The 62,537-nt window shown below is 36.6% G+C and overlaps 1 protein-coding gene and 2 pseudogenes across 2 annotated transcripts; 1 reads left to right on the forward strand and 2 right to left on the reverse strand.

Moving 5' to 3' along the window:
* Positions 1 to 10,200: 10,200 nt before the first annotated feature.
* On the reverse strand, positions 10,201 to 13,239 carry LOC143560455 (uncharacterized). Its single transcript, XM_077048758.1, has 2 exons — positions 13,111 to 13,239; positions 10,201 to 10,485 (listed from the first exon to the last, which is right to left on the reverse strand). The coding sequence occupies exons 1-2, from the start codon at positions 13,219 to 13,221 to the stop codon at positions 10,258 to 10,260; spliced, it is 339 nt and encodes a 112-aa protein (XP_076904873.1). The 5' UTR covers positions 13,222 to 13,239; the 3' UTR covers positions 10,201 to 10,257.
* A 5,403-nt stretch (positions 13,240 to 18,642) lies between these two features.
* LOC143561093 (protein PEROXIN-4-like) lies at positions 18,643 to 28,234 on the reverse strand (annotated as a pseudogene). The gene is made up of 6 exons (XR_013140236.1): positions 27,951 to 28,234; positions 21,292 to 21,329; positions 20,990 to 21,195; positions 20,799 to 20,927; positions 19,504 to 19,633; positions 18,643 to 18,906 (listed from the first exon to the last, which is right to left on the reverse strand). The product of XR_013140236.1 is annotated as a protein PEROXIN-4-like (transcript).
* Positions 28,235 to 39,639: 11,405 nt separating this feature from the next.
* Positions 39,640 to 41,652, forward strand: LOC143561102 (cystathionine gamma-synthase 1, chloroplastic-like; annotated as a pseudogene).
* The last annotated feature ends 20,885 nt before the right edge of the window (positions 41,653 to 62,537 follow it).

Here is a 62,537-nt window from a genome sequence, read left to right on the forward strand (position 1 = left end):
TATTGTACTTACTTTTGTATATATTGTATTTTATTTATAAATATTGTAATAAACGATGACCCGAAGATAAAGACTAAGGAAACCAAACAAGAATCACGAAGTCAGTGGGGGTTACTCGAGATGACGATTGGATGCGCTCAAGTCTATCCTTGTGGTTGTTCAAGTGTTGTGACCCCGTAACCCGTTTGGTCTTGCTAATAGGCTCTAGCAAGATCGATCAAATTTTGGCCATATAGATTTGCATATTTTTATTGCTTTTGTGGTTGCTTATATTTTATAAATGTTACGTTATAACCGACCTCACATCAATATATATATTTTAAAAGAAGTTTTAAAATATTAAAACAGGTTCTAAAAGGGTTTCACAACTTGTCAAATTTTGTCATTAAACAAAGTTTGATTTAAAACAAATTATAACCAATCAAGTTATTGCAAAATTAAACTAAAATTGATTTTCCAAAAACTAATAACTTAATGATTTAACTATTAACTAAAAATTGGTTATTTATATTGCGACAAACTTAGTTTTAATAGGTTGTCAAAAACTAAGTGTCCTAAGAGATGAAAGGGTACATCAAGTGTCCCGATTAATACAGTAAAACTGAATTTTTACTCTATTCGGTAATTTTTTTTCCCAATTTAAAATCAATAGTGTATGTCATCCTACTATAAGCCACACTTGAGACATACTGCGAAACTTTAAGTGTTTGGAGCTACAGCACCACACTTGATTTCTAGCCTATCCTTCAAGGTGACAGGGTTTCGTTGACACATCCGGCCCTTTCACAAGTGGCTGTACTAGGGTGACTATTACTTTACTCCCTATTACCTGCTACAGCTATCTGGAGAGTAAGGTGGGGCATAGATGAGGCTAAACTTATCTACTTAGGCAAGTGTTGTCTCAATAGGCCTCATAACCGAGAGTTGTGCTTTATTCACAATTGGCAATCATTGTCAGTCTACTTAACCACTTATTAATGTTGTGTGCTACAGCTGCCATTAATAACTGGAAGCCAGATTCTTAAGTTCCTATTTTATTAATGTTATTGGATCATTAATAAAAGAATTTATAACATCAAAAATACTCAATAAAATTACATTTTCTTATTTAACAGATGTCAACTGAAAATAACTCCTCATTCACCCTCAAGAATATTCTTGAGAAAGAAAAACTGAATGGCACCAACTTTCTGGAATGGCACCGCAATTTGAGACTTGTTCTCAAAATGGCAAAGAAGCTCTATGTTATCGATGGATCAGTTCCATTAGAGCCTGAAAAAAATATAGATGCTGCCAGAAAGGTTCTTGATAAACATAATGATGACTCCGCTGAAGTCGCCTGCATTTTGCTGGCCACCATGTCTTACAAGCTTGCTAAAGGCTTGGAAGATTTTGGTGCCTATGAGATGTTTGGGCAACCCAAAGGCATGTTCAAGAAACAAGCCCGTCAAGAACGCTATGAACCAAGAAGTAGCTTATCAGCTACAATATGGAACATGGATCTTCTGTTAGTGCACATGTCGTCAAAATGAAAGGGTCAGCTACAATATGGAACATGGATCTTCTGTTAGTGTGCATGTCGTCAAAATGAAAGGGTACATCGACCAGTTGAAGAAACTTAATTATCCCCTGTCGGATGAAATGGCAGCGGATTTCATCTTAAACTCTCTTCCCGGCTCTTACGACCAGTTCGTAATGAATTTCAATATGAATGGCTGGGTGAAGACAGTGCCAGAGCTTCATGGTATGCTCAAAATGGCTGAGATGAATATTCTAACTAAAACTAATCAAGTTCGTATGGTCAAATCTATTGGTTTCAGGAAGCCCAAACCCAAGAACCGGGGTAATAATGGTAAAGGCAAGAAAAAGGTTACCGTTGCTGCCTAGTCTGCCACTAACACTAACAAGGGTGTTGAAAAGGTACCACCACCGCCTCCTGTGGAGCGCCAGTGCTACAAGTGCAACAAAATGGAACACTGGAAACGTAACTATCCTGACTATATTACTGAGCTGAAGAAACATAGGGACAATGGTGAAAGCTCCTCTAAAGGTATTTCCATTTACGTTATTGAACTTTTCACTGTTTCTAGAGACATGTGGGTATTTTATACCAGATGTGGTTACCACATCATTAATGTCTTACAAGAGCCTAATTACTGGAAGAAGCTGAAACAAGGCAGCATGGAACTCATCGTTGGTGATGGGAAGAGAGTCCTAGTTCTTGCAACTAGTACGTATCTTTTTGCTTGTCCATATAGCCTTGTAGTTACTTTGAATAACTGTTTGTTTGCACCTGGTTTGACTAGAAACATTATTTCAGTTTCTTTACTTTTTGTACAAGGATTTAAGTACGCTGTAAATGGTATTGCTATTTCTGCTTACTTGAATGATGTCTTTTATTTTGAAGCTAAACCGCAAAACGGCATATATGTTCAAAAAAAATATTAATGTAAATAATCTTTCTAAACGTACTAGATCTGGCATCAATGATATGTTTCTATGGCACTGCCGACTTGGTCACATAAGTAAGGCACGAGTTAAGAAACTCCAAACTGAAGGGATTCTTAAATCCACGGGACTGGACTCTTTTGACGACTGCAAGTCTTGCTTAGCTGGAAAACTCACCAAAGACTCCTTCACTCATAAAAGTGAACGAGCAAAGGATCTGCTAGGACTCATGCATACTAATGTCTACGGCACTTTCAAAACCATGTCAAGAAATCATGAAAGATACTGCATTTCTTTTATTGACGATTACAGTCGATATGCTTATGTGTATCTTATGAAACATAAGCATGAAATTTTTAATAGGTATAAAGAGTTTCAAAACTAAGTGGAAAACCAACTCGGAAAAACAATTAAAATGTTTCTTTTAGATCGAGGTGGAGAGTATCTCAGCTCAGAATTCATCAATCATTTAAAAGAGCGTGGAGTTGTTTCACAGCTCACTCCACCCGGCACACCCCAACATAATGGCGTGAGCGAGAGGAGAAATCGAACCTTTCTAAACATGGTCCGATCGATGATGTGTAGAACTAACTTGCCTCACTCCTTTTGGAGCTTTTCCCTTATCACCGATGCCCGCATTGTCAATCTGACTCCAACTAAAAAGGTAAACAAAACCCCATGTGAGATATGGCATGGACGTAAACCCAATTTGTCTTTCCTTAGAGTATGTGGATGCGATGTGTATGTCACCAGTGATTCTGATGACAAGCTCAATCCTCGCGGCGTAAAAGTTGTTTTCGTCGGATACTATAACCAAAGCGGATATTTTTCTACCATCCTGATATAAATATGATTTCTATCAAAAGGAAGGGTCATTTCCTCGAGAAGGAAATTCTCAATCGAGGAACTGGAAATAATATTGTCGATCTTGAAGAAATTTAAGAACCACAAACAACTGCTGAGGAAGTTGGAAAGTCTGATCAACAAGATATTGTTGCTGATGCATCAGACATAAACACTAGCGTTCGCAGAAGAAGTAGGACTCGAGTACTAAATTTTAAATAGCTATGGCATCTAGATGGTCCCGAAGTCCTATTAGTAGCCGAGTCAAATGACGAAACTACTAACTATAAATCTGCTATCATAGATCCGGAATCTGAGAAATGGCAAGAAGCCATGAATGCCGAGATGCAATATATGCATGACAATCAAGTCTGGAACTTGGTTGAGCTACCCCCGAAAGTCGGGCAGTAGGGATCAAGTGGATTTTCAAAATGAAAACTGACATGCATGGAAATGTACAGACTTATAAAGCACGGCTAGTCGCGAAAGGTTTTACGCAAACTCACGGTGTTAACTATGATGAAACCTTCTTGCTCGTTGCTATGACTAAGTCGACAAGGATATTACTTGTCGTATCGTGTATTATGACTACGAGATATGGAAAATGGATGTCAAAACTGCTTTTCTTAATGGCCACCTTTCTGAAGATGTCTATATAGTTCAACCTGAAGGTTTTGTCGATCCTAAATATCCTAACATGATGTTCAAACTGAATAAGTTCATTTATAGACTTAAACAGGCATCTCGCAGCTGGAATCTTCATTTTGATGAGAAAATCAAAGAGTTTGGTTTTATCAAAAATGAAGATGAGCCTTGTGTTTATAGAAAGGCTAGTGGGTGCACTATATCAGTCCTCCTCCTATGTGTGGATGATATACTGATAATTGGAAATAACATTCCTACGCTTATGGAAGTTAAGCACTGGTTGAGATCTTGTTTCGCAATGAAAGATCTTGGTGAAGCTGTTTATATTCTAGGAATCAAGATCTACCGAGATAGGTCTGCAGCTTCTAGGGCTAAGTCAAAGTAAATACATAGACAAGGTAATGGCACGCTTCTCAATGGATAACTCCAAAAAAGGAGCTTTTCCCATTTCTAAAGGAACCGTGTTTAACAAATCGCAATCTCCGGCAACGGACATTGAAACTAAGCACATGCAAGCAATTCCATATGCTTCAGCGATTGGTTCTATCATGTACTCTATGTTATGCACTAGACCTGACGTCTCGTATGCGTTAAGCATGACTAGTCATTTTCAACAAAATCCTAGCATTGCCCATTAGACTGCAGTAAAGAACATTTTAAGGTACCTAAATAGGACCAAGGATATGTTCTTAATGTTTGGAGGAGTGGAAGAAGATCTCACTGTAAGGTGTTACACTGATGCTAGCTTCCAGAATGACCAAGAAGTTTCTCTCTCACAATCTAGTTGGATAAAGAAATTCATAGCCCGCCTCGATCTGGTTCCAAGTTTTCAAAAACCAATCGACGTAATCTATGATAACACAGGAGCCATTGCTCAAGCCAAAGAGCTCATATCTAATCACAGGGCCAAGCACACTCTAAGTAATTTCCACTATATACGGGAAATATTGGAATGAGGAGACATCATAATAAGCAAAGTAGACACGGATCAAATCCTAGCAGACCCGTTCACTAAGCCGATGACTCAGGACAAGCATAACAAACGAAGGGATGCTATAGGTCTTAGATTAGCTAGTCATTTGTTTTGATTTAGTATTTAGATGTATGAACATTTAAACAGTTATACTTTTGAATTCACTTTTGATTTAATGGTTAAATGCTAACGTTGAATATTTTAACTGTGTTCAATTTTAATACATTTAATCCATGAATATTGTATTCTAAATTATCCATAGTTAGTCAGACTCCTGGGAATGATTCTGAACAAAGACTATTCTAACTTTGGACTTAAGGAGTTGACTTCCAAACTCACAGACCTCATTATGAATGACATTGGATGTAACTCGCATCAAATCATCTTCATGGATCTTAGTCATAAAATGTTTTGATATTGGTATACTCATTCAGTATCCTTATACCTGAGATACATATTAGAACTTTCGTTTACTGAAGGCTATTTTTTGATCAGTGTCAACCGCTGTCGCGTAACTGCCAGCTATAAAGGCATTGGTTGGGAACAATCTGAAGTTCGGTGGGAGTTGTGTGTTGTCAAGTTGGGATTCTGTACTCTTACATGATATGTAACAGTTAGACATCGTGGCGCCCTCGTTGATTCAAACTGGTGAAATGTGAGGCCTCACTCAAACTTACTATGTGTTTGATTGGACCATTTTGATTCTAGATCGAGAAAAATAATGATTGAACACCATATGAGATTGAATCTGATCCATGTCTCATTGTTCAATTGGTGTCTTATGCGAAAAGGATAAATGAAAACGATTGCCATAAGCTCATTACTTAGCGAATGAGCCCCATTCGTTAGACTAGCTACTCATTCGTTAAAGTAAGAGCTCATTCGCTATAGATTTAGAAAATGAAGGATCCTTCATTATTTAAGGATACCCATTTGCTATGGAATGTAGTGAGTGGGAGTAAATTCGTTAACGGTATCACTCGTTCGTTAGTGATGCTTAACGAATGAGCCTAGGCCTATAAATAGGCAGATCCTGTTCATTTTGCATAGAGATATTTGCTTATTTATTCCTAATGTAACGTTACCACGCCGGATTCTCCCTAGACTTAACTTATCCATCCTTAACATGTCAATAAAGTATCGTTCTACATTATTCATCATCTCGTATACGATTGATGTATCCAATTGCGACTAGATCTGGGCTCGTTATAACGTTTTCTCAACTGGTATCAGAGCAGACGGTTGCTCGTGATACATCAATTTTCTATGAAATTCTGATTCAAAACGTGTTCTTCGTGTTAAGTTAATGTTTGATCAGATTTGGAATGAATCCGTGGATGTTCATTGAAATTGAAGATTGAATCATGTTCCTAACGTAAATCCGATGCTTTTATGAATTTTGGTGGTTAATTATGGTGAATTGATGAATTTGCCATTGATGAAGCTTTGAATTTGCATATCAAAATTGACATGGATTAATTGTATTCTTGATTAAATTAATGATTGCATCAAGTTTTGTAATGTATCTTCGAAGCTTCTTTGAAGATCTGTGATGTTAGTTTGAAGATATATTGAAGATTCGAAGTTTCCAGGGAGATAAACATTTCCCGGCGACGTAACTGTAATTTCCAGTGATTCATGCTTTTTCGGCTACAGTAACCGCTCCTAACGGTTCGTTCTTTAAATTAATGTGCTCATTCGTTAACAAGTTTAACGACTGTGGAATTCTTAACGAATGAGACCTCATTCGTTCTTAGTTCTAACGAATAAGGGTGTTTAACGTATGTGGACATTCGTTAATGTGTACATTCGTTAATGGGTTTAACGAATGAGTGTCTGGTTAACGAATGTGACCAGTTTAACGTATGAGGATAAAAAAAAGAGTATTTTCCGGAAAATTTTCTTAATCAAAATTTTTCTGGGATATTCCCAATATTCTGGACCTTTTTCTTGAAATTATTGGCAACATATTTTCCGGCCGACATTTCACGTGTATCTACTGGCCGAGGAGGAGAACCTGATTAATTTAAAGAGAATTTTATTGGAGATTTGAAGTTTTGTTCAAGACCTTGCCGAATTGGTCAAGAAAAGGGGGATATAAAAATTTCAAGGTGTTTATTTTGATTGGTATCTTCCTATATTTGCAAGGGTTTCTTGAAAAATTACTGCAATTCGGGTGGTAATACATGATTGCAAAGCTACGTTGACTGAGTTCAAAACTGCAATTGTTCTTCGATTGTTGATTGATTTGTTCGAGATTGAAACCTGATTATGTGGGATACGAGTGTCTGTTCGTTTACTTCTTTCTGAAGGTCTTTGATCCTGACAATGTTGGCTATGAGTATTCGGCGGATTACTTCTGTTGAAGGGGACAATTCTTGAATGGGTTGATCCTGTGGAGGAATATACGAGTCTTATCATTGAATTGAAGAATCTGATTGTTCAGGATTGATTAATGGAGGTTGGAACTCTGTATCATATGCCCAAAATAGTAGTGCATCCAAGCGAATGGGATGTAGAAGAGCTTCAAAGAGTGATAATTTGGGGAAATACGTTATCGAGAGAGTGAAAACCGAAGTCAAAAGATTTCGAATGATTGGATTATTCATGAAGATGTGTGACAAGGTCAGACGTAAAGATTTTTTGTTTTACCAGTGCTGATGGATAGCTGATGACTTATGGTTGATTGTTGAAAGATTGATCCATATCATTTGCCAGTTGAATGATCAGGATGATCACCTAGAGTTACTTATTTGAGGGGGAGATCTAATATGAGAAGCTTCAAATTATTAGTTCGCGTACAAGACTAAAGACTTGTCCATCTGCACAAGCCCGAGAATCATCAGTCAAGGGGGAGTCAATTAAAGTATAACGACTGATGACTTGCAGTTAACGTATTCATTGTTAATTTATTCGTCGTTAACGTATTCGACGTTAAAGTATTTGAAGTTAACGCATTCGAAGTTAACGTATTGGAAGTTAAAGTATTCGACAGCTACAGAAAAGGGGGAGTCTGTTAGTGCATGATTTGTTGTTCACGACTGATCGAATAGGCTAGGGGTAGTTTAGTCTTTATCTTTAATGTAAAATGGCTCATTCGCTAAGCATGTTTAGCGAATGAGGTCCATTCGTTAGACTAGCTACTCATTCGTTAAAGTAAGAGCTCATTCGCTATGGATTTAGCGAATGAAGGCTCATTCGTTATTTAAGGATGCCCATTCGCTATGGAATGTAGCGAATGGGAGCTCATTCGTTAACGGGATCACTCATTCGTTAGACGAATGAGCATAGGCCTATAAATAGGCAGATCCTGTTCGTTTAGCATAGAGTTCAGTGCCATATTTATCCCCTAATGTAACGTTACCATACCGGATTCTCTCTAGGCTTAATCTATGTGTATAATGTATCAATAAAGTATCCGTCAACCTTTATGTGATGTATCCAGAATAATGTATCAATTAAGTATCGATCAACCTTTAATGTATATCATCTCGTATACAAATTGATGTATCCAATTGCGACTAGATCTCGGGCTAGCTATAGCGTCATATAGTAACATATTTTCATCTTGCAATAGTGTATTCCAAGATGTTTGGTTAATGACTTTAAAATGTCATAACTTGTTGGGGGGGGGGGGGCAGCCATGTGTAACTAGAGCGTCACTGGCTGTCAGCGTTGAGGAACTTAACCAGAAACCGTCCAAGTTGGAGACTGTTGAATTTATGGACCAGTTCGGTTAAGTCAACGCGGCTGACCGAGTTATGACCCATGAGAGTTACACCTTGGATAACGAGCATAAAACCTGCTTAAGTTAGTTCACCGAGTTTGACATATATTAACGAGATATTTATGGACTGGGCTTTGGAAATTAGAGATGGGCTTGGTGGCCCGGTTTGGCTTAACTAGTTAATTATAACTAGTTAACAACACTTAAAACCCTAGCCACCAAAGTTCTTTCTCAATTCACCCATCCCACCATCACCGCTGGCCAGCCACTCCACCGGAGAGTCGTTGCCGCTGCTGCTGCTGCTGCTACAGTCCACCGCTGCCGATACTGCTGCAATAACCGGCACCACCGCCGCTGCCCATGTGCACCGCCACCGTCAGGTCTCGTTTGGTCACCTAGCGAAGTTCGTTATCCCTCGGTGTCTCAACCGGTTCGTTATCACTTTATCACATTGGTAGTAGTATAATAAATAGTTTTATTACCGTGCTCGTATGGTTTTGTAATCAGATCCTGTCGGGTTCGTTAAAATGTTGATTACTCGATTTTATTCCTTTGCGTACATATTAATTAATTGGTTTAATTAATTATTTGACATACTATTAAACCGGATTTAATAATAAATTTTTTGACTGATCATCACTGGAACCCAACAGTTGTGTTATTCAATAATGACTCAGTGTGTTTCAAGAGATTGACTAATAAGGAGAATGAGGCCCAAGGGGGCAAAATAGAAGTGGTTTGGTGTGGTGAAACCAGGTCGTATGTGTAAGAATAAACACATGTAACATGTTTATAATAGAAGTCGTGCATGCTATATAGCTTTGTTGTGCCACTGGACTGGACTGGACTGGATAATTGGCCTAGATTCATAACAGATGAGTGGTTCATGTCGAAGATCCTTTCGTGTTAGGAGTGGGATAGATATAGAGTTCAACCAATTACCAAAGCTACACAAGAATATTTGGTTGGATTTCAATTCATGACATGTTAAACAAGTCAGTGCAGTTTAGGATCATGTCCACTAGTAAGCCTAGTGGCTATGAAATAGGACATATTTTTATTTTCATTGTTTTTATTTTCAAGGGATGTTTTTGAGAATTTGGTGGAAGTAATCATTTCGATTTTTCTAACTCTTTAAAGCCAAATAACTTTAAATTAAAATATTTGTTGCTTGAGATCAATCAAAGTTCGAATGGGTCAACTTTTAACTATGTGTTCCAAGATTTTAGTTGACTAAACAGAGTATTGATAACACCATATTAATTTGAAAAATTCAATAAGTAAACACTATAACCTTCAATAAGCAAACACTATTACCTTATCTTTGTGTTTTTTGTAATTGAAACTTTGGTAACATTTCATTTTCAATACATATACTCAAGCCACCAAAATAAAATCATCATCTTTACGCCCCTAAAACTATTAGATTTTACACTAATATTATAAAAAGGACAGTTAAGTAGAAGTTATTAAAGAGAAGTTACATTTAATAAAAATTGTATGTTATAACACTGGTAGAAAAAGTTTCTATAAAACGGTTTAAAATAACTAAAGCGGTTATACATAAAACCGCTACAAAAACCTAAAAAACCGCTCTATGATTGCATCAACCCATAAAAAGCTAGAGTTTGGCATATTTAGTGGCCATGGTTGTATCAAACACCTTCACAAAGAATCGTGTTCTTGGGATTGATAATTTTTCTAGTAAAATAGTGCCTAGTTGAAATATCAGTTTCTTTTTCACTACAGAATTAATGCCTCCCATAGATATTATTTCAGCAAATGCAGCTGGTTCTTTGTTCCTCTCAAATGATATATCCGTGGATCCTTTTAATATCACCATCACAAACTGCAATAACAGAATTAGTGTTCGTATATGCATCATTACGAGGGAAAAAATTACGATGAATGTGCCATATAGAAGAGAGAGATATAACACAAAAAAAAAATAGTGATGATAAAGGGGTAGATTGTTGATAATATCAATTTCATACTTGATTATAAAATATTGGTCTCATACCCAACTAAAGGGAAAATTCTATAGGGTGGCAGTTAGACCTGCAATGTTATATGGAACAGATTGTTGGGCCATCAAGAAGGCACAAGTGCGGAAGATGGAGGTAGCAGAAATGAGAATGCTACGTTGGATGTGTGGGCACACAAGGCTAGACCGAATAAGAAACGTGGTGTTTCGCGAGAGATTAGGGGTGGCGAACATAGCAGACAAGATAAGAGAGTGGAGATTGAGATGGTTTGGACATGTAAAGAGAAGACAGACGACGAATCCTGTTAGATCCGTAGAAAACATTACTATAGAGGGGAGGAGGGGTAGAGGACGACCGAAATTGACTTGGGATGAGAGGATTAGGCATGATTTAATAGACCTAAACCTCTCCGAGGACATGGTTGAGGATAGGAATTCGTGGAGAAGTAGAATTAAAGTTAAGGATTTTTAGAGAGAATTCAATACCTTAGGGCTTAGACTTAACTTATTTAGGTCACATACCATAATGGTATTCCCCTTACATATATTATTATTATTATTATTATTATTATTATTATTATTATAATTATTATAAGCTTTTATATAGCTGTTAAACTGTGATCTTATTATTAATATTATTATAATTAGTAGTAGTTTTTATATAACTGTTAAACTTTGATTTCCTTTATTTTGCTTCATATACATGTACTTAGAGCCGAGGGTCTCTCTGGAAGCCACCTCTTTATTCCTTTGGATAGAGGTACGGTGTGCCTACATCCCACCCTCCCCAGACCCTACTTATAGCTTTGCTGTCGGTGGGATTTTACTGGGCATGATTGATTGATTGATTGATACCCAACACAATATCTATTGGGTGTTAGTGTACTCGTTAGTTTGTTAAAAAAATGTCTGTTGAGATTTTCAGTTACATTTTTTTTTCTTGCCATTATAGTTTTATATATATATATATATATATATATATATATATATATATATAATTTTATGTTTTTAACAACTACAACAATCTAAAATTTACTAAATTACATAATATCATTATCGGTATAAATTTGAAATATTTAAATTATGTTAACTTCGTGATGACATAAATCTCAAAAAAATAATTTAATATTTCATACATATAAATAATATCATTTACACGTCACAAAATAAAAGTTTATTTTCTGAAACTACTATGAAGCATTACTACACAATGGTTTAAAAAAAATAAATAAATTTTTAATATATGTGGTAAACATGCATCTCATACATGATTTTGAATAATTGAACTGAGTATCATCTAATACCATAAATGTATTCAAAATTATGAAAATCTTTTGTAAGTCTCATACCCAAATAATCATCAATGGTGCAAAAATAACTTGAATGCAAAATATTGGTGTATTTGTCATACCAGGGCTGGGTAATAATAAAGACGCTTGTCTTTTGGAAGAAGGTCAGGATTCAAATTCTGACACGAAGTAAATTATTTCTTTTATGTAGTTTAAAAGTATAACGCAGATAGAGTCGTCAGGAAAAAATGTGGTATATTTAGTTAGTTCACCTTAGAAAACTAGCCTTCAATTAATATTATGATTATTAAAGGGTTGATCGTTGTCTCGTTTCATAAGGTGCGTTGGCATAGTTTCGGCGTAACTTGTTCCAATCAGTTTGGTCAGATTATGTAAACATACTTGATTACTTGATAATAATAAAAATGTTGAAAGGTTTTGGAAGGTTGTGACTTTAATCACATACTATAAATTTAATGGTTATGCAAATATTATATTGACTGAAATTCAATAATTGAAAAATATAATATAATATAATATAATATAATATAATTTGTAATTATTCAACGCATGTATATGAATTTAACACTAAACATATTTAATCCTCCCTGTTACGTGTGGAGAGTTATGGTGATCATATAAAAATGCTTTTACTTATTGCTTTAGATATGAGACAGAAGAGGAGTTTTAAATCGTCTTTTTGCTTTAATAAATATATGTCTGTGTGTGTTCGTTTACAAATGGAAGGTAATATGAGATTTTAGGTATTAAAATTTAAAAAGAAGAAAAGAAAAAGAAAACCTTATATTAACTGATTTAACTCCACTATGAACTACGAACTATGAATTAGTCATTAGTTTCCACTTCGAATCAACAATCATGTTTTACCATTTTTGTGAGACCAATCATTACATCTGGGTAAAATGTTATTTGTATTTACAGAATTAAAGAAAAATCTATCCTATTACATAATATATAAATTTTAAAAAAAGAACATACAGAATTTTTTTATTTTTTTTGGAAAACTTTTATATAAAACCGCTATGGTTAGAAATTCCTAATAAGTGACAAAATAAAATTACATACTAGGTAACGGTTTTTTATTCAGTTCAATTATTTATAAACGAATTATAAAACCGATTGTTATTAAAAAGAGAAAAAACCTATGTATGTAAATTTGAAAGGGAGGGAAAGAATTTACCTTTTCAGGCCGACCGATGATTTGGGCAACGGCTCTTGTGGCCTCGGAGAAGATTGCATTGGTGTCAATACCATCGAGGCAAACATTGGTGGAGATTTGGACACAAGGCATCTTAGCTTAAAGTGTGTTGGTTTCAAGCATGAAATCGAGGAGGTTTTAAAAGCTATTTATAGACTTATCATGAAATGGAAAAGCACCCAAAAACTTTCGCACACGATTTCCAGTTATTAAATTGAATCCGAGTGGACTCTATTATCATATAGCTTACTTTACAGAGTCATGAAGACTTAAAAGGGTCACACTTATCACAAGTTGTTTGATATGATAAAATTTTTAATTAAACAAATATGTAATAAAATAAAGTTGAAGAAATTGAAACACTTATCAAGACTCAAGAGTACGCGTCAACTTTGTAGTTTGTAGCAAACAAAAAAATTTGTTTTTCAGCTTCTTAATTTCCCTTCTTTTGTTTCCAAATAAATGATAAATATATTTATATTTTTTTCAATAAATAACAAAAGAATATTTTGTTGATTAAATCTTACTAGAAAAACATTCTGATTTAAGTATTTAGAGATTTATAAACAATGAACATCAATTTTCACTTTTTATAATAAATGCTTTATTAATTAATTAATAATATTAATCAACACAATTTCATTAATACTAGTTTTAGTGTATTTATATGTAAGTTCAATCATATTTAAACTCAAAATACTGTTTTACAACTTTTAAATCCACACTACTAAGCAGCATCGTTCCCAAAATTTCGAGAGTCCAAGCCTCCAAGGTGGTACTAAGAATGATCTTTATAACTTAAAAAAAAAGGTCCAAATAGATCCATAATAATTGAATACTTCATTACTAGACTCAGAGCTTATTAGATTATATAATTTCAATAGATCTGTTCAAATTCTTTTGTCCTTATTAGGTTCTATTCAACCGAATTCACCAATTAAGTTTAACAAAAATATGTATACAACTTTTTCAAAAATTCTGGTCAGTGTCCTAGACATCGGCCGAGTCCTGTCTGGAGCCTTAGACAGCAGCTCTATCATGAAGTATATGACATTATACTATTCAACTCGTGTAATGCATGGTTTCAAAGTTAGTTCAAATCTATATTAAGAGAGTTTAAATATTAATCCCAAAACTTGTATATGTCTGTCTATATAAATGCATACCAAATAATTTTATGTGTGTCACTTTAGGGTTGCTTCCCACCCCCTTTCAAGCCACTAGATTACTTGATTTGTTATTTGAGACTTCTTATGTGTTTGACCCGAATTCGCGGGTATGAGTTTCACCAAACCCTAATAATCCTTAAATGGGTTATAAATCTTATTATTTGTTAAGCACTTTCATAATCAAACAATAATTTTCACGGGTCTTGAGTCTCATCAAACCTGGATAGCCTTAAAACGGATTATAACATCTAATATATTTGTGAAACCCTTTTATAATCAAACCCTAATTTAATTTCTCTCGTCTACATATTTTCCATCATCGGTCTATCATCTCTATCACCGGTTAACTTTTGATTACACCCACCATCATCAACCTCCACTATCGTGCGTCAACCACCATCATCGCTTACATCAACTGTCCCTTTTTTATAAGACAAATATTTGTGTTCATGTTTGTTCGTTTAAGAAGCCAACATGTTAGAGTTCCTTTATGTTCGTTCGTTAATAATCTAGAAAACCTACATATCAATTGAAAGAGCCCAAAAGTTTAAAAATACAATGAAAGTAAGAAACTAATATATACGTATTAAATCAAAACAAAACTACGTTAAAAAATAAAATCATTACAAAATATAAACTAATAAAAATAGAAACCTAAATAAAACCCCGTAGCACGAAGGATTCAAACTAGTAGAAGATAACTTCGGGAGTTAATATATAATGAAACTAAAACCCTTTATTCTACCTATTTTGTGGCAGCTAGCGAAATCAAAACTTTTTAAGTTATTTTTTCTACAAGTATGGGTTGAGGTAAGTGAGAAACCATCTCATAATAAACATCTTTATGCATTTTACGTATTCAAGTGACATTGTTATTGATAGTCGGTGGAGTTTAGTTTCTGTTTTTGTTTTAGGAATAATTAATGACGAAGACGTCTTTGTTAGTTTTTAAATATGGCGTTTAGGCAATGCAGCTTATCAACTTAAATAATCAATCTTTTCTTTTAATCGACTTTCACGTTTTGGCCTAGTCATCCTTACCAAAAGTGGCCATATTCTTTACAGGCATCTTTATTTGTTACTACTGTTTTTTTTTCATATAACTTTTTTCAATTGTTTTCTACTATTTATTAAACTTACTTGTTTTCAATTAATGTTTCGAAATCCAAGATTTAGTATAGATTAGATAGCATAAGGATTTTAGTATTGGTGAAAAGGGAGCTGATGATACACCTCCTCAGAAGTGTATATACATGGTGAAAACGGGGCATAAGTCCCATATGGTTGTCACTTGTTACGTTAGTCGATTTTTGGTCACTTAAAACTAGCATATATACAAGTCATATGACTTGGCTCAAATATTAGCGAATGAACTTTTCCGCACAATCATACGCCCCGCATGACCATCAAAACAGCCCGTTTGACCACAACGCAACGCAACCCATATGATCATGGTCCATCTACGATCCATGTGACCATCAAAGCTCATATGTTTTCAGTATTAGTTTTATTTTTTTCTTAAACAAGTTGCTTTAAGATGTAAACAAACCGAGCTCAAAGCTTGGCTCGATAGAGAGATTGAAGCCTACCAACCCGTATAATTTTGAGCTCAAGCCAAGTTGAGTCCAAGATAGCTCAAACTTGGCTCGTGAACAACCCCAACTATGGATGAAATGGATACTTGCCTCTCAAAAATGCACCAAAAGTGGAACTATTTTGGAGATTAGAAACGGTCGTGGTGTAATTTAACAATTGTGATCAACTATGATATATAGTTAAAAAAAATAAATAAATTGAAATGATCAATGAATAAAGCCTGGATATTCTAAGTAACCTAATGACAAAAGACGACCTCATAAGCTCACAATCGTAGACATCGTAGGGTAGCCATGTCCAACAACTCCTATTCCAAGAAAAACCACGGCTCGAAGGCCCATTGCAATAAAACCCATCGGGATCATATTCAACTTGAGATCTTGTAAACTTCAACCCAGATCTTCACTTCTTCTCCATTGCCGGTTGAGCTAAGCTCATTGACATATACAGTTTTAAGGTAGTGACTTTTTAGGACGCGTTTGTTTCACAGGCTTTTTTTTTAAAGGATTTAGAAATGGAATTTGAATGGAATGTTTGAGAATCCCTATCATGTGTTTGGTTGGTTAATATGTATTGGAATTGGAATCTTCTTCATTCTCGGGGTTGTGTGTGTGTGTGTTTTTTTTTTTTTTTGAAGAACGAGGGCAAAGGCGGAAACGTTTTAGTTTTTTACATTTTTCGTTTTTTATTTATATTTTGAGTTATGATTTATTTATTTATTTTTGTGAATTTTTTTGAGGGGTTATTATTGTTTAATAAAACCCATTCAAAAAAAATTCAAAAAAATAAATAAATAAATCATAACTCAAAATATAAATCAAAAATGAAAAATGTAAAAAGACTAAAATGTTTCCGCCTTTGCCCTCGTTCTTCAAAAAAAAAAAAAACCCGACCCGAAACCCCTTTTGACCCGTTCCGACCTTGACCCATTCCGACCCGGACCCGTTCTGACCCGAACCTTTTGACCCTAAACTGTTCCGACCGAACCAAAACAACCCTTTTTTTAGTTGACTCATTCCGACCCTAAACCGTTTCGACCCAACCCAACCCATTTGCCACCCCTAGTGATCAGGGTTAATAAAACAATCATTTATTTTTCATAACAATCCTTATAAAGTAGGTGGGATTTTAAAATCCCATAAAATGTGATATTTGATGGGATTTAGTTTCCATTTCCATTCTTTCATTTAATGAAACGAGCATATCAATTCATAGAATTTAAAATCTTATTTTTTAAAATTTCTTCCAAATCCTAAAAACGAACAGGACCTTAATGATAAACTATAGGCAAACGAGTAATTATAGTCCTAATATGGCAAAAAGAAATTTATGATTATGATGCCCCATACTCCCATAGTGGAATCTTCACCAAATGAGACTATTGAGTGTGAAAGAAAAATAAGATTAGATCGCACCTGACTGCTCGTGTCTTAAAATAATTTTATAGGAGTAATCATTATCTTTATAAATTTTAAAACTAACGCAAGTACACATCAAAAGTTTTCTACACCGACCAACAAAATCATCATCAGTTCCTAATATGTAAAATAAGAAAAACAATCACAACATTAAAAAAATGTCACCTTTATTATTAGGTCCCTCAAAGAGTGTGGCGTTTGCTGGCATATGGTCATATTATGAAAATTGAGCATTTTAAAATGCTTAAACGCAAAGATAACAGTTAATGGTGCAAATGAGCCGAGCTACTCGCGATCTACTCGAGATCGGCTCGTTAAAAAGCTCGATCGAGCCGAGCTTAACCGAGCCCGAGCTCGAGCCTAAAAATAAGCTCGTTTAATAAACGAACCCGAGCTTCCCTTATCGAGCTCGAGCCAGCTCGCGAGCCTAAACGAGCCTGTCATTTTTATAATTTTTTAAAATATATATTTAATAATTATTAATTAATATATATAATGTTATGAAAAAATAAATAGAAATAACTAAATAATATATATTATTTTATACATAAAGTTATAATAGAAAAAAATAATATAAAAATAATTATAATTATATAAAAAATAGTTGATATAGTAAACGTGCCGAGCCTCGAGCCGAGCTCGAGCCTGAAAATCTACTCACGAGCCGAGATCGAGCTTTGAAAATAAAGCTCGAATCGAGCCGAGCTCTGTGTAAGCTAAACGACCCGAGCTCGAGCCTAGTCGAGCTCAGGCTCGGCTCGTCTCGTTTGCACCCCTAATAACAGTATGTGAGTGACTTGAAACTAACTCAGTACAGTTTTTAACTAGTAACTTAAGCCTGTTGATTAGCTCTCAAGTAAAATATGAGTTAAACTACACCCGTGTTTGGCTAACACGGTGATTGGTCCCTCAGGACAAAAAGCAGACAACTACAACAAAGTTCTAAACAAGTTAAGTTCAATCTTTAGTTTCAGCTCAGTGGTGAGATTCAAGCCAGTCGGCTCATATAGTTTTCAAATCAAATGGAAATATTTAGAGTCAGTAACGGTAATTTAACAACCGTGATTAACTATGGCAGACAGTTCAAATAATGACTCTTTTAGTGATATCCACTGGGAAATATGCAACTATAGTTTGAATATGGTTTTAGAACTGGGTTCAAGTGGTTTTAGAAACGGCAATATAGGACAGGACGTCCCATAATGGCATCTTCACCAAATGAGTTTGAATATGTTTTAGAACTGGGTTCAAGTGGTTTATAGTAGAGTTCGACTCGGTTTATCAGGACACTTCATATTTTATCTAAGTTGACAGAGATTCGTGCAATGCTATAGTTGCACTGTTGCAGTTGATCTTCATTTATATCAGTTTAATTCTTCATGTCACACGTTATTTCCCATAAAACAACACCGAATTTCCACAGCAAAACGTATCAAAAGCCGTAAACTAGCAGTAACACAAACATACAATGGTGGATATGGAACCAAACACAGATAATGAATTATTTTAACCTTTCTTGGGCATGGCTGCAAGCCTGGTGTACATCTTAGCCATCGACTGAAATCCTCTAACGTCACCAGATCGAAGAAGATTTCCTGCAACCAGAATAATATAAAATAACATGGCCCAAGAGAATATGCATAAGAAAACACAAAATTTGATAATATTATATACAAATATATAATAAAGAAACAAATTCATACATCCTCGTCCAAACTTCGTATAATTATCATATTTACACAGCAAAAATCATAGTATCGAATATACCCATTTTCAACATTAAGACATTTATACCCTTCCTTTAAAACGTGCATTAGAATAATGAGAGTTTGGAGTGTAAAGAGAAGTAGAGGGGTATAATGGTCATACTATAAATTGTATTAACTGTAATGCGTGAATATGAAATTTTGAGTATTTTAAATGGGTATACTTTAAATCAATATTTATGGTTGGGCAATATGATATTATTCCAAGTTTTTAGTGGTATATATCAGCACGTTCCTAAAATAAGCTCTTTTTTAAATTACTTTTCACATCTCTTTAACAAGTTAGAGACTGCATTTTTTGTACCAAGAGAAATGAATATATGGATAAGGAATTAAATTTTTGAAGAAATGAAAGCAGATGGCCAGATTGTGAATCAAAAATTCAAAATGGAAAAGGTTAATTCAAATCTACTTAAGAAAGTTCACCTGAATCACAATTCAACGGGCTATCGGGTTCTGGATGGGCCATTAAAGCAATTATAGCTCTACAAACAGACTGAAGTGTCCAAGCTGGACTCCAAGCATTCTTCAGGATATCTAGACATATTTCTCCTGTCTACACAACCACAGAAGATATATGAAGATAAAAGAAACTTTTAGAATAATGACACTCGTCGACACCACCACAAGCACTTTTTTCAAAAACAATGACGTTACACATACATGAAATTTATTTTGAAAAAAGAGACAGCGGAAACCGTGCTAATACTAATATCTAAACGTAAGTCAAAACTAATGATTCTTAATGTTGGGATAAGCATATACCTCTAAATTCTAATATCTAATTGTTTCATTTTAGATAATCAGTTTCATACCAGCTGCAACAATACTATGTATCAAAAGGTAAATAGATCACATATTTACCTCTTCTTTTAATATAACTCGAGGGACTTTTACTCCCATTCCACAAAGCCTCTTTCGTAATTTCAAATATAATGCATTTACTAATTAATTTTACCTAGTGATTTCTTATATATTTAAAAGTTTCCGAAAACCCAAACAGGCGATTAATGTCATATAAACTACATCCAAACCATTGTTGTCAATAGTGAAGATAGCGATAGCGCGCTTTGTTGTAATGCGGTTAAGCGCTGCTACACCCTGTTTAGGGGCTCAATAGTGTGAAAATAGCGATATTCAGTTTTTTTAGAATAAATAACATTTTTAGACTATCTTGGTGGTATTTGTTGATTATAATTGCTACTTTGGTGGGGTAAATGTTTATATATTGATTATAATTGCTACTTTGGTTGACTTACTAAATGTAAAATATTAAAAAAAAATTTCTACTTCATTGCTTGGCGCTATTTCATCGCTATCGCTACGCAGCATATAGATGGCTTGTCGCAATTGACAGCCATTCGCTATTTCCAACTATGATTCAAACACTCTCTCTATGACCTGTATGCTTAGAAGTGATTATTTAATATTACATAATCACTTGCTAAACACCAAACACCCCCCTAAGTAGGCATTACCCAGCACACACATAGTCAAGCTAATGATGTATCATGTATGTATATGTTTATCCACAAATTAATAGGTTAAGTTGCATTCCAATGAACAAGAAACGAGGAAAACAAAAGAGCAGGCTACGAAAGATCTACAAATCAGCAAATAAGAAAACCATTTTGTTTTCATTTCTCGGAGAACACTAAAGTCTTTTTAAAATGGGATTGATGAGACTGATTTTATAAAAGAAAGAAAGAAAAGATTGATACCTTGAAATGCACATTTGGATGGAATATTTTGGTTAAAAACCTCACTTGAGGCGGCTGCAAAGGGTATTGCTCCGGGACAGAAAAGGCAAGCTGAAAAACTCCACCTTCATAAGGCGTTTCTGATGGTCCCTGTATATGTATATGGAAATTCATCAACCAAAACACATAGATATGTGTGTGTGTATTCAGACCTTGATAAGTGCTGTCCATTTAAATATGTTGGAATCATCACAGACAAGCTGAATATCGGGATCAGCTACTTTCTCCCTTTGAACCTCCTTGTATTCCTTGAATAATCTTGCTCTTGATGCCTAATGAATCAAAATTAGGGGACAAAAATATGAACATGTGAAGCAGATGCAAAACCCAAAATTAGAATTAGTTAGGGCGAAGATGTCTAATTGTTATACTGAATTACGTTGCTGATTGGAGTTTGAATAGTATGCTAATTACTAACTAAAAATTAATTAGGTCTAATTAAGAAATAACTGACCTGCATTTGGTGTAATAATAATTGATGATATGATCTTCCTGCAAACACGATATAGATCGAAGCGATGAATAAAACCCCAAAAGAAAGAAAGAAAAGAGATGGTGTAGAATTATTACCTGACTTACAGAGATGGGTGGGTTATTCTTCTATTCTCTCATGACGCCTCTATATATTTCACAAGGAAATTAACTGTGGTTTTTTTATATTTTTTACCGTGATTTTATTATCTTTAATTACATGGAAAAAAGGTTCACATTGTATCTTTCATTCGTATAACCATTCGAATAAAATAACCTCAAAATCCGTTTTTGTTCATCCTATTAACAATTCCTCCTCCTCACTTTTCTCGTCGGCCGTTTCATAATGGGGTTTCACGGTGTGGTTTGAAACCGTGAAGCCGTCTAAATCGGTCATCGGTTTGGTTTTACAGTTCGATTTTTTCTCTTAACTTTCGGTCGGTTGGTTTCAATAATGCAAACTGCAATCATGGGCGGACCTTATTAAGGACGGGGAGGGGTTGTGGCCCCCTCGGGTATTCGACTCGGAAGTAGAATATATGACTCACGTCTTTGTAATTATGCTATGTTTTATATCTTTTGTCCCTCCTATTAGAAAGCTAATATTCATTTATGTGAAAGAAGATGTTATTTTTTGGGATTTATGTTCTTTATTTGATGAAAAAAATTTGTTTACTATATATGTGTGAACTTGTTACTAGTTTGAAATTTTTTGCCCCTCCAATGTAACTTTTCAAGTTCCGTCACTGACTGCAACATACGTTTTGATTTATGGTTTATACCAAAAAGCAACCGTGTGAAGCCGGACCGGACCATATGATTTGGTTATATTTTCTTTTTAAGTATTATATAACAAGTATATAAAATTATGAGTTAAGTGTCATTTTAGTACCCGTGGTTTGTCTAATTACGCAGCTTTAGTACCGTTTTTGAATTTATTGCAAATAACTACCTCACTTTTCTAAAACTTGCAATTTTAGTACTTTTTTCTAACCCCGTCTATTTTGTCCGTTAAGTCAGGGGCAAATTAGTAATTTCAATTATTTTATTTATTTTCTCTTCTGAGCTAAGTGACATTTTCGTACCTGTGGTTTGTTCAATTATGCAACTTTGGTACCTTTTTTTTTTGAAATTTTTGCAACTGGATACTTTGATTAGTTTTGAATATATAGACAAACCAAAAGAGATATTACATATTACAATTAATAAATCATCTATAATCCTAAATGAACAAAATAACCCCCCGCGGCCGCGCTCATTGATCCTTCAAACCTTAACCGTTGTTCATCTTCAAGTTCAATGAATTACAATATGGTTTTTTGCCTATGTGATTCGTCGACCATCGTTCATCCACAAGTTCAATTGATGTTATACTAAGAGGTGCGAAGTTGTGTTATTGTTATTTGGCTTGATTATCCGATGTGTTAAAGAGCTACTGTTATCATGCCTGAACTTTCGAAAATGCACATAAAAATATGCAAGAAAAATGGCTAAGATGAACTCGGATCTTGAGCTACTAGAAGTAAATTGGCAATCAAGAACAAAAAGCTAAAACATATGTTATACATTTCATGGTTGTTTTTCATATTCAATCATGTATTTTAATTACCTTTTAATTGTAATACGTAATATGTAATGTCTCTTTTGGTTTGTCTATCTATAAAAAAATAATTAAAGTATCAAGTTGCAATAAATTAAAAAAAATGTACTAAAGTTGCATAATTGAGCAAACTACAGGTATGAAAATGACATTTAGCTCAAAAGAGAAAATAAATAAAATAATCGAAATTACTAATTTGGCCCTGACTTAACGGACAAAATAGACGGAGTTATAAAAAAAGTACTAAAATTGCAAGTTTTAGAAAAGTGAGATAGTCATTTGCAATGAATTTAAAAACGATACTAAAGTTGCGTAGTTGAACAAACCACAGGTACTAAAATGACACATAACTCTAAAATTATAATATCAGGCATATTAACAAAATTAAAGTTGTGGTTTTTATATTACTACAGTAATAAAACAGATGGGCTAATCCAAAAATATTTGTACTTAACAACTTAGTTTTCAAATTTGTGCTTAACAACTTAAATTCTGTAAATTCTTGAAAGATGCACTTATATATATACGTGCATATAGGCTAAGTATAAAATGAAAACCCATTTGAGTTGTGAAAACTCTAGAAACTCATTCTCAACCACATGTTTTTAATTAATATTTAAATCTTGTGATCCACAATTAAAGTGAATAAAAAATGTAAATATAAATATAATTTTTTCTCTCTCCTGATAACATATATAAAAATTAATAAAAAAATGTTAAAAAATATTAAAACATTTTTTTTATGTTACGATGTTTTGTATTAAATGCTACAACATATATTACATGTAACAAAAAAAAACCGATGTTACATAGGGTTTTCGCGGGTTTTCATAACTCAAGTGAGTTTTCATTTTAACCTTACCCCTTGCATATATATATATATATATATATATATATATATATATATACATATATATGATCAGGATCATGTGAGACTTTTTGAGAATTGATAGCTATGAGAATTATTTTGTACCACAAAAAAAACGCAAAAATAAAAAAAATCATAAAACAAAAAAAAAACACAAAAATAAAAAAAGTAATAAAACCAAAGTTCTTATTTATCATCCTGGTTTCTAAAAAAACATAAAAAAATCTCGGTTTAGCTAAATTATACATATATGTATAATATGTACATATATGTACACACATGTTTTTTTCCTATACACAAATGATAATGTAGATATGTGTACATTACGTAACTAGAGATTAAATGAAAGTATACATATGTGTAATATGTACACACATGTATAATATGTACACACATGTTTTTTATTATAAATATATGTATAATATGTACACACATGTTTTTTTCTATACACATGTATAATTTAAGGTAAATGATAATGTACATATGTGTACATTAAGTAACTAGATATTAAATGAAAGTGTACATATGTGTATAGGTATAATATGAATTGAAAAGAAAAAAAAAATTTGTTTTTTTATTTTTTTTAATGAAATCAGAATGAAATATAAGAATTTTGGTTCTTTTACTTTTTTTAAATATTCGTTTTTTTTTTTGTTTTATAAATTTTTAAATATTTTTTAGAGGTTTTTATTAGTGGTTCAAAATGGTTCTCAAAGTTCTCAATTTGCCAATGGTTCTCTTAGGATCCTTACCATATATACACACACACACACACACACACACACACATATATATATATACATATATATATGTATGTATGTATATCATATTTTACTTTGGACATTTTGTATAAAAGTGCAACATGCTCAAACCGTGGAACCAAACTGTTACTAAGGGTTTGGTTCACGTTTTCATCTAAAAACCGTTAAAACGGGACCGTAAACACCCTCTGTTTCATATTTGATGCTAATAGGCTTGTTTCTCAATAACACAAGACATTGACAGTATACGTTGCCTTGAAAAATAAACACTTAGGTAGCGTTTAGTATGTAGTAATGAGAGGTGAAATGGAATGGACCATTATAAAGGAATGAAGAAAAGTGTGTTTGGTTGGCTAGGGAATTGAATTACTCATTACATTGTCCATTACATTCCCTCTAAAACACCTCAAATCCATTCCATCCACCCCCTTGTTTTTTTTTTCATTTCATCCCCTTTTTCACTCTACTCATCTCCACCACCCTCCCATTATTACTATCGATCACCATCACCAACGCCACCTCCACCACCCCCATCGCCCGCCAACCACCATCACCATCGACACCCACCAACGCCACCCACCATCACCGCAACCTACCCACCACATCCCCCTACCACCACCGCCCCCGCCATTACCACCAATCGCCACACCACCTGCCACCACTAACCATCGTCACTGGCCACCACTAACCACCATCACCGATCGCCTCCCACTCTGGTCACTACCACCGCCACCACTGCCCACCACCACTACCGCCGCCACCACCCACTACATCTACCACCATCTATTCTCCAATTTTATTTTATTCCTTCTTTTTTTTTGGTTTGTCTAACAACATTAATTAATTATTCATTCCATTCCTAGTTTTCTACATAGTAACCAAACAAAACAATGAAATGATAATGATCCATTCCATTCCATTTCCTTATTCATTCAATTCTATTACCTCATGCCGAACAGACCCTTACAACTTTGAACCTTCACCATCAAAACGATTGATCCCGATGCAAGCTCCTTTGACAATGTCTAGCAACGTTACTATTGCTACAAGACTCACCCTATTTTGAATTTCTATATTGTAAATCTAAAACTTTAGAGTAAAATAAAAGGTGATTTTACAATTTTTCAGTATAAAAAAAGGTATTATACAGTTTCAAGTTAAGAGTTGGGATGAATATAAAACTGATAAGATTTTCGAGTAAATTTATAGAGCTTGCCAGGTTTAGCCGTTTAGGCGTTAGCCCATGGAAGTACAAACACGGAGCACTCAACAATCAACCGTCAACATCCTTTACTTTCCCATAGTCATGTCTAGCCAGAGTTCTAAGCCTGAATTGGGAGTAAGGAAAATTTAATTACGTGAAATGAAAGTTATTATTTACTAAAATAGGTTTTTTATTAGTTTAATTCTTTATGGGCCCCACCACAATCTAATCTCCTCCCCTACCCGAGTTTAGGCCGCGAGTCATCACCATCTTCGGCTCTGCCTTATGGTCATCGTCGGAGTTCATATCGTCATTCTATCTCCCTCTCTCTCTGCGATCTGATAAATTTCAATTTTTATTCAAGCTATTTCAATATGTTCGCTTCGCTTCAGCAAGAAATTATAATTGCTTGTCCTTGGTTTCATCCCTGTTATTACCAAATGTAAAGATTCAGCATTCAGTTATTTGTCTCGTTCTTCAACAGTACGGTAACCTGAACGAAGATGACAAATCACGAAATGAAATTAATCAATACAACCAATTCAGTTCCATCTGTGAACAAAATAACTGTTCGATAAGCGTTTTGGATATTCAAATCGAGTAAAAGTGTAAAAACATGGAGGATTTAGCCCACTAAGATCTATTTGTGATCTGTACCGGCGTAATTGGAAGTTCAACAGCCTATCAAGTTGGTCACATAACCCTACTCCTCAAGCAATTCGACTCTCAGATGGTGATCGAATCGAAGAAATAATGGCGCGAAGCGAAATCAGAAATTGGTTATAATCTCCACTTCGAAACCGAGCAACTGGATCTAGGTCGCAATTCGTTAAGATCCATTCAATCGAATTAATTTGTGTACAAAAAACAAGTTCAGAATAAATAAAAGGTGAAAACTTAAAATCAGATAGGAAAACCGATGAGGGAGAGAGACGATCTGAGCTCCAATGATGAGCATGGCCGGCACGGTGGCGAAGATGGTGATGGTTGGTGACCTAGGGGGTGTTTGGGATTCCTTATTTTTATCTCATTATAGCTTATGATTTATGATAAGTAAAAAAAAGTGTTTGGATTTCATTATTATGTGAGAGGAAATGTTGATAAGTTATATATTTGTAATTTATGACTTCTCTTTATAAGTTATAAGGAGGTGAAAATAAGGAATCCTAAACAGCCCCCTAAACTCCGATAGGAGAGGAGATTAGATTGTGAAGGTGGGGCCCATGCGGAAATAAATTAAAAATAAATGAAAAGTAATTACAAAACCTATTATGGTAAATAACTTTCATGTAATCTATTTGGTAATTAAATTTTGGGGAAATTCTCAAACTAGCCATTTTGACCCACTTTTTTCCAGTTTTAGCTCAAGACCAAAACAAATTCCAAAAATAGCCAAACTAATCCGTTGGATCCGACGACGGCCGCTTCTGATCCAACGAAATAATGAGTCTATTGGGATGCGTCACGAAGCATATTATTCTGTCGGATTCGACAGGTTTACGTTTTGTCCGGCGGATTAATGAAACAAACCGACGTATTAATAAACAGTCGAATTTGACGGTTCAGTTCATGCTTTGTCGGTTCCGACTGTTAAATTTGTCCGACGAATCCTAGATTTTTCAAGAGGGTTTTTGATTTTGAGTTCTAGAGTGAAATTGAACACTATGATTGTATTCTCCTCATAACACTAAGTGATTTGCATTATTGATTTACTTGATTTTGTGGAGAAATAAGAAAGATAGAGATGGAGGTTGGTTATGAAGGTTTAGGGTTTGAGAGGTAAAAGATGAAGAATTCAGTCGGATCTACTAAAATTCTGTCGGATGCATTAATACTTTGACACGTGGCATGATTTTTAAAGGTCCAAAAATTCCATTGGATGGTGCTAAAATTCCGTCGGACCCGACAGAATATTTAGCTATTTTGGAAATTTGTATTGCTCTTGGGCTATAATTGAAAAGGCTTGATAAAAATGGCTAGTTTGAGAATTTTTCTTCTAATTTTCCCCACTCCCAATTTGGTAAAAAACTCCGTCTAGCCATTTCACTATTTCTAAAAGGTCAAAAATACATACAACATACCCTTTTCTATGATCACCTAGGTACCTTGAACACACTAAATTCAACAACACTTTGACACAACATCAAATCCACAAAGTACTGGTGCCCCATCTCCCCATCCCGCCACTGCATCTTCGTCGGAGCTCTACCGTAAATCGGTAATGCACCCCATCGTTGCACCGATTATCATAATCCAAAGGTAAGTCATGTCAAAATGATCCATCACATTGTCAACCACCCCAAACTCCCTCAACGTATCCACAAAAGCACCATTAAAAGCCTCCATCTTATTCTGATTAAACGCAAGCCTCCGAGCATACCCTCCAGTCGCCACCGTCATCCTATAAACCAACTCGGGCACCACCACATTCCTTCGCCTCACCCTGTCTAAAACCCATGCCCAAAACTCAGCAGCATCCCTAGCTTCCTTCATACATTTTTTTCAAATTCGGCCAGCAAACCCCATCGTGTAACCCCCGAATTCATTACTATCGTATCCGGGACAATTTTTCCCACCAAAATACGATTTTGAACACGCTTGTGATGCAAACCGACTGAGACCGATTTCTCGGGTTTGTAATGTTCGTATCGAGCACCCGTGGAACGATTCTGATTTCATAATCCAACACGAAATTAAGAAGATTTTGAAAACTGTCGCATTGATTAGAATCCCCCCCAAAAGAACAACCACCGGTTGTTCAAACAATTCCAACCCGAATACGAATCGAATAGTTTAAACGAGCAATGTGTCGAATAAACCCACCCGTTACTCCCTAACGAGCCCAACCGTTCGTCTCACCACAGACGTGTCTACGGGTAGTCGTGTCTTGACCACCGGCACCGTCCGTAGTTACTGATTACACCCTCGTCGTTGCTCCCGTGGGGGGTTGGGGGGGGGGGAACCGCCTCGCCCAAACATCCCGAATATAATCTGATTTGTTACATTGAGTTATTTCGGGCAATGAACACTCGAGTTTGAGTTTTTGAATGTTCTTGTAAACACCCGAAGGGTTTTATTAACCGCAAATCGCTCCGGCGAGTATTTCAACCCTTCGTGGTGGCGAAACAACATAATGATCGTTAGGTTATACTCTTCGGTGAAATCAGGGTGAATTTGGAAGAAAATTGAGTAACTGCCATTACCGAAATCTTTAACCGGAGGAGGATATTTCCAGGCTTTACTGGATAAGTCAGTTTCGAAGTAATCACCACCCAAACATCTTGGAATTCCGGACGTATCCAATGTCTGGATAACATATTTGTGGACATCTCTAGTAAACAATTCAATTCTTTGATCAACATAATCCAAACCCGGGATAAAGATATCCTCGCGGGGAGCCATCCACCGTGCAAGTAAGTCCGACTAGTAATCCGGTTCCATGTCAGCAGAAACCCAGTTGGGGTTTACTTGTTTTCCGATGGAATTCAGGTAGGAGGTGGTGGTGTTGAGATTTATGATAGTTTAGACGTAGAATTTGGTTAGGAAATCTTTGTTGCTCCTTTTGTTTTAGAAAAAATAAGTATGTTATGAAAAACTGGAAGAAAAAGTGAAGTTAATTCAGCCTTCAGATGTAGTAGATTAATAAGAAAAATCCATAATTTTGATTAAATTCAACATATGAAAAGAATTATATTTATTATAGCGTACGTAGTCCTATCAAATTGTCAAATTCTTCCCCCGCATGCCACGTAACCGTCACAACAGTTTTTTTTACGTTCATCGGTTTTCCCGATCTTTTCTTATTTTTCCTCAAACGTCATGGTGTCCTCCCATTTTCTCCCATTTCTTTCCAAATCCCAAAAATAACTCAAAATGAAATTGGGATAAACTGGCTTGTACAACCAGAATTCCATGGTAAAATGATTTTGCACTACTTTGTTTGCAAACCCTTTTGCCCTACCCTTTCTGGTATAGTTGTGAAGAAACACTAATTGACCTCGGGCAGATTACGGATAATCTGGGGGTTAAATAGAAGTTTCCCACGAGGATGAGGTCCAGCAAAGAAAGTTGTTCTTCAGGTGACCTGCAAAACAGACACCGTAAGCTCGTCACTGAGAAGGGGGGGATTTCCTCCTTGTGACCACCCTCCGGCGTGAGAATCAGACTAGATTGCTCTGAATATAAGTGTATATTAAGAGATTGCTAGAGAAGATAAGATAATGAGATATCAGATCCCCCTTACCATTCCAAGGTGTTGGAGTATTTATAGCCGAAGGTAGGTTTCCAAGAAGGTACAGCCGGCTGAATAGTATTCCTGTTCTACCAACAGTGGGCTACACACAAGCCATGCTGGTTGGTGGATAGGCTGCGGCCGATAGTGACAAGGCCGGCTGTATACTGTTCCTTTACTGCCGGCTATGCACTGTTCCACCAACTGTAGGCTACGCACGTCCCACAGTGAGGGTTGGTGAGTAGGCAGCGGCTAATAGTGACAAACAGTACTAGAGGGTGCTCCTCCTCGTACTGTTGTCGGTGAGCTGTCACCCTGTGATTGGTTCATGGGCTGTTTTGGTCAGATCGTCTATTTTGCCCATACCTTGGCAGGTAAGTACAAAAGATCTTCCAGAAGCATACGGACTGACTCATTTGGGCGGGAGTATTCCCGCCTTGCTCATTCCCTCAGGTGACATTACTGAAGTGTCAAGAGTTAGTGCCTTGTGCGTGTAGCCTTGCTATTAGTGCGGGTAGCCTTCCTTGATGGCTTGTATCCGCAGCTGCGGGAACAAGCGGGGTACTTCACCATTGGGAGGCTTTCCCTGCGGGAACAGCTGGCGTACTGCGCGTAAGGTCTTCTCTGGGCATGGTGGGTCCTGCGGAAGCAGTTGGTCCTTGCGCAGACGTCCCTCTTCAAGGTGAATCTTGCGGGTCCAACTGGGCTCTGCTGGGACCCACCTCTTCAAGCCCCCCCAGTCCAATGTTCTTCTCATGAATTATTAATAAGTGAGGTGAACTTTTGGACTTTAGCAAGGGGTTTTGAAAAGGGTTTTTAGTTTTAAGGTTTTCCGTTGGGATTCTTCCCGCGGTTTTCCTAATGCCACGCAGAAATTCCCGACTTTTCTGCTTGATCTTTGGGTGTGATGCGGGTAGGTCTGTAACCTCCTCGCAAGTCAGGAGTGTTGAGTTCCACTTGTGTAGATTCTCCATGAGGTTTTGGTAGTTTTGAACATAGTGATCAATTATGTTTAAACAACCAATTCCATCTTGGAGGTTCAAACAGTCTAGTTCTCGACGTTCCCGCTATGCGGGGATGTTATTCCCGTTTCCGCAAGCACTGCCTAGAAGATCCTTCTTGGTTTCAATTCCCTGCGGAGTGCTAGGTATGTGAAGGGTTTTGCCTTGACACTGTACCCGTACTCGTCTTATAGTTACTTTACTTCCAAGGTATTCCTGGCTTCAATTCCCTGCGGGTGCTAATTATGTGAAGGGTTTTGCCTTGACACTGTACTCGCACCCGTCTTATGGTTACTTGGTTGCCGAGGTATTATTGGCTTCAATTCCTTGCAGGTGCCAAGTATGTGAAGGGTTTTGCCTTAACACTGTACTCGCACCTGTCTAATAGTTTCTTGGTTGCCAAGGTAAGGGGTATTTTCCCGCTTACTTTTGAATCTTTTTGAAATTCGAAAAGTTGGTGAAAGGGTAAGAACAGTCCAAACTATTGAAACGTCATCCGACGGTTTCTTCTGACAGTGTCAGGACGTGCAGGAAGTTATGGCGACGTGACAGTATATAGTCATTCCAGGCGCTTTTTCAGGCGCGTGGGCGCGATTTTTCGGGCGCGTGGCCGCGAAATTAATGGCACGCGTCCTTTCAACAGCTGTTGCTAGCTTGCTCTTTGCCACGTGTCATAGTTTCATTGCACCTGCGATTTCTCTCTCTTCCGCATTAAATTCATCGCATTAATTGCGATGAGTATATAAAGGGGGAGAGGGTCCTTTGTAATTCACACTTTCACTTCTCTCTTCATCTTCTAAACGATTTCCGGCGAATACTCACTATTCCGTCGAGCATTCTTCTGAAATCGTTTCTGTACATCCGAAACATGTCTTCTTTTGCCGAGGAGTCTGACGTGTTCGTCGAGAATCCGTCGTCCACTTCCGATAAGGATGACAAGAGTACTGCTGGCGAGTGCCAGTGTGCTCTTCCGGCCGACCTCTATCGGTACGTCGTCCGGAAATTCATGCTCGAGCCGTTCGAGCCTGAGTTTCCGGAGCCACACCAGACGATGTACGATGCCCCCAAGGGCAAGATAGGGGTGTACGCTGCATTCTTCGTTTATGGGAATCTCAGGTTCCCATTGACGAAGTTTGTATACCGTGTCTTGGAGAGGCACGGCGTGCATCTGACGGAGGTACACCCGATGGCGATCGCCAAGATCCGCCACTTTGAGTGGGTGTGCCTCATTCTGGGCGTGGAGCCCCACGTAGATCGGTTGATGACCTTCTACTCCTGGAGGTGCATCCAGGGGTGGTACACCTTGGTCAATCGGATCAAGGGGTTGAAGATCTGCGCTACCGAGCGCAGTCTTCGGTCGTGGAAGCGTGAGTTTTTTTATATCTCCGCTCGCGTCGTCCCCCTTGCGATGACCTTTAAGAATGGGAGAGCACTCCCCGCCCTTCACGCCCTCAACTACCAGGAGGCGGAGTGGTTCGCCAAGATCTCCCGGGTCCAGACTCCGGTATACCGCTTTGCGGAGTCTGGGATGGTGATGCTTGGGATGAGCCGGGTGTGGAAGGAGGCGTCGCAGGTTCCCATCGTCCTCGAATACGGTTTGAACTCTGTCCCTTACGGTATGATCTGTCTTCTTTGTTGATATAGGTTTTTCTTCTAACTGTTTATTTTTTTTTTTTTTTTCAGAGGGGAATGACTTGCAGTCACTCCTGCATCCGCGGGAGGCTGATGGTCCCGCTCGGATGGGTACTCGTGCTCTAGATGAGAATGAGTTGCCCATCCTTGAACAGACGGCGGATCGGTTCGTGGAGGTCTACCCGCCAGGCCACGAGATCCTGAGCGCCAGGCGGCCAGGTAAGGAGTTATTCAACCCTCGACCTCTCAATGCTGAAACCTCTGCTGGAATTCCTCTAATCTTGTCTTCTGATGAGGAATCCGCAGATGGTCCTCCTTTGGTGCGGAAAAAGAAGGCTGCCGGCGGGAAGGGGAAGGCGAAGGTTGCCTCCACTGCCGATCCGGTGAATCGGTCTGATTCAGAGACCGAAAGCGAGGAGGTGGCGGGGAACCCTGGTGGTGATAAGACCACTGCTCCGGAGGCTGCGACGACTGTCACCTCCGGGCAGCCCAGGATGACGACGGTGAGCGGCGTAAAGAGGCCGGCTCCATCGGGTTCGTCCCCGCCTGTTCGCACTTTTAGGCTCAAGAAAACCCGTAAGTACAAACTTCCTTTACTTTTAACTTCATAGCTTTCCATCATTATACTTATCTTCTTTGTGCAGGCGTGGATGCTACCGCATTCCAGGGTGGAGCGGGGAGGAGCACCTCCGGACCCATGACGGTAGGTTTGGTCAACCTACCTGAGGCTACAGGTGCGTAGGGTTCTTTTGGCCTTTTTTTTATATCATCTTTTCCTAACTGCTTTTTTTTTTTTGCAGTGTCGGATTCCAATGAAGTGTATGTTCCACGATGGAACATCCGCCGAGGAACAACCCTTCGCACGCCTGTGGAGTGCGTGGAGTGGGCTCGTCACGCAGCTCCCAGTGGTGCGTTGGGGGAAGCAATGGCTAGCTACCAGGAGGGTAGGCTAACCAACGAGCTTCGGATTCTCCTGGCCCGGATGCAGCCGCGCGTCGAGCTGCTTTGTCGTGAAAACGACAAGTTAAAAGCAGCTCGTATCCAAGAAGTAGCTCAGGCGCGGGCTGTCCGGGAGGAGAATAGGAGGCTCTCCGCCGTTGCGGCGGAGAAGGAGAAGGCCTTCAAGGCCCTTGAAGTTGAAGTTCAGGCCCGTCTCGAGGCCCGTTCCAAGGCTGCCCAAACTGTTAACGAACAGCTTCGGCTGGCTAAGGAAACTGCACGGAACGCAACTGAGAGGGCCACCAAGGCTGAAGCTGTTGCTGAGCCTCTACGCCTCGAGAATGAGGAACTTAAAGCCAAACTAGAGGCGCTCCAACAAGCTCATGATGCCTTGGCGATGGAAGACGCCAAGAAGCTCCAAGAGATCTTGGACCAGAGGGGGGTGCTTGACCACACTGAGCGGAAGCTAAAGGGCGTTGAAGAGGCTGCGGCTAAAGAAGTGTTGCTTGCCAACCTCAACAAAAGTGAAGCCGAACGCGCCCGTAACCAAGCTCAAGCTGCCCTCCAGGAAGCTCTGGTTACCAAGGAATGGCTTCTTCGAGAAGCGTTGTCTCAGGTATGCGTAATTTCATATCTTTACACTTTTCTTTGTACATAGAAAAGGTTCTGACACTTGTATTTTTTCTTGTAGGTTGTGCATCGAGTCTTCACGGACACATCATACGACGATGCCATGAGCGCAGCCCTCAACGCTTCTCATGAGGATGGGGAAAAGGCCGGCTTCCTGCTTGGTCTAGGGTTCGTTGAGAAAGGCATCCCGCCTTCCAACTTCCCTTTGTATGATGTGGATACTGAAGCTGTTTATGACCAAGCAGTGAACCAGTATGCTGCCTTCCCGCATCCGGTGGTGGAGAAGGTGAACAAAGTTGCTGCTGCTGATGATGGGCTAGCTATCCTTAAAGCTTTCCTTGAACCGCCACGCTCTACTGATTGTGCGGGTCCAAATGGAAGTGGTCCTGAAGCTTGATCCTGAAGATCCCTTTCCACCATTAGAGTAGATTTTTATTTTTGTATAGCTTCTTTTGTATGCGGGTATGTACCCAGCAATCTGTAATATTTGAATTTCGGTGGAATAAAGATTATTTGCTAATTCCTTGCCTTGTTTATTTTACGCATATTTTGATTTAACTTAGCAATTTCTTTAGTACTTAGATAAGTTAACTTTTTAACGTGGCAGATTATAAGTTTAAGTTTCGCTTCCTCTTTCGTGATTGTGCGGGTATGACCGTCACTTTCACTTAGTAGGATGGCTAAACTTTACTTATATCTGTCCTGCGTGGAAGTTTTCCTCATCTTTTCCTTAGAAATTTTCTAAGTATTTTGAATAAGTTAGCCTTTGTACGCGCGGTTGTTAATAGGTTAATGTTCGGTTTCCTCTATCATGATTGTGCGGGTAGGACCGTCACTTTCATTTAGTGGGATGACCAAACTTTACCTATAACTGACCTGCGTGAAGGTTTTCCTTATCTTTTCTTTAGAATTTTTTTACCGTTTTATGTGTTTATGCGGGTTTTGCCGCCTTCCACACGTAACGACTTACTTCTTCCCATATTTATGCGGTGAATACCGGCATATCAGTGTGGGAAGTTCATAAGTATAAAGGTAAGGCTATCAACACAATGTGAAGGAGAATCATTTCCATTAGAAGTGGCTCTAGGCCTTTTCTTTACAAGTTTGGAATTGATCTACATGTAACATTTGCGTAATTGAGCTCCATTCCATGTTCTTGGGATGGGAGTGCCATCGAGCCTTTCGAGCCGGTATGCGCCCTTTCTCAGAACTTCTTTGATAATGTATGGCCCTTCCCAGACCGGGGCCAGTTTTCCTGAGCGTTGTTGGTTCGAAGCCTCGTTGTTACGCAGTATGTAGTCTCCTACATTGAAGTTGCAGAGTTTTACCCGCGTGTTGTAGTACTTTTGCATTTGCCGCTTGTAGTTCTCTTCACGCGTTGCGGCTAAGTCTCTGCGTTCCTCGGTTAGCATAAGGTCTAACCGTCTTTCCGCATCGTTGTCTTTCTGGCTGAATCAAGACCCTTGGTGAGGGTAAACCAATTTCGACCGGGACCATGGCTTCAGTGCCATAAGTGAGGCTGAACGGGGTTTCTCCCGTACTGGCCTTTTTCAGCGTTCTGTTTGCTCAAAGGACGTGCGGAAGCTCGTCCACCCAGCCGGATCTGTGTTCCAAGAGTCTTTTCTTTATGCCTTCGACGATGCTCTTATTTGCTCTTTCTACCTCACCATTACCCTGCGGGTGCGCCACTGAGGTAAATGTGTGAGTGATTTGAAGTTCTTCCAGCCACTTTTGTAGCTTCTTGTCAGGCAAGTTGGTGCCGTTATCGCTCACCAAATTCTGTGGAAGTCCAAAACGACAAATAATAAATTCCCAAATAAATTTTTTGATATGTTTCGCGGTTGTTTGGGCTAAGGGTGAAGAGAAATAATAAATTCCCAAATAACATTTCGCGACAAATAATAAATTCCCAAATAACATTTCGGATTTTTCGTATTTGTATCGTTTATGTTTAAACCGATTCGGGAATTTAATTCGGATCTTTCAAACTATTTAAAACTTGTATTTTCTGGTATTTAGCTTAGTTTAACTTATTTTATAATTAATTCATAAGTTTTAATCATGCCAAATAGTACTTAGAAATTCTTAAAATCTCTTAAAATGGCTTAAAATACATTTTTCAAACTTTAGGGACTAAAACTGCCAAAAAAAAGGCTGATGAAAACTCCCCTTTTGCGCGGCGCGCAGCAGCGTCTGTTCAGCTAAATTTGTTTCTGATTCTCGTTAAATGCTAAATCTTTCCCTAAATGACCCTAAATCACGAAAATTGAGTTACAAGTCATTTAATATGCTATTGAAAAGTGTCTAGATTCATTCTTTGTGATTTGATCGATATATTAAAGATTACAAGACTCGATTCTGTCATCAATATGTTATTCGGTTACCTAAACGAGTCAATTTCTTGTTCTACAAGTTATACCTCTTCCTATATAATCCCACCACATCTCCAAACCCTAGAAATTACTGAAATCCTAACTCTCAGCCTTTACCCTCATTAAACCGATCAATTTCACCTTCGTTTTTGCTATATTACTTGAAGTTACAAGGTGCTGTTTGACTTTGACAATTTCTGACCTTTGACTCCGTTTTCCCATCAACTCAATCATTATCCGGGTAAGTTGTTAACTGATGAATGGTTCATCATTACTCACTTGTCAATACCTTAAATCAATTTTTTAGATTGAGGGGTATTGACAGGTCAATTTGACTCTAACCCGTTTAAGGGCATATTGGTCAACAACTTTGACCAATCAATTTCTCACACTTCTGGTCAGAACCGAATTGTGGTCCAGAATACTTTTATTTTTGTTTCGAGATTTTAAGACTACTGACTAAAACCCGAATTCCGAATCATTGTTCGGATTATGGTCAGTACTAGCTCGCTTAAACGTTAAATATCTCATAACCGGAATTCTCGACATCTGATTGGATCTATTCCAGCGGCTACGTTCTCGGTTTTAATCATAGTTTATTATCTCTAGGTTTTCGGTCTGTTCGGTTTATCTCATTCAGCACTTAAAGGACGGTTCGTTCGTTTAATTGTGTATATATTCTATTTCTCGCATACTCGCCTAAGCAATAAGGTGAGATATCATTCCCTCTATTTTACTGTTTTCAAATGTTTTGGGGACATATGCATATCTAATTCATATTTTTATATTCTATATATGCACAAACCCGTAAACATAAATATTGTGTGTATTTCAATTAAATTCTAATTACTATTTGTTTAAGTGTTATTTTATCACATTCGGAGAGGTCATCATAATCACATTAAAGTATGATCACACGCCGTTCTAGTAGCCAAAGCCCGTTCGCATGGCGATGGTCAACCAACAATCATATTTATATGCTGGTCTTAGTAGCCAAAGCCGGCTCGCATGGCGATGGTCAACCGAAAATCACATTTGTATGCTAGTCATAGTAGCCAATGCCCAATTCTCAAGACAACGGTCAACTGACACATTATTTGCTCACGGTTTGATTGATTTTACTCACATTATTTTGTTTGCGCATTTATCATTTATTATATATATATATATTAGTGTCGAAACTGGTGATCATCATACTCAACATGTATTGTTGACAAATCTCTGTTTATTTTCTACACATATGCAGGTTATCAGTTGATTTGAAGCTAGGGTGAAGAACACATAGAAAGACCTTGGACAATAAAATCAAGAAATATTTGTATTTTTATTTTGTTATGGATTATTTATTTGTTTTCGGTTATATTGTCGTATTTGAAAACTTGTGCACTTGAATTAAAATTTAAAATAAATAAATAAATTAATTAGATATTGTCATATTTTATATTGTATGATAGTATCTTGTGGGCTGTGAACCAATGGTACACACCCCGGCAATAGTGGTAAAAGTGTTGATGTTACCAATCAAAAACCTAACCTTTCACTTCAAGTAAAAGAATTTCTTTCAAGTTTAAGTTCTTTCATTTGTTGAAATTTAAAATGTCGTTTTCCTCGCACATCATACGTTTTCTATATTTTTTAAAAGGCCTTTGTGTATGTATTTTTGGTGTGTTCCTTGTGTCACTCTGGTAATTTACTTGTTTCACCAGAAATAGCAGGGAAGGAAGAAAGTGCGATGGTCCTGATCATGCATAGAAGTTGAAAATTTAAAGAATAAATTGACAAAAAAAAGTTTTACTTACGTGTGAATAAAAGATGTTTTTTTGAAAATTAATCAATTATTGAACTACTTATTCTATTGATTCACTACTCAGATTGGAATTATTGGTGTTATGTGTTATTCTCCGGCTTGGGAGGATGTGTTTGGGCGGTTTTGTTTCTGTGTTGGGTGTTGGTTGGTTTATAAAAGGGACATTTAATATATCCTCTTACTAACTTTATCTATAATAATATATATAAACGAAACCTCTAAAATCTTTCGTGTCGCGTTGTAGTCGCTCCCCCCTTTTATGAAGGTTGTCATGTTGCTTGATTTCTGCTCTGGTTGATTCAACCCGTTTTTGCCAACGCGTCATGAGTTTCTGGATAGCCAACGGGTGATACCTACAAACCATCATCCCCTTTCTTTCAATCTGGAAACCCTAACCACACACACACCTAATACAACATGCTTACCATCACCATCTCATCGGCATCTCCATCTCCATCTCTAACAAACAAGGACTGCTGCTGCCTGTCTCCGTGAACTACCCTGAACTCGAAAGTAACCAACACGCCGTTCCTTCTCCACGCCCTTCCTCTAAAATTAAAGAGCTGCCATGATTTCTTAAACCATCTGCTGGTAGAACGCAAGCCCTAATTTTATGAACATGCATAACTCTGCTTGTTTGTACTAATTTTGCTTCAACTTTTGATTACTTTTAAACTTTATTTTCGATTTTGCTCATCAATTTGCTCATCAATTTGCATACACAAGATTGTTTTCATTAGTTTTGTTTTATAATTTAAAAGGTCCAAATTTCAAACTTGAGTTTCGAACCGATTCGATTTCGTAGCATCCCAAATGGAATTCTTTTCTTATAATAACTTATAACAAGTACATTTATAAAAGTTTATAACAATTACATTTGCCCTGTAGTTTTGTATGATTCAAGTGTATTTTTAATACACATGAATTTACAAAACTACATGGCAAATTGAAAATGATTATGTGGTCGAGGTATGTAAAATCAACAACCTTTCGTCAATTCACCAGCCCTCAATATTATTGATTGTATGACTATATGAGGCTTTAATCAAATGCCACATATTGATGTATTAACTATATTATCAACTGCAATGGGTCAAATTAAAAATGTTGGTTAAAGGGCCACATCAGTTTTGTTGGATTGTGTTGTTGAATTGCTTGCACTTTGCACCGCTTCTCACTACACCACAAGAAACACTTTACTCCAACTTTCATATATTTTCGTCATGGTATGTCAATTTTTGTCGCAAACCATAAACAATATTTAAATTGACTGTCAACTTTGTTATATGGGTGAAAAGAAAAATGTAAAAAAAACCTGTGAACCCGCTGTTTTATTTAATTCTAACATTTTTTTTAAACTCAGTATTTTGTGGAAGCTGGTGCGATTGCTGTGAGACGTGTTCGTTAGGAAGATTTACACCATGTTACGAAAGCAACAGGTGCAACCGCGGTAATATGCATGAAATACTGCGGTATTTTAGAATTTAAATCTCCTTTTTGTCTTGGTATGCAGGCTTCAGTCATTGACCCTGCAGATATTGCTGGACTTGAATATGCTCTAAATAACCACAAAGTCAGTACTCAGTAGTAGTACAAAACCGAATACAACTTTATTAAAAAGGGATTCATGTATATGTGTTGTTTAATGTTGCAGGTTAGTCTGTTTTTCACAGAGTCACCAACGAACCTGTTTCTAAGATTTGTTGACATTGAGTTAGTTTCACAGCTGTGTCATGCTAAAGGAGCCTTGGTTTTCATTGATGGAACATTTGCTGCACCTTTGAACCAGAAGGCTGTTGCACTTGGTGCTGATATTGATTTGCACTCTGCAACCAAGTATCTGGTGGTCACAATATGTAAGCATCTAATCTATTTTTTTACTAGCATTGCATATGTTTCTATTAACTTTTTTGTTTTATGTTTAGGTGCTTGGTGGTTGCTTGAGTGGTTCTACTGACATAGTTCTCAGGTTTGTATTGTGCATCATCTTTTAAGTGGCACTATTAATCCTGTAAGTATTCTTCATTATTGTTAGCTTTTCATTGTTGAAATCATTTTGGTTGACATTGTTAATGGTGTTATTTTTTTAATGTCAGAATGCTGCATATCTGCTCATTTCGAGGCACATCCAAAGGTACACAGATTAAACAACACGTAATGTTAGAATGTTGAAATCATTTTGGTTGACATTGTTAATGGTGTTGAAATTATTTTGGTTGGCATTGTTAATGGTGTTATTTTTTTTACAGAAGCGAAGTTCCACTGCGTAGAGGATGGCCGAAGTTTTAGAGGCACATCCAAAGGTACTAAGATGAGCCCGGCCCAGTTGGCTAATGTGTCAAAATGGGTCTGGGTGAAAATTTTTAATTTCATGCTATGGGACTATGGGTTCAGTCAAGTTGACACATAAAACACTTTTTTTATGTATTTCTTTCAACTTATCAGTTATTACTTATTTTAATATAATTAGAAAAACTTGTTAGAAACAATATTATAAAATTTTCACCACAATCTACGGATAGATAAAAAACGGATCCAAATTGCCGCATGATGAATCTGACAGTTATTTGTGTTACTTTGACAGGTGAAGCGTGTCTATCATCCAAGCTTGCGTAGTCATCCTGAGCATGAACTTGCAGAGAAACAAATGACTGGTTATGGTGGTGTCGTCAGTTTTGAGACGCCATCGCTGTCAATGGCGCCGGAAGTATGTCATCCATTATCCCCGGTTGGTTCTCCGAACAGTTCGTGTCACTAACAAGCCGTATTTTGGGCTATCGTGGGGGTCACGTTGGAAAATGAGAAGAATCAAAGCAAAAAAAACTTTAAGATTGTGAAGTTATTAGGATTATGTATTGATTTTTACTATTATACCTTATTTGTGTTTAATTATTTATTTTAGTGACACGGCATGTTATTTTGCGTTCTTTCTGCCTAGAGATATTTGGTAGTAAATTTGAATATATATTTTACTGTTGATAATTTGTACAACTTGGCTGTCTGATAACAGACTTATGGGATATGGAAATGTTGGCATTGAACTGGCAAAACGTCTTCATCCATTTGGAGTCAAGATTCTTGCAACAAAACGAAAATGTATATTTTGTGGTGGATTAATATCATCGGAGAACTTATTAATTTGCAACGAATTTCCCCAAATGTTCTTTATTGCGTTACATAAAATAGATTCGACAATGGCTTCAAAGTTAGTTTTACATCTTATATTTGTTTATAAAAATAGTTTTAAGTTTTTGTCAATTGCTAGGTATAATAGCTTTGCAATGAATTATAAAGGTTAGTTATTGTTAAATTTATAAGATCTTTTGTGAATTATAATCATATTGATTATGCATGTAAACGGACACGAAATGTGGCATGTTCATGTTCGATCATTTAACTTTATTGGACACGAACATATAATCTAACAGAAATTTGTGTTCATGTTCGTTCATTAAAACTGAGTATGTGTTCATTTAAGCCTAGATGAGCAGTTCTTGAATTTAAGCGAACATTAAGTTAAACAAACATAATAGAACAACATAAATGAATGCAAATGAACATTCTACACAAACAATAAAATTATAAATTTCTAATCAATCTATAAAGGAACGGACAAATATTTTCATTCAAACAAAAAATCACTGCATGAATGACGGACACAGTAATATTCGTGTATTAAATCTAAACAAACTTCCATACAAAAAAATAAGTAAAAATGAACCAAATTAAATTAAAGTATTAAATCTATACAAAACTCCGTTGAAAAAATAAAAAAAACAACACTAACAAAATTAAAATAATATTCGACTTGCCCGCTTGAGATATATGTGAAAATTAAATTAGGCTTCAAAAATTCAAATACATCAACTTAATCGAAGCCCAATGCACTACCAAGCGTTGTATACATTCATGAGAGCCCATTCAAAGTGATGCATTAAACAGCATATATGTTCCATATCACTAACCAAACCTAACAACTCAACGTAAATAAAACACTAAAACAAAACTTTAACTCCAACTAAAAACATAGCATATTTTATACATTCATATGGGCCACATTGAATTATAGAGTTATGAGAGCCCATTTAATATGATCTATTAAACAACACATATACGTTTCACATGACCACCTAACCATAATAACTCTATACAAACATGTATAGAAAAAACAAACTAAACTAATATATTCACAATAATTTAAAAAATAAAAAATTAAACTAGCCCGCGTGCTTACATATATACTCAACTCAAACTCAAAAAAAACTACATATATCTCCTTTTTTAAAGCTGAAAATATCAAATTTATCCATTTTGATTTAATCTATTAAAATTAAATTGTAGAATGACCACCCTACCCCTTTTTTTATTTATCATAACTTAAACATAACTTTATCAATTTTTTACTAAATAGTTCTATTTTATTATAATTCAAAACGAAAGACAAACAAATTGCTCAAATCTTTCACAGATCGTTCTAATCAAATACCAATCCTATTTTATTATCAAAGTAATTCTATTTTCTTAATTTTAAAACCTCAAACAACACTCCACCAAAATTTCAAGTTCTACATATAAATTTAAGTTTTTCATACTAAACGAATCGGGTCAGATCGATCAAATCTCAATCCCTACAACAAACTCTGTCGGGATTCAAATGAATCGGAGGAGAGCAAACGCCGCCATCGGGATTCATACGCAGCCACCAGGTATCAAACACCTTCACTGGGATTCAAACACCGTCGTGGGGATTCAGACAAAGCTCTGCGCATACGCTCAAAGCCAACTAAAATAGTTGTATAAAAGCCAAATAATTCTAAGAACAACTGCAATAGGAATCGCTCAATGGGTGAATGGAGTCATCAAAGGTTTCACAATTTTGATTTGTTTGAATTTGTTGGTTACAATTGTCGGTCGCCAGACTTTGAATCTCCGGTTAATTGGTTAGAGAAGTCCGCCCTAGAAAAATCGAAGGGTGAATGAAGAAGTTGTCAAAGGTTTTATAATAACCCTTAAGGGTATTTTTGCCATTATATGTAATTTTATTGATGAAGGGGGATATATTTGTGACATCCGTGACAAAACCTTGTATTTGTTTATCGAACGAACGATTAACTGGTTATTGCGTAACAAACAAACGAATAACCAAATGGATTTTTAAGTGATCTATGAAAATATTTTGGATTTTTACAGACAAATAGTATCTTTTTCTAAATTTACAATAAACTGGCCAAAAAGCACTCGTTTTCGCACTGTTTGTCATACCTGATATATTTTTCTCTCTAAAAACCGAACCTGAAATAAACTTGGACTCGGGATTTCACATTCGGGCAGGCAAAACGAGGCAAATGGGCCAAAGTGGGGCCCAAAAAGGGTCCAACCGCCAACTTAGACCAAACCCCCTTTATATATTTTAACATTATAACCATTCTAAACAATTATAGGAAGATCCAAATAGCATCCTTTGAAGCTACTTCTGCTGCTCTTTCAAATTTTCAGCAAAACCCTAAGGTAACTCCCTCCAACCTTTTGGTCAATTTTGAACTTGTTTAAACATGTTTAAACACATATAAACATAGTTTGATTACCAAAAATCACTTCTAACCATGCTAAAACCCACAAAATGGTCTAAAAACAGGTTATGATCTTACAAATGGTTAGGAATCTGAATTGATAAATTTTTTTGGCTGTAAACACAGATTATAGGGCTTAAATCACGTTTTTACGGTTCAAAAGTTCGGTTTAAAACCCTCACCGAAACCCTATGTTTCAAGGATGATATCTTGATGATACATGCTTGGTTTTATTATATAGGACCTATAGTTAAATTACTTAAAAGGACAAGAACTTGGAAATTTGAGGAAAAGAGTTGAAACGAACGAAAACCGCAAAGGTATTGCGGAAACACTCGTTTAGGGGATGTATAGGATTATATTGTGACGTGCTTGTTGTTAGATTATGAAAATCTGCCGGAACATCAGGTACCATATGAATGAGTCCCTTTCCAAATTTGGTAATTTTTCGACCATATGAGAATATTTGACGAATTTATTACCATTTAGGGGTGTTTATTTGGGAAAAATACTTAAACTGCTTGAAAAAATATGAAATTTTGTAGAGAACTCAGTTATGGTATAATATGATAACATATAAATTTGGGGTCATTTGGAGAACCCTAGATATGTTTTCTAGATTTGCATTTATTCGAGTTTTATGATCGTTTTTGGCTCAAAAAGGTAAGTTGGCAAAAGTGTTAGATTCTGGTTACAGGATGTTTTGGGAGTTATTTGGGCCACTCAGGAGTTTTATCGGATTTTTCTAAAATCTTTTGGTTAAATATAGCATATAAAATGAATTTTTATAAATTAATAGATCAGTAAATAAATCCAAAAATATTTTTATAAAAATCTACATATTTTACTTGATAAGTGTATAAGTTTTCATAATTTAATGATAGGCAGATAATTAGTTGTGCTAATTTGAAGGTTAAACAAAGTTTTGTGATTAACAAATCTGTTGGAATATCAGAACATCAAGAGTGATCAAAAAACATATTTTCGGGTTAATTGAATAAAAGCGAACTTTTTATGAGAAATTCAGACAATTTGGATGGATTGTGCGTGTTTTTCTCCAAACCAGACTGAATAAACGGAAATAAGCCCCGTAGCGAATCCAGACATCTAATATGTGATTTCTCTTTATAAATTTAATCATTTTATGAACTAACACATTTACCCGAGTTTATATGGTCATACCTATTCTTCAAACGCGTAAACGATCAACTTGACCCATGATGTGTTGTAAAACACACGTATTTTCCGCACCTTTTATCTACGTAATATATTATATTTTATGTGTTTTAACTCGTTTTATATAGGTTTTACATAAGTTTATTCATATTGTAGGTTATGGGTTACAAGGAAGAAGAAACCGAGCTTTTCGAGCATGTTAAGGGCCTTTTACGCATAAGATTTCAAGAAACAACTCAAGGCCCGGCCTGTATGCATCATGGAGGCCCAAATCTTACATTATATTATAATATATAAAAAATTAAAAAAAAATCCTAAGCTGAAATAGTAGCAGCTATCGGCAGCAGCAAAAGAGAAGGGAAAAAAGTTTTTTTGAAGCAAGGGTTTGGACTTGGCGGTTAGGGAAGGAAGAACAAGCAAGAACAAGCCTCGGTGGTCGTTTAACATCAGTTTCACAGCAGAGGGTCAACTTTGATATGTCTGCCGCAGGGAGCACTCGTTTCCACCAGTTGCACACGTTAGAGTAGCTGAGAGATCACGCTTACGCCCAGTCGTTCAGGTATAAGGAGCGGACGAAGGAACTGCACGATAGGAAGTTAAAGGGTAACAAGTAGTTCAAGTGTGGGGATTGGGTTTTATTGTATAACTCCCGGTTGAGGTTATTCCCGGGAAATTTGAGATCCCGATGGTCTGGACCGTTCACGGTCACTGAGGTCTTCCCGTACGGCATTCTTGAGATAGAGGATAAAGGCGGGAAGTTTAAGGTGAACGGTCACAGACTGAAGCACTACATAGGAGAGCCGGTGACTGATCAGACGGTCGAGGTATTCTACCTTGACTCGCTCTCCGAGACATAGACGTGATGGATGCACTACTCGGGAGACTGCCCGAGTTGTAGAGTTTGTATTTTTGTTATATTTTTGTGCTATCTGTTTTATTTGTTTTTGTCTATTTCAGAATGTTCCAAGATGAAACCGCTCGTTCTCAATCTCCATTCGAGTCGGTCGATTTAAGGGGTGTTCCATTATTGAAAAAAAAAATTAAAAACCAAAAACACAAAAATATGTTTATTTGTTTATGTTTTTGTTTTCCGTGTGTACGCCGTTACATGCGAGCGAGTTTGAGTTTTGCAAGTTATATTATGCGCATGGTAGCTAAGATGGCGTTGTGGAACGGGTTCTCCCGAGGTTGCGGCCGCGAATGAAATGCCATACGGTCGTTTGGATACTACTTAGCTATAATCATGCACACAAACAAGGGGAATAACCCGTTCTTTGTTTTAGTCTTGTATACTTTATTTTTATTTTCTGTTTTATTTTTATTTTATTTTATTTCTTTTCCTTATACTCATAGAGAACGATTTCATTCTAAGTGTGGGGATGGGGTTTATTTTACTTAGTTGTAGGAAAATTTTTGAAAAAAAAAAAGATTTGAAAAATTTTGAAAAAATAGTCCCTTGAAATTTATTTTCTCTACGTTAAACAGGAGTTGATATTATTATCGAGTAGTGGTTATTTTATGACTTCTTGGTGTTTTCAAAAAATATATATATAATAAATAAGAACAGTGCCCATTAAACCCGCACATAATGTATGGTAACCGAACGATTTAGACTCAGTAATCGTGTGTCGGTAGGCTCAGCCTTTGAGAATGAAAGGGTGGTTTGGTTGTTGACCTAATTGAACCTCTTAAATGGCCTGACTTTAGTGGGAAACATCTTAGGGGTTTTGTTTGTTTAACTAAGCTCGTGACAGGACTGGAATGAAAAGCCGGGTCATACTCAAGCCTCGAGTCACATGATCGTCTGTATATATTAGTTGTTTTATCTTATGTATTTGTTTTTATTCATGCAAAGCCATGTACTATGAGTATTAAAAAAAATGCAAAAAGCCAAAAGGCAGAAAAAAAGAAGAAGAAGAAAGAATGCATTTGTAATTGCGTGCACTTGAAAGAGACTTTGAGTCTATAGTTTGTATATGAGTCGAAATGTTTTAATCATGTGGCAAAAGGTTTAAGTCAAGTTGAGGTGGCTCGGCCCGGTAAAACCATAATGGAATTGGTGAAGTGGCAGTAGGGCTTTTAGGTGTGGGTTTCACTTAGTCATACAAATTAATAGAATCGTCACGCCTTATTTGCCTCGGTAAGTATTAGGGGCATGGGTTAAAAGTGGACATTAATATCGGCAATCGACCTGATCTAAATTATTAGGTGAAAATTGGAAGAGATATTTGGGTAACGGGTCACTTGTTCTAATACGTTAAAAAAGAAAAAATATATATTAATAATAATAATGAATAAATAAAACCAAGAGTTGTCGATTAAACTCGGGTATGATCCTGTGTAGTATTCTTTTTCAGGGACGAAAAAGTCTTAAGTGTGGGGATATTTGATGTGTTGTAAAACACACGTATTTTCCGCACATTTTATCTACGTAATATATTATATTTTGTGTTTTAACTCGTTTTATATAGGTTTTACGTAAGTTTATTCATATTGTAGGTTATGGGTTACAAGGAAGAAGAAACCGAGCTTTTCGAGCTTGTTAAGGGCCTTTTACGCATAGGATTTCAAGAAACAACTCATAGCCCGGCCCGTATGCATCATGGAGGCCCAAATCTTACATTATATTATAATATATAAAAAATTAAAAAAACCCTAAGCTGAAATAGTAGCAGCGATCGGCAGCAGCAAAAGAGAAGGGAAAAAAGTTTTTTTGAAGCAAGGGTTTGGACTTATGGCGGCTAGGGAAGGAAGAACAAGCAAGAACAAGCCTCGATGGTCGTTTAACATCAGTTTCACAGCAGCAAGAGCAGCCGAAAACCAACACATATCCTTTCCTTAAACTATTGTTCATCAATCTTTCTTATTCTTGTTGAATTGTTAACTAGTGTTGCAATTGCTTTAAGGATTGACTTGTTATTGATTAGTATTGATTGTTGGATGATTATTATGATGATTGGTATGAGTTTAATGATGATTTTGTTGAGTGTTTGCTGCTGTCCAAAAATTATGAGAGGCTAATCTTGTTAGTTCTACCTAGGAAAGATGAAAATTGTTAATGTTTGATGAGCTTGTTAGATTGTTTGATTGATAAACCTTAATTGCTATTGTAAAGTTTGATTTAGACATGAAATAGGTTGTGTTTAGTGGCTGAAAATTATATCAATTTATTGCATAAACCCCGTGTGTTGATTGATTAGTTTTGTATTGATTGATCGGTGCATTGTTTGATTCTAAACTTGTTGTTTAGGGTTTGTTTGCGGTAGGAACAACCGTAGGGTTTTGTTGCGTGGTTAATTGATTAAAGTACAACGGTTAGACACTTTCTTTGAGATCGAGAGGTGATAAGAAGTAGGGTTATCTCATTGCCTTTACATGCTAGAATAAGGATTGCGCGAGAGCGAGTCCGTTTCTTGTCAGGTTTAGGTGTTTTGAGTGACTAGTTGATCTATTTTGGTTAAAGTTAAATCGTTCCTCTATCCTTGGTTGTGTAGTATTCATTGCCATTAGGGTCGAGTGTTGGTGAGACCGAGAGGTGATCTAGCATTAGAACACGTTAGCAATTATTTCCCGGTTTGGTCGTTTTAACCGATTTTGAGTAGTTAGGGTTTATTGAGTGAGACCGAGAGGTAATCTAGTGAGCCCGAGCGATCCTTAGTCGTGTCATTTTTAGGGACCGGTGTCTAGATATCATCCAATCCATTAGCTTGTCAGGCCTACAGTTTGATTCAGACCTTGGTAGACGTTTTTCTCTATCCAAGAGTCAACTCAGTTAAGTTTTCTGTTAAGTTTGCTATTTTAGGTAACTTTTGTCAGTCAGTCTAATTAGTCATGTTAAGTTATTAAAAATCAAAAATCAAACAAATATTATTCTTAGGTAGGTCTTGTCTAGGGTTAGTGATCTTTAGCGTCCTTACGTGTCCACGTGTTCAATACTCGGACTTCCTAGGTCTATACTACTTGCGATCGATACACTTGCCGGTTGTGTGTGATTTTAGGATTTTCGTTTTATATTTAAAGCTTAGTTGTGAGGGTCATTATTACAGGGTTATTAGACGTACATCAACCTAGTTGGTGAAACATGGAAATTGAGCCAAGTTCGGTTTTAAACATTAGACAATGAACAACGCCACAATTTAAGCATATTGGCATGTTCTGGGTGTGACAGCTATAACCAAACTAGATATACAGTCCAGTTTAGTATGGAGATTATAATAATATTAAAATATTAATATTAATATAATATTAACTATAGGGACTAAGTGATAGCAAGGGAAACGAATCCCTAGCCGACATCGCACTGAGTACCTACTAAACCGTGAGTTTCATGACCCCTCTTTTCAAACTGTTTTATGAACTTTTGGGGTGAAAAGCATGTTTATATACGTTTATCTATCTAAAAATGGTTCAAGATATGAATTACCTAAATGTTCATATACGAAAAGTCCTCACAAACATAATGATTGACTATGAGCTGATGAAAGGGGAATAGTATTATTAATTGATAAATTAGATTGAGATAGTACTTATGCGAAATCATTATGAAATTACATGTGACTACATGTTTATACAAACACGTTATGTAATGTTAAACATAACAAATTGGGGAATAACTTGGTCTGTGAAGGCCATGGGAATAACGTGGTCTGTAATGGCCATGGGGAACGTGGTCCATGACGACCATGAGAATAACGTGGGCAGTGGAAGCCACGAGGTTATTGTGGGCAGAAGGGGGGCCACAATAGAAACAAACTAAGTTGAGTATGGCCTATGAGCCAAGTTCTGTTGCAACTAAACAAACTAAGTTGAGTATGACCTATGTGCCAAGTTCTGCTACAACTAAACAAACTAACTTGATTATGGCATGAATGCCAAAAATATACTGTGATTATTCATATTGTGGGCTGAAGGGGGCCACAGTGATTGAGTGTGCATGGGAAATACTATACATCCATCCATCCATCCATCCATCCATCCATCCATCCATACATACATACATACATACATACATACATACATACATACATACATACACACACACATACATACATACATACATACATACTATGGGCGGACGGGGGGGCACAGTGGTTGGTTTTACGTGGAAAATAGAGGCATGTAGCACGAACGAACAGTCATGATCTCATTGTAGTTTTTCATACTTATATCATAAACATACAAACATACATATGCACATGCAAACATTCAGATGTACATACATACAAAAATAAATACATATTTGCATACATGCGTACATACAAACTATGATTGTGTGGTACGCATAACTGATTTTGTTGAAACCTATGAAACTCACCAACTATTCATAGTTGACCTGTTTTCAACAGGCTTTTCAGGTGTACAGTTAACTTGAAGTAGATTGCTTATGTGCTATGTGTTTGGATTGTGATCAAGGCCATGTAAATTGGTGTGAGTATGCGAGTATGATGTAAAGTAGTTAACAGACTAGTTTTGATTGTATCACCTAGTATGTAATAGATGTAGATTGGTGCGAGTATGCGAGTATGACGTAAAGTAGTTAACGGACTAGTTTTGATTGTATTACCTAGTATGTAATAGATGTAGAACAATGTAATATATTGTAAATTAGTTAGTGTAACATCTCGGATTTTTCGTATTTGTTTAAACCTATTCGAGAATGTAATTCGGATCTTTTGAACTGATTAAAACATGTATTTAACTTGGTTTAACTTATTTTATAATTTCATAACTTTCAATCATGCAAAATAATCCTTAGAAACCTTTAAAATCATTTAAAACGGCTAAAAATCGCATTTTCAGGAACTACAGGGACTAATTTTGTCAATTCTTTCCCATTTTTGATTAGATTAACGAAACTTAAACTCCAATAAATGTTATAGCTGGTCCAATTTCGTTTTCTTGGTGTCCAAGCCAAATTTTGTTAGTTATTGTACTAGATTTTCTCATTAAATAGCTTATTTTGTTTCCTAATTTGTTTTTAGCATGTAAATCGCTTATTTTAGGCATAAATTGAGTGAATTGAGGTCCAAGAAAATGATATTAACTAAAATACAAGTCCATACCATTAGATTACTGATCAAGCACGAAATCATTTGGCTTATTTCATCGATTTGATCATTAAACTCTTATTCGGTTTCCTAAACGAGTAAATATACTAAATATGGTTCGTTTTTGTAATCTCTATATAAACACATCATAATATTATTACCACAAAACTTTACATGAACCCTAGAGATGCTCCTCCGGCCGTCCTACATTCTGTCTCTCTTAATACGCTTTGGTTTTTGCATTATTGTTGAAGATACACGCTTAATTGGTTGACTTTGCTTATGCACCGACCTTTGACTCATTGTTTCTGTTGATCCTTTCACTTTTTGGGTAAGTTGTAAACATAGAAATCGTTCATACATATTCCCTAGTCAATAACCTTCAATCAATTTCGGTGGTTGAAGGGTGTTGACTGGTCAAATCGTTTAAAAACTTGTTAAAGGGCAAAATGGTCAACTAGTTTGACTTAACGTTTTCTCATACTTCCGGTCGGATTCAATGTTTGGTCCAGATGACTTTATTCTCGTAACAAAATTTTAAGGCTACTAACCAAAACCCGACTTCCGACTCGCTGCTCGGATTCTGGTCAGTACCAGCTCGCTTAAATCTTAAAACAAACATAACTTGAATTCTAAACGTTCGTTTGGATTGACTTTAGCGGCAACGAGTTCGTTTTCATTTATATTTTCATATCCTAAAATCTCAGATTCTGAATTATTTATATCATTTGACATGTAGTGGACGACTCGCTTATTCGTTAGCTCGCTTATTCATATTTATATTCGTTTGTCATTAATCTAAGGTGAGTTTATCATTCCCCCGTTTTACCAACTTTTCTAAACGTTTTGGGGACATATGCGTACAAATCCGTATTTCATACTATATATATATATATATATATATATAATATATCAAACAAATGCATACGTGTAATTGTGAGTGACTTAATCAAATATACGTGTTACATACTTACTTGTGTTAATATTCATTCATTCGTATATTCGGAGGGGTTCATCATACTCCCATGTATTGGGTTCTCATGCTATTAACCAACGCCCGATTCGCTTGGCAACGATCTACATGCTTGTTTATGGTTTGATTATATTTACCGCTTTTATCACGTTATGCTTATTTATATTAACATGCAAAACTGGTGATATTCTCACTCAACTTTATGTTGACAAACTCCATTTTCTATGCATATGCAGGTTGCTTGTATTGAAGATTGAAGTTTGAACACGTAGACAAGACCTTAGGATATAATCAAGATAATCATTATTTGAGCTTATATTCATGTATTTAAATTGCTTGTTGTAATTGAATAATGTGTGTATACTTTGAATAAAATAATTAATTAGATATTGTCACTTTTATATTATGATAGTATCCTTGAGCTGTGAGCAATCGGATCACGTCCTGGTATTTCCGCTTTAGGTAGGGGTGTGACAGTTAGTAATGTTTCTTTGTAAACAATGTGTTTGATAATAGTGGTGTCTGTTACATTACCGTTTTACGCTTCTGCAAATTGCTTAACCGGGTGTGACAATATGTAATTTTGGTTTTGAGTTGGGTATATATGTAATTAGGTAAGTAAATAAGGGGATATATGTAATTCCCTCTTTATAAAAGTTCATAACTCGAAAAAAAGATCAGAATTATAATGATTGATGAAGGCCCACACAATATGGGTTTATTTTGTGAGTCTTAGTGTCTCATAGCTAGAGTTTAATAAAAAAAACCATTTGGGATCGGTTCATGGAAAACCGACCTGAATCAGTTTGATAAGGAAACCGGTTTCACCCAAACCGGTTCATGAACCGACCCAAACCGTCGGTTTTGGTACCGGTTCCCCTTTTAAACAACCAAATCGGTTTTAAAACTGAATTGGTTTGAGGAAAACCGGTTCTAAACGGGACCGAATCGACGTCGGCTTCTCTTGCTTTTAAACCGGTTTATAAATTGAACCGGTTTGGGTCAAACCGGTTTTGACCAGACCTCTATTCACAGCCCACAAAATTTAGATTTTTTTATTGTTGTCATTTATAATTTTGAATTTAAAATTAAGTAAAATTAGCCATCACCATTTTGGTTGGGCGGCCAGGAGTTTTACCTTAACTTCATTTTAGGGTTTCGTATGCTTGATGTCGCGGGCTCGAATCCCACTTATGTGCCATATTCCTGGGTTTAAGCTTAGATGAAGCACCATTGGATAGATTAGGATTCACGACATCAAACCCCCAAGAGTTTTCTAGGGATTTTAAAAAAAAAACCTTTGCAACTCTTTTGTCGAACTCCAACAAATTATTACTCTAATTTAATTTTTCCTTCATTTACATTTAAATTGCTAAATCCATCTAACATTTATTTTACTTTTCGAGCTTGATTTATCGAATATTCATCGTTTTAAGTCATAACCAATCAACAACGTATTTATTTGGATCCAATGAATTCACACGATTGCGCCTTTTGCTTGTTTCTTGATTTTCTTTGTTTATCATTGATTAGCCGACCAACACTAAAAATTCAAACAACTAAAAAAGTGTTGGTTCAAATGAATGTGCTAATAAAACCTGCTTAAATGTGGAAAACTGCATTTGAATTATGTGTAAAGTTATGACATATCATGACAAGTAAACATACATCAAATGGTACGTTGGATATCAAGAATGGCCATGCTACATCAAATGATTATGTGATGATGACAAGAACTTCACAAAACAGAAATATAACATTAGATAATGTTGTGATTTTGAATTTTAAAGAGATTAAAAACTAAAAGCAAACTAGATAACAAAGTTGTAGTCAAATGGAACTTAACTAAAATACACGAGATTTTTAGATATTTTGCCAAATATTAAATTTCACAAGAAGACAAATCAAAGATAAAGTTTCTATAAGAATAAAATTATAGATATGATTTATGAAAAAATGGCAATAACACACTTTTATATCCACCACCATCATATAGAAAGCACGTCCATCAAAATGGTTAAAATATCCTTTGAAATAGACTTAAATGATCTAATAACTTAGATACTCAAGAGCAAGTCTAAACCCTTAGAAAAGAACTTACTCTCAAACGTAGACAATACCAAGCATAATGTTCGCAAACACTATAACTTAGACTAGGTGTCCACGGTCAATGGATAAATCGTGGAAGCATTCATAGTTTTGTCCAAGTTTGTGAGTGTTGTGTTTATAAATTAAAGCGTTGCAAACCAGGTTCCTTAACCCTTTTGCTCTATACTTTTATATAAACATACTTAACATATCTCGCTTTAAAGATCCACCATTTCTAACATGCATTTGAAGAAAATAGTGTAGGGTTTCAGTGGTGATCAGTCAAAATTTTATTTATTAAACTCGGTTCAATAAATGTGACAAATAATAATTAATCTTATTAATTAATAAATGTGCAGCGGAATATAAACGAATAATAAGCACTGAAACTAAACCCGACAGAATCCGGTTACAAAACCATACGAGCACGGTAATAATATACACTATATTATTAACTACCGATGAGATAAATATATACCTCGGTTAATGAATAACCGGTTGAGACACCGAGGTTCAACGAACAATTCTAGTTAACGAATCGAACAAACGGAGTGACGATGGCGCAAGAGCGGCAGCGACAGTGGCTTGATGGCGGCAGCAGCGGAAGACGACGCGGGATGCGCGGCGTTGTCCGGTGGTGGCCGTTTTGGTAGCGGAGTTTGCCTAAGGTGGGCCGGTCGGTTCCGATACTTGCAGTCGTGAATCACAAAAGAAAGCTTGATTGGTTATTTTGTGTGGCAGAGACTAAACGAGAGCCACGAAGGAATTGTTCTCCAAGAAATTCTATATCCTCATCATTAGGGTATTATGATTATATAATCATAATAACAAGCTAACCGGGCCGTAAGCCCGACTCTCGCTTAAAAGCCCACGCTAGTTTATTTATCTAATAAACTTTCTGATATTATTATTTATAATTAGTATAAATAATAATCCCGTTAATTATTCGTCAATACCGGTTAACTAACTTAAGTGGGTTTTATGTTCGTTGCCCAAGGTGTAATTCTTACGGGTCATAACTCGGTCGGTTGTGTTTATTTAATCGAACCAGTCCATATTTTCCAACAGTCTCCCATTTGGACGGTTTCGATTAAGTTCCTTAACGCATACAGCTAGCGGTGTTCTAGCTACACATAGCTGCCCCAACAAGATATGACATTTTAAAGTCATTAACCAAAACATCTTGGAATACATTATTGCAAGATAATGAGCTTACGGTAATCGTTGTCATATATCCTTTCCGTATAAGACATCAATTGAACAATGAGATATGGATCATATTCAATCTCATATGGCGTTCAATCGTTATTGTTCTCGATCTAGAATCAAAGTGGTCTAATCAAACACACAGTAAGTTTGGGTGAGGCCTCACACTTCACCAGTTTGAATCAACAAGGGTGCCAAGATGTCTAACTGTTACATATCATGTAAGAGTACATAATCCCATCTTGATTACATACAACTCCCACTGAATTTCAGATTATTCCCAACTAATACCTTTATGGTTGGCAGTTACGCGACAGCGGTTGATACTGATCAAAGAACAGCCTTTAGTAAACGAAAGTTCTAATATGTATCTCAGGTCTAAGGATACTAAATAAGTATACCAATATCAAAAAATCTTATGACTAAGATCCATGAAGATGATTTGATGCGAGTTACATCCAACGTCATCCATAATGAGGTCTGTGAGTTTGGAAGTCAACTCCTTGAGTCCAAAGTCAGAATAGTCTTAATTCAAAGTTGTTTCCACGAGTTTGACTGACTACGGATAATTTAGAATACAACATTCATGGATTAAACGTATTAAAAGCGAACACAACTATATTATTCAGCATTTGCATTTAACTATTAAATCAAAAGAGAAGTCAAAAGTATAACTATTTAAATGTTCACACATCCAAATACTAAATCAAAACAAACTAGTAGCTAATCTAAGACCGATAGCATCTCTATGATGATCATGTTTGTTCTAAGTCATTGGTTTAGTGGACGAGTCAACTAGGTTTTGATCTGTGTCTACTTTGCTTATTATGATGTCTCCTTGTTCCATTATATCCCGTATATAGTGGAACTTACTTGGAATGTGCTTGGCCCTGTGATGAGATCTGAGCTCTTTGGCTTGAGCAATGGATCCTGTGTTATCACAGATTATGTCGATCGATTTCCGAAAACTTGGAACCAGATCGAGGTGGGCTATGAATTTCTTCATCCAAGCAGATTGTGAGCGAGAAACATCTCGGTCATTCTGGAAGCTAGCATCAGTGTAACGCCTTTAGAGTGAGCTCTTCTTCCACTCCTCCAAACACTAAGAACCTGACCTTGGTGCTTTTCAGGTACCTTAGAATGTTCTTTACAGCAGTATAGTGGGCAATGCCAGGATTCTGTTGAAAACGACTAGTCATGCTCAAAGCATACGAGACGTCAGGTCTAGTACATAACATTGCATACATTATAGAACCAATCGCTGAAGCATATGGAATTCCTTGCATGTGCTTAGTTTCAATGTCCGTTGCTGGAGATTGCGATTTGTTCAACACAATTCCTTTAGCCATGGGGATAGCTCCTTTCTTGGAGTTATCTATTAAGAAGCATGCCATTTCCTTGTCCTTGTATGTACTTTGACTCAGCCTTAGAAGCCGCTTAGACCTATCTCGGTAGATCTTTATTCCAAGAGTATAAGCAGCTTCACCAAGATCTTTCATTATGAAACAAGATCCCAACCAGTACTTAACTTCTTTAAGATAGGAATGTTGTTTCCAATGATCATAATATCATCCACATACAGGATGAGGAATGATATAGTGCTCAAACTAGCCTTTCTATGAACACAAGACTTATCTTCATTCTGACAAAACCAAACTCTTTGATTTTCTAATCAAAAAAAGATTCCATCTGCGAGATGCTTGTTTGAGTCCATAAATGGACTTATTCAGTTTGCACACCTTGATCGATTTAATCATAGCAATGGACGAGAAGGTTTCACCAAAGTCAACACCTTGAGTTTGAGTAAAGCTTTTCACTACTAGCAGTGCTTTATAGGTGTATACATTTCCATGCATGTTGGTTTTCGTTTTGAAAATTCACTTGCTCCTTACTGCCTGACATTCGGGGGGTAGCTCAACCAAGTTCCAGACTTGATTGTCATGCATATATTGCATCTCGCGTTCATGGCATCTTGCCATTCTCAGATTCCGGATCTAAGATAGCAGATTTGTAATTAACAGATTCGTCGCTTGACTTGGTTACTAAGAGGACTTCGGGACCATCTAGATGCCATATGTATTTAGAATTTGGTACGCGAGTCCTATTACTTCTGCGAACGCTTGTGTTTATGTCTGATGTATCAGCAACAACAACTTATTGATCAGACGTTCCAACTTCCTCAGCGGTTCTTGAATTTCTTTAAGATCGACAATATTATTTCCAGTTCCTCGATCGAGAATTTCCTTCTCGAGAAAATGGCCCTTCCTTTTGATAGAAATCTTATTTGTATCAGGATGGAAGAAATAATATCCGCTTTGATTATAGTATCCATCGAAAACAACTTTTACCCCGCGAGGATCGAGCTTGTCATCAGAATCACTGGTGACATATGCATAACATCCCCATACTCTAAGGAAAGACAAAATTGGGTTTACGCCCATGCCATATCTCATATGGGGTTTTGCTTACATTTTAGTTGGAGCCAGATTGACAATGCGGGCAGGGGTTATAAGGGCAAAGCTCCAAAAGGAGTGAGGCAAGTTAGTTCTACACATCATCGATCGGACTATGTTTAGCAAGGTTCGATTTCTCCTCTTGCTCACGCCATTGTGTTGGGGTGTGCCGGGTGGAGTGAGCTGTGAAACAATTCCACGCTCTTTTAGATGATTTATGAATTCTGAGCTGAGATACTCTCCACCTCGATTTGATCGAAGCATTTTAATAATTTTTCCGAGTTGGTTTTCCACTTCGTTTTGAAACTCTATGAACTTTTCAAAAGTTTCATGCTTGGTTTTCCATTTCGTTTTGAAGTGCTTGAAGTAGTTTAATATTTATTAACTAAATTAACTAAAAATAAACACCAAGTAATACTCTAGACTCTCTAAAACTCGACTAAACTGCTAACCGGAAAGTGAACCGGTCGACTCTAGTAAAGCTAAGTAAGTCCGGATATCGAACCCATGAGACTCTTTAAATTACGTATATTAGTTAATTAGACTCGACTACAAAACACGACTTATTAATTATATTTGTTTGGGGGATTTTTTTAATTAAAATACTAATTTAATACTATAATTAAAAACTAATTAAGAAAGCAAGTAATTTAAACGAAAACAAAGTTTGTTATGAAAATAAGATGATGATGAGAAAACTACCTAGGCTAGACTCCCATAAATTTCAGTAATGATTTTACTCGGGAAAATATTTAGTTATGGACTGGGATCGTAAAATAGACACTTATAAGAAAACCCAAACAGGACCCCTGACCATTCTCAAGAGAAACCTATAGATTTCTAACAAGTTTTAATACACACTAATATTAAAAATCAAGTTCGCTTACGGTCACCCAATTGTTTATAATTTAGTTCCTTTATACGAAATCCTATCTTACAGCGCGGAAATAAAAGGCAATTTACTATATTTTATTGATTTGATAAATAAATAATCAACTCTAGACAGACTCCTTACGAAGAACTTAGTCTAGCAAGATTAAATAGTAAAGACTTATAAAAAACCTAGCACTTTCCAGATTTTAGGTTAGCAGCACACTTTGGTTTATTTGATAATATTATTCCTGTGATCTTATCATCACATCAATCATAAATTAATTAAAAACACAAAGTAATTGACTTAATAGAATCCTATCATATGACAAACAATAATCAAAGAAAACTATGGAATAAAACTCATCAAACAATCCTAAGTATCCATATGCATCAATTAAATATAAATAAATCTTTCACTAAACCATAAAAACCATAACAATAAATAATCCTAAGTCAAATAAAAACATCAAAGTAGGTTCATCATAAGCCTAAGTAGTTCATGCAATTTAGCCTAACATCTCAAGTTTAAGCAAAACAAACAAATAAGAATTCATGGCGGTAAATAAACAAAAACGAAAGAAACAAAAGATAAAACCTGTGTTCTTCGTCTTCAACTAATACGCGCACCACCGGATGATTCTTCAACTCCAAAGCCGCCAAAAGCTGCAATCCTAAGCTCGGGAACTCTCTAAATTCGGCTGGCAACTTATCGTCTTCTTAAGGGTTTAGATTAGGGGTGTTTATATAGTGATTAAAGCCCAAAACCCAGAATATTCTAGAAACTAGCTAGCTCACGCCACACTACCAAAATACCCCTACTTGGCCGCGCAGCGTGTGCAATTTGGCCGCGCTACGCTACCAAAGCCCTTTATTTGGCCTCGCAGCATGGCCAAATGAATTTGGTCCCGGTCCGATTCACTCCTGATCTGGTCCGGTTCGTTTCCTGATGGTCTGGTTCTCATGTTTAGCTCGTTTTCGATCATTTTTCTCCCTCTTTTCACCACAATTGAAACCTGGAACCTAAAATACAAAACCATGTTAGTAGTATACAAATCTTGCAAGAAACCTAACAAAACTAATAAAATAATAAATAAAATGTACACAATATTTATATATATTAAACGTTATATCAATAAGTTACACATAAGCATATCGACTATAATCGTCAATAAAATAAACAAAGTATCTTTGATGAAATCTAGACATGGTTCTAAAAGGGCCACAGACATAAGTATGTATGAGTCCTAGCAGCTCCTTTGCTCGTTCATTCTTATGAGTGAAGGAGTCTTTGGCGAGTTTTTCAGCTAAGCAGGATTTGCAGTCATCAAAAAAGTCCGTTCCTGTGGATTCAAGGATCCCTTCGGACTGGAGTCTCTTAACTCATGCCTTGCTTATGTGGCCAAGTCGGTAATGCCATAGAAATGTATCATTGATGCCAGATTTGATACGTTTAGAAAGATTATATACATTATTGTTTATTTGAACATCAATCTCATAAATACCATTTCGAGGTTTAGTCTCAAAATAAAATACATCATTCAAGTAGGCAGAAATAGCAATACCATTAAAAGCACACTTAAATCCTTGTCCAAATAGTAATGAAACTGAAATAATGTTTCTGGTCAAACCAGGTGCAAACAAACAGTTATTTAAAGTAACTATAAGGCCAGATGGACAAGCAAAACGATATGTGCCAGTTGCAAGAACTAGGACTCTTTTCCCATCACCAACGACGAGTTCCATGCCGCCTTGTTTCAACTTCTTCCAGTTTTCAGGCTCCTACAAGATATTAACGATTTGGTAACCATATCCGGTATCAAATACCCATGTGTTGCTAGAGACAGTGAAAAGTTCAATGACGTAAATGGAAATACCTTTAGAGGAGCTTTCACCATTGGTCCTCTGCCTTTTCAGCTGAGCAAGATAGTCGGGACAGTCACGCTTCCAGTGTCCCGTTTTGTTGCACCTGCAGCACTAGCGCTCCTTAGGAGGCGGCGGTGGTACCTTTGCAACACCCTTGTTAGTGTTGGTGGTAGACTTGGCAGCAACAGTAACCTTTTTCTTGCCTTTACCGTTATTAACCCGGTTATTTGGTTTATGCTTCTTGACACTAGTAGATCGAACCATAAGAACTTGATTAGTCTTAGTGGGAATATTCATCTCAGCAGTTTTGAGCATACCATGAAGCTCCGGCACTGTCTTCACCCAGGCATTCATATTAAAATTCATTACGAACTGGTCGTAAGATCTGGGAAGAGAGTTTAAGATGAAATCCGCTTCCATTTCATCAAACAGGGGATAATCAAGTTTCTTCAGCTGGTCGATGTACCTTTTCATCTTGATGACATGCGCACTAACAGAGGATCCCTGTTCCATTCTGCAGCTGATAAGCTACTTCATGGTGTCATAGCGTTCTTGACGGGCTTGTTTCTGGAACTTGCCCCTTGAGTTGCTCAAGCATATCTGTTGGGACCAGGATTCTTGATCCTTGAAGATCAGCTATTTTTGGCAACTGTTTCCAGGATTAAGGATTCTCGATGGATCAAGGATCCTCAACAGTCGACTTCAGTTATATTCTAATCTATTTTTGCAGGTTAAACACGACTTCAGTTATATTCTAAAGTTACCAGAAAAGATGGCCGATCCAGGGAGTTTCACAATTCCCTGCATCTTGAGTGATGATACGGTGATTCATGCGCTGGCCGACCTTGGGGCAAGTATTAATCTTATGCCGTGTTCCGTGTACAGCAAGCTGGGCTTAGGCAAACCGAGGCCTACCAGGATGAGTATCCAGCTTGCTGATCATTCTGTGAAGTATCCGCGTGGGATTGTTGAGAACATGCTTGTTCGCATTGGTAAGTTCATCTTCCCGGTGGACTTCGTTATTCTTGATATGAATGAGGATGATAATGTTCCACTCATTCTGGGCAGACCTTTTCTAGCCACCGTGCATGCGTTGATCGACGTTCGCGAGGGCAAACTGATTCTTCGAGTCGGGGATGAGAACGTCACGTTTGACGTTCGACAGTCACCTAAGCATCCCAAATCGGCTGATGACTCCCTATACTTCATTGATACGATCATGACTCATGTGGGGGAGTTTTCCAGTGACCCCTGTGGAGGCTCCACCTCAGGCACACAGATTTTAGATAGGGGGACTCTAGAGGTTGAGATGGTCGCCTCGACTGAATAACCCTTTGATGTTGACACTGAGTCGTCCTCCCTTGATTCTGAGTTACCTACCGGAGATCATTGTTTTCGTCAGTTGCATGAGTTGGTGGAGTTACGGGACCATACTTACGCGCATTCATATCGTTATAAGAAGTGGGCACTGTTGAGATCCCGTTGGTCAGGTCCATTTACAATTACTGAGGTTTTCCCGTATGGCACTGTTGAGATAAAGGATAAAGGCGGGACATTTAAGGTGAACGGTCATAGACTGAAGCACTACATTGGCGAGCCGACTGCTGATCAGACGGTCGAGGTATTCTACCTCGACTCACTCTCCGAGACGTAGACGTGTGGATGCATCACTCGGAGACTGCTCGAGTTGTAGAGTTTGTTGTGTGTGTAATCTGTTTTATTTGTTTTGTCTATTTCAGGATGTTCCAAGATGAAACCGCTCGTACTCAATATCCATTTGAGTCGGTCGATTTAAGGGGTGTTCTTCTAATTAAAAAAAAACACAAAAATATGTTTATTTCTTTATGTTTTTGTTTTTCGTGTTGTACGCCACTACATGCGAGCGAGTTTGAGTTTTGCAGGTTATATTATGCGCATGGCAGCTACGATGGCGTT

This window comes from Bidens hawaiensis, unplaced genomic scaffold, assembly GCF_021521415.1.
Source record: "Bidens hawaiensis isolate Kalapana, Puna unplaced genomic scaffold, B.hawaiensis_p1.1 tig00001143_1, whole genome shotgun sequence".
In the NCBI taxonomy this organism is placed as follows: domain Eukaryota; kingdom Viridiplantae; phylum Streptophyta; class Magnoliopsida; order Asterales; family Asteraceae; genus Bidens; species Bidens hawaiensis.

What these genes read in the sequence shown, in the direction of transcription:
- LOC143560455 (XM_077048758.1), bottom strand. Translation starts at nt 13,221, where the DNA reads ATGCCTTGTGTCCAAATCTCCACCAATGTTTGCCTCGATGGTATTGAC. An exon ending in TCATCGGTCGGCCTGAAAAG is followed by an intron (nt 10,486 to 13,110) that starts GTAAATTCTTTC and finishes CTGTTATTGCAG; the next exon opens with TTTGTGATGGTGATATTAAA.